Source organism: Cyprinus carpio, chromosome B5 (assembly GCF_018340385.1).
Source record: "Cyprinus carpio isolate SPL01 chromosome B5, ASM1834038v1, whole genome shotgun sequence".
NCBI lineage: Eukaryota > Metazoa > Chordata > Actinopteri > Cypriniformes > Cyprinidae > Cyprinus > Cyprinus carpio.
In genome coordinates, this window is record NC_056601.1 from 27,085,117 (window position 1) to 27,157,205 (window position 72,089).

The window sequence follows — 72,089 nt, forward strand, 5'->3', positions numbered from 1 at the left end:
TGTCCCATTCATGACCCCTACAATGCACCCGACAGTGGGTTTGAATCATTAAAAGGTTGTAATCCCCCACCATTGTGTTCAGACAACGCTACGTTTTTTAGGTCTTAAATCAGCAAGATCTTCAATAGGCAATATCCAGAATGCATTTCCTGACCTCTTCTTGTGTCATTTTACCAACCATACATTTAGTCCTTAACTAAGTGAAATAAACTGAGGCGAAGTTAAAAATGAAGCCAATCTAAATTGTGAAGAGACGATTCCTAGAACAAATTATTGAAAAAACTGCCTCTTCAAAAAAGATTTTTATTATTTATTTATTATTAATATTATTTTAAAGATATACTAAGCTCGACTTAGAGTCTCATACCATTTAAAATCATATCAGTCTCTTAAAAATCATAAGAATAACTCAAGAACTTGACTTCTTGAAGTCTAGGTATCAACCAAGTCACATGAATAAACCAAGATTTACAACACAGTTAGAGCTGTCAAGGTTAACATATTAACATCTGAACGCAATAGTCTAGTGGTACAACAGCTTATCACTGGGGTAGTGCCCTAAAATGGGAAACTCTGTACCTTATCTATCTCTAAAAAGTGCATATTAGTATCTAAGATTATATGCAGTCTAAAAGTATGTGGTATTATTTTATGCATTTAACTTGAATGTGCAAAGCTTCCAGTTTCAACAGCTTCTAGTTATTTTAGCTTTACAAAAATGTTATGTTGCAAACTGGTATTTGTTATGAAATTATTCATCATTAACCCACCATTGTGTGCACTTTCTTACTCTTATAGTTATTTAACTACAGTAGCTAATGAATCTGAGCATCATACACAAGTGTTTGTTACAGTGACTTACAAAGACAGACAGTAATTGTCTGAAAGCCTATTTGTTCAGAGCTGAAGTTTTCTAGGCGCGTGAACGCTCCATCACGTGAACTGCGCCTGGACAGGAAATGCAGCGCGCTGCTCAGTTGTTCACGCTCAGGGATGACGAGAGAAGACTCAGAGACCCTTTTCTTTACTTTCGTGTGCGTTTATGAAAAGCAAGTACGTTTTTACTACTGTTGCATGTTTGTACTGCATTGTGATGAATGTTTTGAGATTCATGTATGTTCATGTGAACTAGTTTTATTTGTTGAACTGCGTGACTAATTAGTGTAGTCATGATGCCAGAGCGTGATATAATATGCGACATGTTTCCTGTGTGCAATAATTACCCCCTCTATATGTCGATTTAGACTTTATTTGTGTTAGTTATTTAGAGATATGCTTCTGTGTTTGAGTGCAGTGCATTTACTGTTTATTTGGTGCTACCTGCATCGAGTGTTTATAGTGATACAGTGTCAGGCTGCATAGCCAATTAAAGGTGCAGCAGTATTGATATTAAAGGGCATAATAGTGACATATTTTGTTGCACTGTATTAACGTCAATTATTATTTATGTACTGTACTGTTGTGAATGATGACAATGAGCATAGTATAGTATTCCTTTATTTGTTTATTAATCAGTTATTCTTACCATTGCATTATTTCTTTTTCTTTTTCTCTGTTTAGACCACATACACACTTATACGAACTTGTATATTGGCATCCTGATCTTGATAAAGGATTCTCTGGCCGGAATATTTCTGTAGTGCTCCCATCCTAAAACGAACCACTAGTCCATACTTTAAAGTAATATTTTTTATTTTTCAGTTTAGCCATTTATTTATATTCTTTAGTGAAAGTGACATGACATACAGCCAAGTATGGTTACCCATACTCAGAATTAGTGCTCTGCATTTATCCCATCCAAAGTGCACACACACAGCAGTGAACACACACACCCGGAGCAGTGGGCAGCCATTTTTTGCTGCAGCGCCTGGGGAGCAGTTGGGGGTTCGGTGCCTTGCTCAAGGGCACCTCAGTCTTGGTACTGAAGGTAGGAGAGAGCTGCTGTACATTCACTCCCCCCACTTACAATTCCTGCCGATACGAGACTCAAACCCGCAACCTTTGGGTTACGAGTCCGACTCTCTAACCATTAGGCCATGACTTCCCCATTTATAATTTTCTTTCATCTTTCTAGATTTCTTGAATTTAGAAAGTCTAAATCTGGTGGTCAGCAGTGTTACAGCCAGTTATTAGCCCAAGAAATTTAAATTTGTAATCACTCAATAAACATTTCACTTTAATCTGCAATTCTATAATGCTTTATAGATTGTACAAGAGATTGTAATAGTATTAAATTCTGTCATGTTCTGCTTAAATTCTATCATGCTCTGAATTCATTTGTTAATCACTCAGAAAAAAATAATTTCTTTAACTGCAATAAAATGCCATGGAATTTGGATGGAGAGAGAGCAAAGGTTATTCACAGGATTTTTTCACACAATTTCTTGTACAAGCTGAGGAAAAGCAATAAATAAATATAAATGACATCAGCAGATTATTCAACTGAAAGAATATTAAAATAATAAAAAACAGACAATACTGCAGCAACACCTCTGCAGATCACGTTCATTTCTTATAATACATGATTGCTTACTCTCTAGATTTTTAATTGATAAATTCTGAATTTTCTGTACAGAGGGTTTGCAAATTTGAACTGCAAGTCTTTTCAAATGAACACTTCAAATATCTCTTTTCTGTAACTTGAACATTTGACTGGTTTGAGTGCATAAGAGACTGCTTTAGTTTCTTAAGGTCTATATTACCTAAACATATTTTGAAAAATTGACATTCTCAATGATCAACTATATGTAGGTATCTGAAGATGAATGTACTTTCATACTTAAGAGGAAGGTCTCTATCTACTCGTGTGTGTGTGGTTGACTATAATCAGTCAGACCATTCATTCTCATCGAGTTCTGAGTCATCTTCTGAGTCGCTATACTCAACTGCAATGCGGCGAGAGAGTATAGTAGCCACATCGTTCCCCACCGGCTCTCTTTTAGCCTGCTGTTCTTGTTGCTCCTGTACTTTCTTTAGTTGAATACCTGAACACATACACATAAACACACATGTGAACACAAATAACACAAAACACATGTTTTGTGCATGGTCATTTGACAATCCTCAATTGTAACATATAAAGCAGCTGTTGAGTTTTGACTAAACCACAAAAACAAAAATTATTTGAATTAATTATATGACTATCAGCATAGCCACCAACTGTACATTTACATGTAAGCTATATAATATTACAATATTAACTGAAATCTGGTCATAATCCAATTCAAATTATGTACAGTATCATATATGAAAAATAAGTTTGCTTAATTGTATTTAATTTGTGTTTGTAGTCTACTTCAAATGCTAAAAGTATATTTTTAAAAATATTTACTTGATTTAAACGGCAACTTAAATGTGCCTAAAATAAGTCAATTTTCATATCTGTTTCTTAAAACGCATAAGTATATGTTTAAAACTCCACTTTGTAATAGTCAAATCAAAGATTTTACTTTAAAGTTAATTACATTTGCATAATCTTTTGCAATACTTTAAAGAAGTAAACTTATTTTGACATGTTGTCTAACATACTAAAGTACATGTGAAATACCAGAATGTGATAAATGATATTACATTTAAAGTTAATAGTTTTAAATGTACTCACTGCAACTTCATTATTATAAATATGTAATTACAAATGTATTTAAATGCATGTCAAGTATCACTAATAATGAAGTATATTTTAGTGTATGATAAATGTTTGTCAATACATTCGGGAGCAAAGACAAAGCAAGTGATTATGAAATTACATATAAAGATGTAATTATGCCCCTATTTAAGTTGGTCCAAAACACACCAAGGTTCAGCTAATTGCATTTAAAATACATTTACAGATAATACATTTTCAGTTACAATAAACACATAACTAAGTGTCCAAAAACCTTCCATTCACAATGTTCACACTTAAGTATATTCTTTTAAAATATGTTATTTCCATAATAACTACTCTTTTTAAAAGTATGCTGAAGTGTACTTCTTTTTTACAAGAGTGCACTGTACTGTGGTCATGCTAAAGTATGCCACCATGGACAACACTCACCTGTTGATGTATACAAAATATGCCCACCACACTCCACTTACCCATGCGTATTGCTGAGAGCAGGTCACTGCGAGCATCTGTGACAGGCTGCAGAGTTAGTCTCTGTCCCTTTCTAAGTGCCACAGGATGAGGAGGTACAGGAGGTGCTGGAGGAGGAGGTGGACCTTCAGGAGGTGAAGCTAAAACAGGTCCAGGAGGTGGCAGAGGTGGAAGAGGGTACTGTAAGGCTGATGTGATCGGTCCAGGATGAGGAGTAGCTGGAGGTGAGGCAAAAGCTGTCTGTGCAGATGAAATGACGGGACCCACTGAAGGGGGCGGTGGGCCTGAACTGGCATAGTACTCCATCATACTATAAGAGAGAAAGAGAGAGCTTGAGAAACCTAGTTTCTGAAACCTCTCCAAGTAACCTCTACCTGGACCGGCATACAAAGTCACCAGCATTTATTTTGTTTTGGATACAGGCTTTTTACTATTGGCATGAAGTCTGGTCCACTTTGTAGCCTTTTCTGGCCAAGAACTGCCTACTTATGGGGTGGGTTCCGCTGAAATCATTTATAAACCAGAATTAACCAAGAAAATTTGCAGGAATATTGACTTCATAATAAGAATGTGTGTTAAAAAGTATTAAGTACCTATTATTTGAACTCCAAATTATTTTTCTCAAAAGCGCTCACTGTATAATTCCTGTACTTTTTAAACAAAACTTAAGTTTCCAGATTAACTTAAGATCCTGCTCCATATTCTTTTTATGATCTGTAACGGACAAGGTGGCTCTTAATTATTATGAACATGGGCAAGTATTGTTGTGGGCAATACTTGGGTATTTTGTTCAAAAACTATTTCACATTAGACACGCAAGCAGTGCATCTTTTTTCTACGCCCATGATAACAGGTTAGGGGTACAAGGGGTACTTATTAGGGGAAAATATATACTTTAAAAGAAGAATATACTTATTTTCAGATAAACAAAAGCATGTTAATTGCAGTTTAATGAAAATGTATTATAGTTATATTATATTATATTATATTAAATGCAAATAGCTGAACTATAGAGTTGGTTAAAGTATACTGTCGAATGTACTGACTATATGATTAGATTTAGATTAGATTCAACTTTATTGTCATTGCACATGTGGGCACAAGGCAACGAAATACAGTAGACAGGGGAAGAGATAACAGCAAAAAAAACATTAGGAAAGAGAGGAGGAAAAAAACCAACACCCAGACTGTGCTCCTTTGGGAGGCACCGTTTGAGGACAGGAAAAACACCTCAGCACAAAAGCACATAATCAATACACCATAAAACATGACTTTGCAACTGGGGACGGAAGTTGGGGATCGAGGTGATCCAGCCCAGGCAATCAGCATACCGGTCCTGCAGCCATTACAGCGCTGGTCACAGACCCGCTCGCCAGACTGGTGGAACAAAGCGGCGAAGGCGAGGGATGGGGGGGGTTGGGGGGGTGAATGCATATCTGTATATGTGTAAGAGTTAGTGTATGTGTAGGCCTGGAGAGTTGCGATTCTCTCTAGATGCCTCAGTCCCGCAGATTATAGAGCGTCACAGCAAGTTGCCATGGAGACAGCCTTGGCCAGGTCCTAGACAGAGTCAACAATCATCAGGTGTCTGTGGGAGGGGGGAGGAATGCGAGAGCGTCTCGCTGCCGTGCTCACCCGGGAGATATTTGTTATCCAGCCAAGGCCAAGGCTGGTATAGAAAGCCGAAAGAAGATATGATACCAGTTGTTTGGTCTAGTAGCCCGCATTCCATTTTACGGTCACTATGATTGTTCATTGTCCATTTTGGTCTCCAAATTCTCCAATTTCCTTTCCAAAGCCGTGAGCTTCTTCATGATGTTATCCATAATTACTCTGCCCACTGCTTCAATCATGACGGGCAGCCTTGTGAGGCTTTGGACAGCTGTTCCCATCTTCTGAATTTCTGATAACCCAGGGCAAAGCCTAATCCAATCAGCAGAATACCTGTTATCATGGTTCCGAATAGGTAGATGTCTTCAATGTCCTCCACGGAAAGAGCCGCCAGACACACGACCCGCCACTTCGCCCACCACGCGTCCATCGTGTAGCCAGCTGCGAAACGTTCCGGCAGGGCAGTCAGGTTCCCCCGAACCCAAGCTCCTCATCGAGAAGATGGGTGTCAATTGCGTTGAGAGACCAATTAATCAAATCCATGTTCGAGTTTAGGAGAGCAGTGCAGAAAGAGTCTCTCAAAGTAGACAAGAACAAGAGAAACCAAGCAAAGCACGGGGAAGGCAGGGAGGAGACTGACTATCATCTATACAAAAATACACTTTAAACTACATCATATGGTTAAAGTATACTGTCGAATGTACTGACTATCATTTATGCTAAACTATACGTTAAATGCCATTTCTATTGAAACTTGTATGTTATGTATTTAAATGTATTTGTTACTGCAATTTAGTATATTTAAAATAAATTGACTTTAAAAGAAATATCAAATAAACCACTACAGTTAAAATTGTATAATGTACTTTGATTGTAAAGTAAATGTACTGTAGTATATTAGTCAACATTTAATCACAACAAAAATGATTAAAACAGTTGTTTAAAGTTTTAAAGTATATGTACACACATATATATATATAGATATATATATATATATCTATATATATAATATATATATTTATAACATTTTCACATTTTAAAGAGTCCCACATGTTTGCTGTTACCCATAGTCTACTGGAGGAAGCGTGAGGGTTCCATTGACTCCATTTTCAGGGTGTGGGTACTGTGGAGGAGTTGGATGTGTTCGAGCAAGTACACCCACTCTGTAACCTACATCAGCACCCACTCCCACAGGCCCTCCAATGCTGTGATACTCGTGCTCTACCCCTCCATTTGCACTAGATGATGCTGTCTCCACAGGCATGAAGGGATGCGGCTGTGCTTGAGCGTGACATGCTTGGACTGGGTAGTTGTTTGCATGTGGTCTGTTGAAAAGATAAATGCAATACATTGCGATAATGCAAACAGTGTAATAATGTTAATGACAAACTGAACCATAAGAAATTTATATTTTTCATTTATTTAGAATAATGATAAAATACTCAATACAAATATGCACTACTGATCAAAAGTTTGGAATAACTATGAAAATTATGTTATTTTTGCTCATGATGGCTGCATTTATTTGAACAAAAATATTGTAATTTTTTTTTAATATTTTATTTGTAACCATTATTTTGAGGAATCTTGGGAAAGCAAATATCTACATAGTTAAATGAATAAACGGTATAATCTATAAACAGAATTTGTGACAGAAAATTTCTACTCGTTCTGCTTGATGAGGTAAATCAATCAATCAATCATGCACTTGTGCTCTTTGATTTACTTTACTTCAGCACTTAAATTTGGCATGAAATGGAAACTGTGATCATCTTTTTGAAGCCATCTTTTCGAAACAGCTTCTGGAATAAAAAAAACCTTAGAGCAGAAATTGATTTTGTTTATCAGAAATCAATTTGTTTATCAGTGACGGGTTACTGGAGATTAATAAATCATTTTAATACACACTGCAATATTCCATAAAAATAAGAATGGTCCATTTTTATTTAATTGCAACTTTAAACAACTTGGTAACACTTTCTATGAAGCCCATATTTATCGTGCATTATAAGGGTACTCTTAAGGCATTATAATGAATACAAAATGCATTATAAAAAAAACTTATGTTATATCATCTTATAAATAAGCATAACAACAATTATAATACATTATGATTCTATGCATTTGTGGTTATAAGTTTTAAGATTATGATTATTTATAACACACAATGAACACCATATTAAATCGACTTTCACATTTATAATGGACTATATTTCTTGACATTGTTTATTTAAGATCTGCACAGTATCTTACTGCATCTTTTAAGTGGTTAGGTGCGGAGTGTTATTTGAGTGTTCCCTGTAAGGCTAATATTAATTATAATGTGAGCTAGTCATACTTTCAACTGAAAAAATGCAATGTTTAGATGTTAGGTTACATTTCATTTTGATGGTCCCCTTAGTCTACTGACTATAAGCAACTTTGCAACTACACATCAACTAACTCTTATTGGAGTATTAGTAGACTTAGGTAAATCTTTGGCTAATTTTCATATTTTGGTGAACTATCCCTTTAAGTTTAGGGTAGGTAGAATGTTGACGTACTTGCAAAGTAACTTATAGTCATTTTGTCTGTTGGGGAACCATCAAAATAAAGTCTTAGCATATATTTAGCAGATATACTACTAACACTCCAATGACTGCTAGTTGACGTAGTTGCAGAGTTACTTATCAACAGCTGTCTAACAGGGTACCATCAAAATAAACATACTGATATTACAATAAAAATAGTTCAAAGCAAATGCGAACACATTCATCTGATCTGATATCTGATCTTACGGCGGTTTAAGAAAAATAATAATAATTATTATTATTATTACTATACTTATAAGTGGTCTTTGATTGCTTTAAGTAAAGTATCATAAAAAAGATGGCTTATAATACATTATAACTATGAGAAATAAAATCCATTGTAACTTGAGTGGATGCATGTGGTCACTGTGTTATAAATCATCATTCTCTTAAAAGCTATAACCACCAATAAGTAAATATTATAATACATTAAAACTGTTCTTATGAATATTCATAAGATGATATAACATATTATAAGGCTTTTTTTAATGCATTATGCATTCATTATAATGCCTTAAGAATACCCTTATAATGAAATATAAATATGGGCTTCAGAGAAAGTGTTACCAATAACTTGCCCTGTGTCCTTGTGCATATCATGCCAGTGTGTATTTTGCATTGTGTGCGCCAGTGCATGTTATGTTTGCATTGCATTGTCCCTTTTTTTTTTTGTGCATAACTGTAGCCATTATTATTTTTACAAACTCTGACTGATGAGTTGATTTTTTTTTTTATGGCAATATGATTATTATTGCAAAAATGCTATTTAAAACTGCAGACATTTTCTTTAACTAGTATTTTATACCAAAATGGATAATTTTGTGATTTGAGAGGTGACAAACCTGCCGTCTGGAGACAGCGAGCCCTCAGATGATACACCTCTGTGAAGTGAATGATGATGACGATGGTCCGGCCGCAGCTCCTTATCAAAAGCCATCATGTTCCATTCTTGTCTGCGGTTATGAGCCTTACGAACCTTTTTCACCTCACGGGGCAATGTACCATCAACACACTGCTTCTGCTCCTGAGTGAAAAGGAGAGAAAGTGAGGACATACTGAAGATGATCTAAGTGATCTGTATGTTAGCTTGAAAAGAAAAAGAAAAAACTTTTACTGAAAGTTACTTCTGAGCAATACATTTTTCATCTGGCCGAAAAGAAACTGTGAATAGGTCAAATAGGCAAAAATCCTTAAAGCAATAGTTTACCCAAAGATAAAAATTCTGTGGCCATCTAAGATGAAGATAGAGTTTGTTTCTTCATTGGAACAGATTTGGAGAAAAATAAAAACTGTGTGTTTGTAAGAAACAAATCCACCATTAAGACGTTTTTAACTTCAAATCATTGCATCCGGCTAAAATATGAGTCATATAACCATAATACGGCTTTCTCTAGAGAAAAATGTGTCTAATGTAAATCATGATATCTACAGTTCGAGCACTGTTTACAAGAGGAATCAGTCCAAAACAGTTCTAAACAAACATGTTTGTTGATTTTGATGTGAAAGGGCATAAACTTCAAGGAATAAACTTGTATTTGTACTGGAGGAAGTGTTATTATGGATTATGGACTTGTATTTTGGACAGAAGCGATGGTTTAAATTTAAAATGCCTTGATGGATTTGTCTCTTACAAACACACATCTTTTCACTTTACAAGATGATAATTGATGGACTAGAGTTGTGTGGATTACTTGTGAATTATAGTGATGTTTTTATCCGCTGTTTGGACTCTCATTTTGTCGGCACCCATTCACTGGAGAGGATCTATTGGATGGCTTGGGGATGAGTAAATTTTTATTTTTAGGTGAACTATTCCTTTAAGTCCTTTAATGTAAGCCTAACTACTTAAGCAAGAATGTTACCAGATTTATAGATGAAAAACATTTAAAAGAGTAATTATTTTACCCTATGTTTTCTCTTCTCTTTTCTCTTGTCCTCTGTGTCTTGAAGCATTTTTTCCTTCCACAAGTCAAAGAAATACGAGGGGTCTGTGTAGAACTTAATTCCATCAATATGGTCATCCCTAGATAAATCAAAAACATGATTATAAACCTATAATGCATCTTGAAGAAGAAGAAGAAAAAGTACACACACATTTACATTTACATTAAATCATTTTGCAGACGCTTTTATCCAAAGCGACTTACAAATGAGAACAATAGAAGCAATCAGATCAACAAGAGAACAACAACGGTATACAAGTGCCATGACAAGTCTATATGATAGACAAGAAAAGAAAAGGTAAGTACTAGTATTAGTTGGTTAAGTGCTGGCGAAAAAGATGAGTCTTTAGATGTTTTTTGAAAATGAGTAAAGACTCAGTAAAGACTACACACACCTGTAGGCAGAGAGTATGTTCAGAGGTGGTGGTTTGTCGCTGGTGTTGTACATCTCTGTGATGGGGTTTGGAATGCTGCTCTTTGTCACCACCTGCTGGTCTTGAACAGTAGAGCTTTTAAAGGCTTTACGCATATTAATATCCTGGAGTGAAACTGTGACAAAAATAAAACAGAGAGATTATTACACAGAGTACATCAACTATCTCTCCGCACTCCACAGATTTTTTTCCAAATTCCCAAACCAGCATTTGCAAAAATTCTGCACCTGCTCTATATACAGGGCGGACTTACCCATTAGGCAAAGGTAGGCGACTGCCTTGGGCCCCCAAAAGACAAGGGCCCCCTAATGCTTTTCATATAGGAGATGCGCATTAAGCGCGGACACGCGAACGGTTTGCTGTTTACGGTGTTTATGCACGGCAATCGTCTGCGCGTCCGAGTTGAACGTGCTTCTTGTGTATCCAGCTTGTAGCAAAATAAAAAAAAAAGCGTTTATGCATCTAAAGCCGACTTCTTTTGCCGCCGCACGCGCGAGGTCCCCTCTTTCATCCCAGCGCGCGCACACTTCTCTCTCTGCTTCAGCGCGCGCGCTGAAAGGAGCTGCGCTTTCAGTTAAAACATTGAGATGTTGCCCTTCTCTAATTTTGCATATAAGTATAGCTGAAATCACAGCACAGCTTTGTGTCTTCAAGGCTATTCTGTAGCCGATTTGATTTTTATCAGACGACGGCACGATATATATATTTTTGGCAGATTAAACTTCTCGGAAGGGAGAGACTGGTTAGTCTTAATGGGTCGCCGTTTCAGTCACTATTTATCATATTCATCCCGTTGTCTGACACACAAACAGTCAAATGTATCAATGAAAAACAGTTTTGAGAATTTTAGCTGCATCAAAATACAGTATGTGGCACAGAGAGGCAAACAAATGTAATAATAAATAATAAAATGTTACATTTTGCATGTTCAGAAGTGAGCTGCCCTGTCATGCGAAAATGCAAACAGGTTTGTTTAAAGGTGCTCAGTGCAAAGAAAAGAGAAGTAATAGAAGCTAGTATTTCGTTTGTTTTTTTTTTCATATGTGTCTAATAGACATGAACAAGTTTCTTTGAAAAAACACATGCATGACCTAATGAAACATGTCTACTCTTCATGCTCTGGTTAACTGGTTTCACTAATAATAAAAATTTATTGCATAATTAAAATTTTTGCATTACAAAAATGCCTTTAAAAGAAAAGTGTTACAGGTGTGCCCATATTGACACAGAACAATGAGTTTAAGATATGTCAGAGCAAGATATTTTCAGTTGAGACAGCTCAAACAGCTTTTAGTCTGGGGACTAGCTTAAGCCTTTGTTCCTGTGAAACCATGGGGGAACGAAAATATTCATTTAAGGGTACATTAGCAACAGATTAAGTAAAAAGGTGTGCAATTAAGTTGCGATTATTCCCGAGTTAACTCATGACAATCATGCCATTAATTGTGACTATTTATTTGACTTGATTGACAGCCCTAAGTTAAAAGACTAAAATAAAATGTAGGCTTACGCTGGTAACTCACATTTTCATTTTACCTGATAAAGTACCATTTATGAGCGGAGCTGTTTTGTTTTTAGAAGCTGGTTACCGGGCGAACCACTATATTTCTGACTCCAAAAGCACCTCCTACTGGCAGAGAATGAATGTGCCATTTTCAATAAATCCAGTCTGCAGTTTTAGTTCAGACCACATGCGAATATTCACCCACATAAATCTGTTTTAAATAATATAATAATTTATATTCCTGACTCATCCCAGAAATATAAAGTTTCAGTTGTGAGGTTTATCATTTATAATTTATTTTGTTTTATCTGTTAAAACAAAAAAAAAACGGTAAATCAATTGCTATTTCGGGGTCTACAACAACATGAAATAATATAAAGTATCTGCTAAATGATAAATGTAAATTAAAGAATCCCATTTAGAACATGTACATAAAAAATGGTAGAAAACATTGGACACAACAATGTGGCACCATTGTGCAGCAGCAAGCGCATCACAAACAAAAAACGACCTCAAGGGTTGATCTAGGTAAATGTGTGTAAATTTATATGAACACATTCCTATATAACAATTCGCAATCCAAGTTACAAAAAACACACCAACCTCTATATTATCTTTGAGTTGAATATATTTTGGTTTAACAATTTGCTATTGAAGTTCCATTAAACACATTAACCATCATTAAATCAATTCCACAGTTTCTTTAAAAATGGTGGGAAAAAAACTGTCTATATTTTCTGTATCATGCTGCTAATCAGTGGTATTGAGTTTGATATTGTTTTGCTGGCCTTACTGTGTCATTCATTCATTTGTTTATTTTCACAATCCCCAGTCACCAGCCCTTTCACCACAGAACTACATTTCCCAGCATCCCTCCTGGTTCCAACCTGCACTCAGTCAGCCATGTACTCACCTTGGAATACTTACTTACAGTATTCTGTTTCTTCAGTTACACTATTGGAAAATAAATAAGCCGCATGAAGCACTGAGACGTTCCTCTGACTGTTCTAAGTTTTGTGAGTGTCAAAAACAGTGCCATCTGGTGGCTGGTAAAAAATAAAGCAGCAAAAAGCCTTTGAAAGAAGCCCCCTAGGACAAAGCATATGAATTGCATTTGGCAAATATTTTATTTTCCTAAAATAATTGTATTCTTCATATTACTTGTGTGACTGATGATTTCAAAATATAATTAAATAAGTCTGAAGGAAAACTTGCTCGTAATGTAAGATCTGTGGGTTTGAACATTCCGACACACAAAGTGTGGACTCGGTGTGCACTGAAAGTGTGGTTTCATTTGTCATTTATCACGATTTCTACGTTAACACAAGCCTCGGATCACTAGTTACACCAGACAGAACCTGCAAAGAAAGGGTTTGTTATTCACCTACTGTAGCAAAGTTTCTTAAATCATTCTATGAACTTATTTACTCACATTGCATCACTTGAATTTCTGATATTCCTGCCAATAAAGACATGGTTGTACATTACCTCTGTGTCATCTACTTCTGTTATTTTGACAGAACACCAGATCATAACAACTACCATAGACATCGTATCATTTGACCCAGCTAATTTACTCCTCTCCATTCCACAAGATGGCTGTCCAATTGAAGATTATGTTGAAGTATTTCTTGATCCAACTTGGTTCCATGGAACAAGTGAACCTTGAAAACAATCTTTTGGGCGGATTAGATGATAATCTTTATCAACAGATGCCGGCGTCCAATTACCACCTGTCCTTCGTGAGCGCTGTATTGATTATGCACTGTGACTAAGTGGTTCATCCTTCACTCTAGACGCCCGTCTCTATCATTCTCCACTTCACTTTGGTCTGGTCCCGTTGTTCCCAATGTAGCTACTTCCCAGTCTACTCACCATTTAATACTTACCTGTCATCATCCTGTCTTCAGTTTCATCAGTCTTCTGTCTCTTCAGTTATACCAGACAGCACCTGCATTGAAAGGACTGCTGTTGGCGTGGATAGCCTCATGGTTAGTGCGGTGATACAGCCTAACTGTGCTCACTATGACCCAAGATTCCCATCTTGAAGTCCTATGCCGATCCTGCTCCCCTCTCTCTACCCAGTGCTTTTAAGTCATCTCTCAACTGTCCTGTCTGAGTAATAATGGAATAAAAACCCATAAATATAACTTTAAAAAGGACTGTTTTTCACCCAGCTAAGTTTCTTAAGCCATTTTATGAACTTATTTACTCACCTGCATGGATTGCTTGAATTTCTGACATTCCTGCTAAAAAAGACCTGGATGTACAGTACCTCTGTGCCATCTTCTTCTGTTATTGTGACACATTTAAAGAAATGAAGAGTTCAGATGCAAAAGTCTCTAAGTGCCATTTGAAATTTTCTTCTAAAATGAAAATTTTTATCAGGCTCCTAACGGAACACAAACATTGGAGCTTGAGAAAAATATTAATTTTAAAAGAAAATTTCAGAGGCACTTAGAGGCTCTTGCATCTGAACTCTAACAACGTACTGTATGAGGCATGTTGTTGCTTACCACACAATTTTTAACCATCAATGATTTATATGCGGAGTCCAAGGGTAATGGTACACATTTCATTAGCACTTAAAGAAATAGCATACATGGGAAAAAAAAGTTCATATGATCAAAGACAGCTTATTTTAGGAATTCTGGGAATGTCAGATGAAAAGACCACATCATGAAAAAAATATATATACCAAAGAAAGGGGGATGCATGGGTCATTTTGACCCACATTCCTTATGCATGTCAGGTTTAGCCTGGAATATCCTATTAAATATGCATTCCATATCTGGTAAAGTGCATGGATCTTTTACTGACCTTCCTCCACACTAGAGTCCAACTGAGTGACCTTGACTGCAAGCCGATCTATACGGTCCTGTAGAGAATTAGCACGCAGGTAGAATGTATTGGCTTCATTAAAGAGCTCACCAAACACATCCTCTGCATGTTTACCTGTAGAAGATGAGAAAGAAAGACTGAGGGTCAGAGATGACCTTTTAAATAGTCATTTACTGGATGCTTTATCCAAAACATCTTACAGCACACTTATTAGGAAATTCCTCTTAAAGCAAACTGCTCTGCACTGATAGGCGTAATAGTGGTTATTTCTCAACTTTTATTTACAATCTTTAACTGTTATGTTTACAAACTAATAATTCATTTGCATGCTCTAATCTACCAGATAACTGCAAAACACACACACACACACACGGGTGATAAAACAAAAAATATAAAGTCTTATTCCATACATTCACATAAACACAGCATATTTGACCCATAGAACCCTGCAGAACATGCATATACTCCTTATCCACATCTGTTGATTGCTCTGTGCTTCATGGGATTAAGCTTTAGAGTGTTTGCTTGGGAGCCAGTGAATAAAAAAAGCATTGTTATTCCATCTCATTTATTCAATTGATTTATAGTGTATTTGTGTAAAACAGAAGTGCATGCATATAGGTTCAAATATATATATATATATATATATATATATATATATATATATATATATATATATATATATATATATATTTTTTTTTTTTTTTTTTTTTTTTTTTTTTTTTTTTTCTGTGAGTGTATCATAACATTTACATGCCCAGTATTTATTCTGGTTTAAAAATAAAAATCTTTTTTTTTTTTTTGGTCATACTAATATGAAAAAGTAGGTCTTACTGAGGCTGCTAAGTTGGCGTATGATGGCAGAGAGAGTGTTGTTGGTCACACACTCCAGCTCATTGCTGATGGTCTCAGGTAAAGCTCCTCTACAGAGGTGTCTGGGCTCAATGTTTCTCTTCACCAGTGGCATGACTTCACCTCAACACATGTATACAAACAAACCAGCACCTGTAAGGACACACAAACAGGATGACAATTAGACCAAATGTACTAACACCATCAATCTTTTTCCATGTCACATTAGACTAATATACTAAATATGTACACTACAAATTGGAAGTCCTATTAAAAATCTGTTATGTAAATTATATTAACTTGTCTCGTATTAAGAAACTATTAATATAAGGCAATGATCATTACATAAAATCATGGGTTCAGCTGTTAAGTGGACAACCATGAAGACTATGAAGTAGGACCATGAAGAAGAGGAAAAACTTATAACTATAGAACTACATATATTATGGAACAATAGACATTCCACCAGCACACAAAAATATCACAAATTATTTGTTTTACTATTGTTTTATTAAAACCTATCAAATACCCTTTGTCAAATGCTTTGCTTAATAAGTGTGCTGTCTTCGAATAAATGCATTGATATTTAAATATTTGCACAAGTGGCTGAAGTGTCCAATATTTTGGTGGTCATTGTATGTAGCTTTCTTATCAAAATACTCGTTTGCTGGGTTTATATATATAGGTTTTGGCGGGGAAGTCATGGCCTAGTGGTTAGAGAGTTTGACTCCTAACCCTAAGGTTGTGGGTTCGAGTCTTGGGCTGGCAATACCACGACTGAGGTGCCCTTGAGCAAGGAACCGAACCCCCAACTGCTCCCCGGGCCCCGCAGCATAAATGGCTGCCCACTGCTCCAGGTGTGTGTTCACGGTGTGTGTGTGTTCACTGCTGTGTGTGTGCACTTTGGATGGGTTAAATGAAGAGCACGTCACTTTCACTTTTTATATGTGGTCATGAATAAAATTTGTGTTTTGTTTATTTTAATTAAATAGTATCTAACTTGATTATGTTATAAATTTAAATGGCTTAATGGTCAATGGTATATATTAATATAATGATGTATTTTACTTACATAACCTGCTACCCCTTGTTTATTTCATAAATAATGTACTTAATAATACACTTAAAATTTAGTGCAGACCGAATGTAATATTTTGGACAATTCATTTTATGTTAATTGCAATTAAATGTATTATTTTATAAATTAGAATGATAGATTTATATTATATGCAATTTAGTTAGTCCGATTTGATCTTTTTTGACCCAATTAAGGAGGACTTTGAAGTAAAGTGAACTGAAGTGAACTGAAGTGAAGTTTAGGATGCAGGATCACAGGGCTGGAGCCTATATCAAAATATGCTTTAATGTAATTTCTATTACTTCTGTCAAGTGTTTAAATATATTAGTAAGTAGACATCTGAAATGGTAAAATATATAATTTTTAAATTTAAAGCTCACTACAGTTAGAATTATGAAGTATTCTTGTTAGTCAACACATCAAAATAAGGGTACTTCTTTAAAGCACATCAAAATATTGAGAAGAATGATTTCAAATGTAGGCCTACTTTAAAGTAAACTTTTAATTTGACATTATCAAAAAGTGCACTTTAAAAGTCTACTTAAGTGTGTTAAACTGTTATGAAAGCGTCTCTCTTTAAGTGCACTTAAATGGACAGTTCAACCAACTAACCCCATTGAGGGTGAGTAAATGATGACAAAGTTTTCATTTTTGGGTGAATTGTCCCTTTAATGGTCTTTTATTCCACTTGTAATTTTATTTCATTAATATTAGATTATTTGCCAGTATAGTTTAAAAAAAGAAAAGATTTGAAGCACACTATAAGTACACGTTGGGTACAATTAAGTGCACTTCTTTTTCATAAAGGATCCCCTATCCTGTTAATACATATATTCTATAAACACCTTTGAACATAAAAGCATAACTTCAAAGATTCCACATGTTATGTTTGTTTCATTCTGTGGCCTACAATCCAGAAGCAAGTAAGGTAACTGTATGTCACCAGAAGATTATACAGGGGGAGGTTGGTGTGTCCAGCCTCTCAGGATTAAGTTATTAGACACACACACACACACACACACACACACACACACACACACACACACACACACACACACACACACACACACACACACACACACACACACACACACACACACACACACACTGCTCTCTGGATTACACCGCTTTCACTCACATTAACTTCCATGACACATTTAAGAGCATTCGTTCATATACATAAGTTATTCTTTAATGCATGGAACCAAGAATGTGTGTAGAAATAATTTTCAGGTAAAACTATTAAATCCACCACATCTCTTGTAGCCAAGGGTCACCTTCCTGTGCAACATAACTGTACTGAGGCATGTTTATTTCAATCAGGGTTCAAGGTTTCCATTATTGGATATGTTTTATATATAATGCAGGTTTGAAATCACATCTCACTATAGCTAAATTTAGGTTTCAGGTTTCAGGAGAAGCTAAGAGCAAACATAATTGGTCAGCATCTCTCTGTTAGCTACCAATCAGGCAGGCCGGGTTGTGGAAATGTCCATTAACTCAAATGGAAATCAATGGCTCACTACTCAACAGTGCTCCATTTCACTAGTAAAAGCACAGCACATGCATTATCACATTGCACTACATGACACTAATTATCTGTTAATGACTAAACGAATGAGAAAATAATACTTTTAAGGTCTAAATTATTAAAAACCATGCTATATTTGACATAAATTTCTATTTTTGAAAAAGTGCCATGGTAATAGCAGTATTTTTTTTTTTTAAGTAATTATGTATTTAATTATGTATGTAATTAAGTATGCCGACATCAACATCAAACATATGATAACAATTAAGTAGCCTACATAGTTTATATCATCATCAAAACATCACCATCGCGTAACCATGATACCACCACAGTAGGTTTTTATTTTTTATTTTTTTGGAGTTGACAGAAACGCTGATTAATAACAAAGTTGAGGTTTTTAACTGTGAATGTGCAGCAGTTAATATAAGCTACCATTAATGACGCGATGCTACATTGAATAAGTGCACTAGACTGCACTTGAGTTTATTATGGGGGACTGTTAATCTACCAACCTACACTCTAAATAAACTCTATAGACAAACTTAAACAAACGTAAGATTAAATATATTATACTAATGAAACACTTAACAAAATTTTGAGCATGTATTTTAAAACATTTTCGCTTACCAAACGTGGTTTGAATGCAGATATAATGATAGATGAAACGGTCCGTCTGCTTGCGCTGACATCAGAGCACAGTATTAGGGCGGGATTGATATGTTGATGGGCAGTTCTGTGCACCAATCGCATTTCAGCATCTGGAACGTTCTTTTTGGATTAAAATTGTGAGAGCCAATAAGATTTGTCCATAATTGCAAACTAGCAAGCAGTCATGGGTGGATAAGGAGAAGTAACGGATTGTAACGAGACAGTTTCAGGTGGGATATAAACAGTCGAAGGTCCAATACACAAATTCTTTCGTTATAAAGTATCTACCAACACACTCTAAAATATGTTTTCTTGAAATGTCTTAACTGCTTTGTTATTAAGCATGATTATTGTAGTTATTACCAGTCTTAGTGTTTATAGGTCCTTGATTCACTCACTGTTGTTTTATATTTTATTTTGTTTTATATTTTGCCCTGCAGTAATAGCTGTGATGTTTTTGTGATGACATACTGGATCTCTCTGAATCCTCCTCATCATAATCATACAGAAGTCCAGATCAATATTTCAATGTCCTTCAAATGTAGGGCAGAACTCAATGTTTAAATGTTAACAACCACAGCTTGTTGCAATAAACAACCTTACATAAATATGTAAATATTCCTATAAAAAGATTTCTACTTGCATATTTATATTATAAAACAGGGAATATTATAAAGCTATTGATTGTGAGGGAATTGTCCATTAACTGTGATATAGTTTCTTGTATGATTCATTCCAAGTCTCCCCTACAATGTTGCAACTGGACAAACTGGAATACTGGACTTGGCCATTCCAAAACCCTTTATTTCAGAGAGCGAACACTTTGTCCTTTATAAACTTTCATGACCACATGTGTGCCGTTTCTTCCAGAGCTGCCTGTAGATGCTTTGATGGCAGTAGATCCACAGTAGATCCTGTGTGGTTTTTGGAGACTTCACCCCCTAAACGAGAATTTGGAGAAATTGTGGATTTTAAATTTCTTTCCAGCATCATCAGACTCACCAGTCTACTTCTAAGGGTCTCAGGATCATATTGGTGCCATGTAATTCAATATTTATGACCAACCAGGCAGTGTATTGATGGTTATAAAAGGTGTGATCTTTTTAATGATTTTCTCTAATGTGGAAAATTTTAGGCATTTGATGCAGTGAAAAAAGTAGGGATATTCTTTGAAAATATGGTGTAACACATGGTGTCTTCATCTAGTTGGCACTGGCATCAGATGCATTTATTTTAACAGGACACTTTTTTCCCAGCAAAATGCAAATTATATAAAACAGTAACACATTTAAACACTTTTTGGTTCCTACATTTTGTGAAAAAAAAAAAAAAAAACAATGTGATGAATTACACCTGTGGTAATTGAAGGACAACTGCATGAATTTAGGAGAACTGACTTCTTGAGTTCATCTAAAAGACACAGAGGCAGTAGCTGATTATAAGTCATTGCAAAAAGCAGAAGAAAAAAATAAAAATTAAATAAAGCTCTTTTGTTTAAGCTTTATAAAAGGCTCAATACGGGGCAGCAGTGATAACTGGAGAAGGACAAGCAACAAGTTGGCTTGGCTTCAGAAACAAACCACGTCTAAAAGTAAAATATAGTAAAAGTATAAATATATTACATAAATGTGTTCTGTTTTTAAGGTTTTAATTCAAACATGTATTTTGTGGTAAAAAATAATGCTACTAAACATGATTTTCTCATTATGAATAATGAATTACCAATTACTGATTACCAATGACAACAAGAGCAATAGTCTTTGAACATAACCTCAAAGTAAACTATTTTTCTAATGAGTATTTGCAACTGGCGTTTTCTTAACCTATTTATATATATATATATATATATATATATATATATATATATATATATATATATATATATATATATATATATAATTATCTTGAAAAAAAAAAACGAAAAAGTCTCTGATTTCAAACATTGAAACACTTTTATTATAATATGGTTACATGTAATTTAAACTTTGTTATTTTTAAATGAGTTCAAGTAGTTTATATTTATCCACAGAAATTCATTGTATAAATTGTTGCGAAAATCCCGTTATTTATTTACCAGTTTATTCAATGTAAAATTAAGCTGTATACATATTAAATGGATAATTTAATAGATATTTACACTCACTTACACAAACCTACAAAGCCATTCTACGGCATGAGCTGAATTACGTGATAGTATGTCTATTTGATTGTCCAGTAAAGAACCCGTTCCGTTTAACCACAGGAAATCATATACAATTAAATCTCAAATAGTTGTTCTACAATTTATTTACAACTCTTTTTATTTATATTTATTTTTATATAAATTTTTTTTTTTTTTTTTTTAGAAAAAGGCCTCCCAGTCCCAGGGCACAGCATTACAGTGTTTTATATTTTAAATTTTAGACAAATAGAGCTGAATGTTTTGTCTCATTGACTTTCAATTTATGATTTCCATGTCAGTGACGTCAAAGACTTGAGTTTGAACCTTGAACTGAAAGTGAAACCACAATAAAAATGAAAGTTTGGAAAGAAAAACAGACACATGACATTCATTTGACTCATTAGTGATTTAAAGGAAGAAACAGATGGTGTTACATTTACAAATGAATATCTGGAGGAGGCACAGGTTTATTTAGTACAGACAACAAAGGTACCTTATTCATCTGAGATGCGAACAGGACAGTAAAAGGTTATGAACATCGCTATTAAGTCAATACACTGTCAGCTATGATCAAAGTCAATTTGAATTTCAAACAGCAGCTAGCATTTATATTGCAAATATCTATATTAAACAAAGAATAAGACCGTTTGTCCATCCAGCTTTACAGCTTGCATCAATAACGTTAATAAAACTTTTAACTGCAACCTTATGTATTAACTGTATATCAATATGAGAGAGAATAATGTCATTATATAATGCAGAAAAAGAGGAACAAGGAACTGGTTCAGACAGCTTATGTATTAAAAAAAAAAAAAGAGAGATTTTAAAGGAATTTTTGTTGTTGTAAAAACCTAAAGACATCCTGTAGAATGGTATCGTCTGATCGGTTAAACAGGTTGATTTATGCAGGTGTTTACTAAAAATAACATAAAACAAGTTAGTTTTCAAAAACGCTAAGTCGGAAGTCTGCAATAATTTTTGTGTGGCCTCTGTATGTATAAATAAAATGAAATGACTAATTTACAAACTGGCAACCTGTCCGTATTGCACATAAATGGTGACAACAAGAAATAGTCCACCCACAATTTTGAGAATTCTGTCACTATTTACTCACCATCATTTTGAGTTTTTTTTCTTAGTGAAACCCAAATGGAGAAATTTAGTAGAATAAGGAAGCTGACCAAGCTCCCAAAATGACAATCAATCACCATTAAATTAATCCACGTGATTAATGTGCTACATTCTACATCTCGTGAAGTCATATGACAGCTTTGTGCAAGGAACAAAGCAGAATTTAAAGGGATAGTTCAACTAAAAATTTAAATCGTTATCATTTACTCACTATCATGTCATTCTAAACCAATAGGTCTTTCATTCATCTTCAAAACACAAATGAAGATATTTTAAATGAAACTTGACAGATTTCTGTCCCACAATTGAATGTCTACTGACCCAAAACTTTCAAGTTTCAACAAGTTCATAAAAAGGTCATAAAAGGAATCCATATGAACTCCTAATCAGTTTAGTCTTTAAGTCACTTTATATAACAAACTGATTTAATTTAGGATTTTATTCACATATAAATTTTAATAAACACTTACATGACAACATCAAAATATGGTAAAAGAAAACTCAGTTATACTTGCTTGACACGAAAGAATCAGTGAGGTTTGTCTATACACACCATGTGAGTACAGTTGAGTTTACCATATTTTGATATTCTCTATGTATGCGTGTATGAGAAAAAGCCTAAATTTAGTCCGTTCATCAAATAAATTCTTCAGAAGACTTCAATTACACTTAATTTTATATTCTGACTGATTTTGCTTTTATGATGTCTTTTTTGAATGTTTTTAATGCATTAAATTGTTGGTTGCATGGACTTTCAACAGATGAGTGTTTGTGTTCAAAGATTAATGGAAGTCTTATGGGTTTGGGACGACACAAGAGTTGAGTAATTGATGAAAGATGTTTGATTTTTGTGTGAACCATCATCATTCAACACAACGCAACTTTAAAATCTCATTTGTACTTCCACATATTCAGGCTTTACACGTGTACAGCTTTGACAGTGGGTTTTTTTTTTTGTTGCTGTTGTCTTGTAGAACAGTGTTTTGTAAGTCTCCCTAACCAAGCACAACTAATCAGCTTATTGCTAGAAAGTGTTTTCAGGGAAGAAAGAAATCCATATTGGTTTGCAATCACATGAGGGCGAGTAAATTATCTGTTCTAATTTATTTATGGATGGACTATTTTGTTAAGAAACCGTTACATTCACTTGACGACAAAAAGTTACGTTTAACTTCTATTTGGACATGGACCAAATTTTAGGGTCGAAAAGAAAAATTGCTGTGTAGTGTTGATCGCACTAGCTAGGTGGATGCATATCTCAGCGAGACTGGAGTGCGCTAAATATGAGCTCTGTGATATACAACAGAGAAAACACACCCTATAACAACCAAAGCTGTTTTTAATTGACCCCTCAGACTCGCACAGCACCCCGTCCGATAAGCTCTGCGGTATCGCTATCTGAGGGGTGACCCTCCTCCTCATCAGTACCTTCATCCGAGTCCTCTACGGGTGAGTAGTACTCATCGTATCCCAGCAGGGGCACGTCAGGCTGCGGTGCGTGCGGCAAGCACTTTGCGGCGGTTGTTACTGTAGCGACGGCTGCCTCTGACGTTACTGTGGAGGCGTAAGTGGGAGGCGGGCTGGAGGAGGCGGGGGACGAGGGGTTGGAGGGCCGAAGGAGAGGTGTGCGCTCTGAATCAGCCTCGCTGGTCACTCCTTCCTCTTCAGCCTCGTGTGGCCCTGACTCTCCGTCAGAATCTGAAGACTCGGAGTACTCTGGGTTGGGACGGGTCACACGTTGCTTGCACACTGGGCAGGTTTTCTTAGTTTGGGTGAGCCAGGGGTCCACACACCTGCAGTGGTAAGCTGAATAACGGAACATAAAATAGCTATGTTATGGTATTCTGAACAGGGACAAAAAAATAGCTCTTTATTCCTTTAAAATTCTATTTTAACAATACATACAGTACTGTTTTTTTACATACAGTACATACAGTACATACAGTATTTTTAATTAAGTTTCTTAAACTCTCCAAGGAACGCTCAAAAATACAGTAAAACACTAATACTGTGAAATAGTATTACAAATTAAAATAACTAAAATAACTAAAATAATTTTTTTTTATTAGAATGACTCCAGAAGACTGGAGTAATGATGCTGAAAATTCAGCCTTTTTATTCCAGAAATAAATTACATTTTACAATATATTCAAATAGAAAACAGTCATTTTAAATAAAAACAATATAACAAAATTATAGAAAATCATAATGTTTCCGAACTTTTCACAAGTGCTGTATGAAAGCATAATATAAATCATTTTAACCCTGGAAAAATCATAAAATGTTTCCAAACTTTTCACAAGCACTGTAAGAAAGCACTATTTAAATTTAAGATATTAAATAATACATGCACAACAATTTTTTCTTTTTTTTTCTTTGCAGTTTAAAATTCAAGCTCACAGTTAAATGCCACTTATTACACAAAAATTAAAGGGATACTCCATCCCAAAATGAAAATTGTCAATCACTTACCCCCATGTCGTTCCAAACACGTAAAAGCTCCGTTCGTCTTCGGACTGTCCCATAGACTGCCAAATAGATAACAGTGTCAAGGTCCATAAAAGGTATGAAAGTCGTCGACAGAATACTCCATCTGCCATCAGATGTGCAATCTGGGTTATATCAAGGGGAACACTTTTTGTAAGCGAAGAAAACAAAAAGAATGACTTTATCCAATAATTCCTTTGTCAACATCTGTCAACAATTATTGGATAAAGTCATTCTTTTTGTCGTATAGTTTTCTTTGCTTACAAAAAGTCTTCCTGTCACTTCATATAACCCAGATTGCACGTCTGATGGCAGATGGAGTATTCTGTCGATGACTTTCATACCTTTTATGGACCTTGACACTGATATTTATTTGGCAGTCTATGGGACAGTCTCAAGCCTCCAGGTTTTCATCCAAAATATCTTAGATTGTGTTCCGAGGACAAACAAAGCTTTTACGGGTTTGGAACGACATGGGGGTAAATGATTAATGACAAAATTTTCATTTTGGGATGGAGTATCCCTTTGAAAGTCATTGAGATTTTGTTATGGTGTGGTTGTTTTGGTGATTTATGAATTAGGCATGAATATTTTTACACACAGAGATTAAGAGACAATTTTGAGAGACAATTCTTTGAAGCCATTATTTTAGAGAGCAGGATGGCCTGATATTTATAATATCACGCTATTTAATCTAAAAATAGTAAACAACACATGCATAGCAGATTCTTGCAATGAAATTTGTATTTATTTTTACATAATATTTACTAAAATTAGTAGAAATAAATCACTTAAAAATTGTTAATTTAAAATAAGGCAATGCTAATTTTACATTCAGTACAAAAGAAATGACAAATATAGCATTAAATGTTTATTAGAAAGTCAAAGAATTTGTGTAATTTATATGTGTGCTTTCTGTATGAAAACACTTGCACTGAAGAAAATGACAAATATACTGAATAAGAAAAATAACTCTTTGCACTCATTATTGATGTAACTTTATGAGTGAAATCAGCACTTTTGCCTGCAGTCATTCACTGTTGTTTGCATTTCTTCGAATGTTGGTGAACTCATGGGTGACTGTGTACATTTTTAATTTCCTTTAAAAATGATTTCACTTCTGTCAAACAGTATGTGTGTGAGAAACTTCCAATGTGTCTCTGATTAGGTCCAATCAGCTCAAAATGTTTCACTTTGCTTTTTCAAAATCAACTGAACAGAAAGTCAAACTATAACATGTAATTTCTTGTAATATATGTGCACTTTATCTTTAACAGCCAAATGTTTAATATGTTTAAATTATAAAAGTTCACACTTTGCAAACAAACACAGACGTGAGCAGCTCACTTACCATGGGAACAGGGCAGCACTCTCAGCTTATCTCCCTCTTCATATTCATCAAGGCAGATCGCACACACATCATAATTATCGCCTGAGAAAAATATGCAATTACTGAAGTGCTAGATGATCCAGTAGAACAATCTCACTCACAATCATAACCCACTCTGTATTCTGACACCAGTTATCAGTGAGTTTTCTTTGTTTGACCACGTGGTTTATGCCAGTGTTATTTCAGCATCATTGGGATCCTGTTATGTTAATATTTCAAATTAAATATATATTTTTAATCTTTTCTTTAATGTTAATTTTAGTGAAAGTTTTAGTAATTTTGCTGTATGTTTTTGTGATTTTATTTTTATTGATTTGGAATGTATAATTATTTTATATATATAAACACAATACTAAATAGGGGTGAAACAATTAATTGTGAGTTGAAAATCGATTCAAATATGTGACGATTCAAATCAGTTCAGATGCTAAACAAATCACAATTCAATTTGGGGCAGGAGTTTATATGAATGTATGTCTGAGGGGAACTTACTGTCTTTAGAAATGTTTAGATGGTATTTTTTTCTTTTCATCTTGCCTCTGTATAATGTATATTAATGTTCATAAGTGCAGCTGCTTTGTTTACAGCAGAAACCAAGGAAACGCTTTAAGCGCCACCTGCTGGCAGAGCGTGAACATGCATCTCATTCAGCTTGTCTGCTGTTTTGGTCTCATGCAGATATTTATTATGTATAGTTTCACAAAACTGAAGTCAAACTATTTTGTTTTTGCTTCAAATTTTGGAATTATACTATCTAATTTAGATTAGAAACTGCTCATGTTGCATGTATGCAGCATCTTTGTTTGGATCATGATTAAAATGCAGTTGTTGCCTCTAATTTTAAATGGAAAGAGTAAAGACAACGCCTTATTTTGTTTATACGAAGATATTTATTTTGTGTTATTTATTTGATTTGGGGCTTGTTTTAAAATTTCAATTTAGTTTTGTTATTTACATTTACATTATATTTAAATTTGTTATTTTAGCAGACGCTTTTATCCAGAGCGACTTACAAATGGAGACAGTAGAAGCAATCAAAACCAAAAAAAAAGAGCAATAATATGCAAGTGCTATATTAGTATATTATTATAGTGTTATATTTCAGATTCACAAAGAAACGTGCAGCATTTTGTCCAAGAAGTAATAAAAGGACACATTTAATTTATAATTTGTCTTAAATTTGATTTTGTATAGATTCGAATAGTGAAATGAAAATCATGAATCGAATCGTGAGTTGAGTGAATCGTTACATCCTTAATTTTAGTTATAATTGTTTCAACTAAATGAAAAATGTAAAGTGTTGCTTTGGAAACTAGCTGAAATGAATTAAGTTTAAGTTTTTTTATATTTTCTTTCAGTTGACATTGATTTTATTTTAAGAACCAAAAATGATTTTTATGCTTTTAGTTTTAGTTAACAATAATGACTCCAGTATATGCTCGTACTACTCCTGCACATAAGATTTCAGTGCTGTTATCATATTTAGACCACCCAAACATGATGATTTGAAAAAAAATATATATATATATCACTATATCAATGATTTACAACAAGCAGTTGTGATGAATTTCTCAGACATATCTTTGCCTTGTAACTTTATATTTGGACATGATTGTCAGTACATAATGCATTTCAGTAAATGTGTTTGTTATTGTTGGCGGAGTCAAGACTATTTCCTGTGGTAAATAAATCACACCACAGATGTGGTGCATAGAGTTTATGTAATGTTTAATACTGAATAAACCTTTAATAAAGTCTCTTGCTCACCTTTAACAAACTTGTGAGTGGGGATTTTCTTCAGCTGTTCTTTGGAGAGTCTGTTTTTGCGAAGTCTCTTCCTGTGCTGCACGCACCGCACAATCTGGACCAATTCAAAACAGAAAATTATTACCAATGATGAACATAAGTTTTCCATAAGTCTGGTTCTAATGAGAGCACCTAGAGATTTGTTTTGGTGCTCACCCTGAATGTACTGTATCCCATTAAATATAGCTATAAAAATGTAAATAATTATTAGTTGTAATAATAGTATTATTAAGACTTTTATTTATTTATTTTTCATAAAATAAAAAGTAAAGCGTAATAATGCTATTATATTTTAAAACTAATAAGTTAGTATTAAATAAAAATAAATGATTTTATAATAAAAAATAAAATTCTAATATTTAAATTTTCTTTTATACTTATTATTTTTACAGGAATTTTCATCATTTTCAAATGTAAAATCAGCAAGCTTTTATTTTGCCAGGTTGCCAGTAAGTAAATGTATGCACTGCCAGATTTAGGGCTGCCGAGTGAAGCACGTCAGAGAATGAAATGTTACAGTTTTGTGTTTTGCTCTGAAACTATCAGCACATAGCTTAAGATTTATGCTTTCAGTTTGAATGGAAATCTTGTACAGTATTACAGTTAGTTGACCCAAAACGGGGATTGTGCATTAATAAGCGTATGTGAACCACTTGTGCACGTGCATCCCTGATTACTACCCACTAATGAATGTATCATGATCGACTCTGTTCCAAACTCTTTATAGCTGCCTACACTGACAACATTTTTTGATATCACTCCTGACGTGAGCAAAACTACTGCATGCTCTACAGTTTTTTCATACATTATGATAGTTCCTGGTGCTCCTTTTTGAGGCTTAAAAGCTCCAATCATTTTGTGGAGAGAAAAAAAAAGAGAAGAATAATGGATTTTTGACTTTCATGAGCTGTAAGCTTTAAGATATGTATATAGCATATCATACTATCATTACAATATTTGTTAAAAAAAAGAAAAAAATCTAGACACCTGTACTTTCATGCATGATTCTTGTGTAAATCCACAATGATATTTATAAAGCAGCACTGACCAGTATGATGACCATGACAATGATGATCATGCCAACAACTCCAGTGAAGGGGATGAGATAGTAGGTCAGAGGGAAAGAGAACTCAGGCTTTAGAATCACGTAAGCCCTAAAGCAAAGTGGGTCAACAAACAAAGTTATGCATACAGCCTTAAAAACACAAAACAACCTTTACAACTAACTTTGCCCTGAAAGATGGCAAGCTGAGTAAAGTAATTCAAGTTTATCACAACGCTCTCTGATTGAAATTAGAGTTGTACACAAATTGTGCTTAAGCATGATATTTTGTTACAAATTAAAAAAAAAAAAAAAAAAAAAAAAATCATTGAAATTCCTCCTTTACTGTTTACAAGAGCATCCAAAAAAGATACCAGAAGCTGAGTGAGTAGTTCTGTAAACTGTTCCGTATTTTAGAATTTGAAAATTCTATGTGACAGTTTATAACAGTTTTCATTTGTTGACTATTTTAGGTCGCTACATCATTTCCACATGTCCAATTTTTTTTTTTTCATAGCTTTGATCACTTACTACTGGTATTATACTACAATGATAGGAAATATTAATCATAGTGGAGTACATTCAGAAAAAGGTACAAAATCTGTCATTAGGATATTAACTTTTCAAAATATACTAATATACAATTTAGGTACTAAAATATACTTTTTTAAAGTATATAATTGCACCCTTTATGGGTAAATAAGGTACAAAGGTGTATCTTTTGAAAAGGTACTGCCTCAGTGACAGCTTTTGTACCTTTTTTTTCTGAGAACATAAGTGTATACAAATGACTGGTTCTGCTCATATATCCATCTATGTTCCAATTTGTGTAAGAATGCATGTAGACTTTATTATTCTCACCCTTTCTCTGGTATGATAAAGGTGCGCAGTATCTGAGAGGCATAGTAGCTTGTGAACACAGAAGGAATCTCGATCTCCTCCGCAATGGTGTCTAAGCAAAAACAAAATGGACAAAAAATTGACTATATTGCAAATACGATAAAGTATGTAAAAGTCTTACAACAATGTCTTAAACCCCTTTCAATAGCGGATCAACTGTACTGAAATCTGCAAAATTACAAAAATTCCATAGATAGACTTCAAACATTCTATACACATATTCACCACTGCTTATATGTCCATTTCTTAAACTTTTTATTTTTTTCAGTTACCAATAAGACTGTAGTATTCTGATTACTTATATACAACAAACCTATGAAGATGCACAAGTGTTATTTCTCATAATTTCTCAAAAGAATGTGTGTGTGTCAATCTCACCATTGCTGTATCCCATACTGAGAAGTGAATTAGAGTACATGTTGTGAACTATGGCTGCACTGAAACCGGCCTGCTGTGCATGGAGCACCTATGAGACAAAAAAAATAAAAAATAAATAAAACCTTTTGCTCACATATTCTGTAATTCATTGTACATGAATGAAAATTTACTTTCATGACTGTTTCTTTACACAGTTAATTACTCTTAAAAATTGCTCTGTGATAAGGTCAAATTAAAAGTTTTGCTTTTTAACCATTATGTTTAGTCATGCTTCAAAGTACACTTATTTTGATGTGTTGACTAACATACTATATCTTACTAATATACTAAACTTGATGTTAATGTGTTTTAAATAAACTACATTGTGATTTTGACTTTATCATTACAATTGTACATTTACAAATATATTTCAATGCATGACACAAGTTTCAATTGAGATTATTTTAGTTTACCATAAATTCTTGGCAGTACATTAGGGAGCAACAACATTTCCAAGACAATAGAAGAACTTATGAAATTACACAAAGATGCACTTAAGTCATACTTAAGAAGGTCAGAAAGCATGGACGAAGTGGACAAAACCAATTACTTCACACTTAAGAAAATTCTTTTAAAGTATAATATTTCCATAATACATATTTTAGAAGCATGCCAAATTGTGCTGCTTTTTCACAAGGGGACATTGTCTTTTGTCATATGCTTTTAGTTGTTTATATATTCTTGTCAGTTGACCATATTACTTTACACTTTAACTTTTATAGCCCGTATTTTGGTATCTATTGGAATAGCACAGCTGTGCAAGAACATTAACCTTGATATCAAAGTTACAGTCATAGCGTCGGATAAGGACAATGTATTTTGTAGTGCTGTTGGGATCGGAGGGTGTGGGAGAAACTGGAGGAGGATCTATAGGTGTGCAAGCATTTTGAGGATGAGCTTCAACCAGCACACCCTGAAAGAAAAAGAACAAAAGAGAAAGAAGTTAGTCACTTATATGCATATGCAAATTTTATTCATATGCAGTTACTTTATTAACTAGTCAAAACTACAAGTAGAGATTCATTACCCTGAGTCCGTCTTTTGGCAGAGTAGGGCCGAAGAGAGCAGGCAGATCCTCAAACAGCATGGAGGTCATGTTACTGTAATGCTGCATAGAATAGAAAATAGGCCATTAGCAGCTGCAGTATCAAGCCATTATAAAGCAATCAATTGCTTCACATTATAACATTTATATTGACTGTTGAAAGGTAAAGTGTGTAGATTTGGTGCAACTAAATACCCAACAAATGTACTGTACCATAAAATTCTCGATAAAACCAATGAAATCCTGAAAGCAGACACTTACAGCATATATATATGCCTGACCAGGAGACGGCGACATAGTGCAGAATAAGACTAGCACCAATACGCCCAGCTGCGCCCCAACATACACCATCCTGAATTAGGCTGGGTCCTGATGAGGGCAATCAAGACCTGCATACAGAAGCATGATTTTACAATCTTCAACATGACAAACATTTTCAGTGTGACAATTTCAAAAGAATTTCTCTTCAATAATCTCTTCAACACATAAATCCCTTTTTATATACAGATTTGTTTAACTTTAAAATAGGCCTAACTGTTGACTTACAAATCGATTCTAAGAAAGCACAACTCATGATTAATCATTTCTCCCCTCAAGATGTAATCATCATGATTATCAACGGTTTTGTACATGGCCTGCAGACTGGTGAGCAATGGCTGATCTGTCATGTGCTAACAACAAAAAAAAAAACCTGTAATTATGAATGATTTCATAATCATGCAGTGACCTACTAATGAGCTTTTAAAGATCCAATGAAACAGAAGTAGCCACATATTTTCTTTCATATTGTGACTTACATCTGAGTGTAGCAGATTATGTAAAAAAAAAAAAATGTAGGGCGGGAGTAGGTTCTATCTGCTGGTTGTTGATTGTCTTGTGAAATGTGGGCGGGACACTCATCTTGCAGTTTAAAAACAACAACAACAAAAAACAATAATAATAATTCTTCCTCCTCTCCTCCTCTTCTGTGTTCAGATTCAGAACAACTCCAGGGTGAGTAAATGATGACAGAATTTTCATTTTGGGTAAACTATTACTTAAAGGGATAGTTACCAAAAAATGAAAATTCTGTCATTAATTACTCACCATCATGTCGTTCCAAACGTGTAGGACCATAGTTCATCTTCAGAACACAAATTAAGATATTTTTTGATGGAATCTGAGAGCTCTCTGACCCTCCAGCGCACTTTCCCCTGATGTCACATGGACTATTTTACCAATGTCCTTGCTACGTTTCTGTGTGTTGATCGTGGTAATATCATTGCTGTCTATGGGAGGGTTAGAGAGCTCTCAGATTTCATCAAAAATATCTTAATTTGTGTTCCGAAGAAGAACAAAAGTCTTACACGTTTGGAACAACATAAGTAATTAATGACAGAATTTTCTTTTTTGGGTGACATATCCCTTTAAAAGCTTCTTTAAAATGAACCACTTTTAATATGAATGCATCATATCAAGTCATTCTGAGAATTCCAGTTTACTCATCTTTCCAATAAATAATTAACCCTGACCATAAAATGTACTGAGCACATTTAGCAATTTCAAGTGGTACTAAACTGGGAAAATGCTGTTTACATGAGTCATCAACAACCTATAAAGGAAGTAAAACTACTTGAAAAGTATTTCTAGTCCAAATTGTGTTAACCTCGATTAAGCAGAACACTTTTGTTGGGTTTATTTCATAAACTCTCCCTGTAACGAATTTGTGAAATGACAAAAAGAGCATTCATTTCAAGAAAAACAAAATATTAGATAACACATGCATCACAAGGTGTGTCTAAAAGTCATCCAACGTGTTTTGTAGATTTGCAAATGGGAAGTTTTAGTTCCTTATTATCATGGCCAGATCAAATGCTGAGACTTTCTAAACAGGAACTGTAATTGTCACTTTAAACTAGTCTTGACCTACTTATAAAAGGGTCATGAAAAGAAGAATCAAAATGTTCTTGATATTTACATATATAACAGGCTACTCTGCAATAAAAAAAAAAAAAAAAAACATACTGCAAGTTTCAGACCTCAAACCCTACTTTCAATATTATATAAATATGGTAGAATCGTGTCTGTTAGTGGATGTAAAGAACCTGCATCTCCAGGACACCTACATAGATTCCCTAAAGAGCTGAGCATTAGAAATGCAGGGCTGGAGTTTATCTTTACTGACGTACCTGAGTGACTGAAAGATAATATTTAGTTTGTTCTTCACATTTCACAGTGGTTGTTTACGGTCACTGTCTTTCAAGAAATATGTTAACAGTTATTGTTATACTGTTTTGCATTGCAAATGATTGTGTTGTTTCACTTTTTTTCTGACTTAGGCTCAAACATATGCAGCTCTATCACAGCGCTTGCCATCCCAAGCATCAAAACACACAACATGGCATGCTGTACAAGAGGCCGTAGAAACTGTGAAATAAATACAATTAGCCAATCACAGCAATGCATGCTTATTTCCATTTCAAGGTAATGCCCAGCCCGATCTCACGGCAATTCGTACATATTTTACGAGGTGGCTAATTCGTACGAATTCGTACGACCACACTCGTACAAATTCATACGATTTTTGCCAAATCGTACGTATTTTACGAGTTGCACATTCGTATGAATTTGTAACGAATGACCTACACCTAACCCCCCCGCCCCTAAACTTAACCGTTTACTGGGGTCTAGCCAAATCGTATGAAATCGTACGAGTGAGGTCGTACGAATTCGTACGAATTAGCCACCTCGTAAAATATGTACGAATTGGCGTGAGATAGCGTTGCAATGCCCCATCAAATTGAGTGTTTTCCACATAGAGTGACAACGAGGATGTAAAAATGATAATTTTTTACAAATATTGGACCTTTTTTGGGTGGAGGAAAAAAAAACTTTTGCAAAAAACTTTATGAACTAACCTCCAGATTAGAGATTAAACTGAATAGCACGTTTAACAACTGATTTACATGTTCTTTAATACCGGATTATGAGAATGCACGTCTATAACAACATGGCCATTACAACATAAACATGGTTTATGACGACCCTTCCTGTTTCCTTGTAAAACAAAAGGCTTTAAAACCATACTAAGTGGTTTTTTTTTTTTTTTTTTTTATTAATGTGATGGGTAGGTTTAGGGTAGGGGAGACCAACATCGCTCCTGGAAAGCCACTGTGACAGTCTTGCAGTTTTGATCCAGCGTTGATAAAAACTCACCTTTAGTAACCCTTACACCTTGATTTGCTGGTTCAGGTGCACCTGAATAGGGTTGGAATGAAACTCTGCAAGACTGTGGCTTTTCAGGACCAATGTTGGCCAACCCTGGTTTAAGGTAGGGGGATAGAAAATACAGTGTGTACAGTATAAAAACCATTACGCCTAGTATGGAGAATACCCATAAACCATTTACACAAGTGTGTGTGTATTTTAGCCAAGTTTCTACAGAAAACAACAAGAAAGGAAGCATATTTCCCAGCTATGATTCTGCCACTTTAAACGTTTAGTTTGTTGATGTTGTCAAGAGATACAATTCAATCGGACAGGTTAGTCTAGTATTCGGCCATTTGGAGATTACAGTCACCAGCCAATAACTAAGAGATCTTAGCCAATTAACAGTAGTAGTATTTCATTTGTATGTAAGTCTGCCATCTAATCATGATAAATCATTAGATACTTAGTACTTCAAAAATACCACATGTGCGAAGAACATGGTCATTTTCTATTAGTGCTGACTATCGCTTTCAAGTTCTCAAAGGAACTTCTGTGTATTGTGTGTTGCAATGCGTAACGCATTGTTTTGTTATTCATTATTCTAGATTTCTCCACAAACATGGAACTTTCATTTTTGTTTACAAAATGAAGGGCAAATGATGCGCATTGGGAATGACATTACTGATTATTTGCGTATTTTACCGCCAAACCCTAGATAATTCTAGAGAATAGTAAAACAAAATTTTACTATTTTAGCCATTCTCCTAAAGTAATATTTCCTAGCAGCCTTTATCGCTAGGCTTGGACAGTACACAGACTTTACGACCACCAACAATTGCAACTTTTTAAGCCCACTTCTACCGCGAATTCTTTACTGACAGACAAACACACTACAAATCAGGCCTAAACAAAATCCCAAACCTCCTCACTGGTGACTATGATAATGAACGAAATACAATCATTCACCAAAAACTGATTATCCCCGATTTGGAGGCTGCTACGTTACTTCCCCTTCCGTATTGTCTCATGGAAGATAATATTTCCGAAAACCCAATTTATATCCCAAGTGTACAAACAATTCAATTTAGATAATGGCAAGGACTCAGTTAAAATGTAGTTGAGATGTCTGTAATTCTTTACTCACTGTACAAGCGTCTGCCAGCTAACGTTAGCTGGCTTATCACTCGTATTCCAGTTAATGTCCCTCAGTCGCGTCTTCGCTTTGACTCCGCTAAAATCGCTGTAACAAGGCGTTTTCTCCCAAAAATTCTTTCTCGAAGCTTACAGCTCGTGTATCTGTGTTGGTTTTTCGAGGGACTGGCCTGGTTCGTCCCTTGGTGGAACTACGATCACACGTTTGTTTACAATTCTGCAAGGCCAACGAGAAGTGCGAGAACTGCAGTTATCGCGAGAGACGTTCGAGTTTCCCAAAGGTTCGTGGATCCATCTGGCGATTCACGAAGGAACTGCAGGGGCTGATGGCCAAGGAGAAATTAAAATAAACTGAAAATACAGGCTTTTTTTTTTTTTTTTTTTTTTTTTTTTTTTTAAATATTAAGATTTAAAAAAAAAAAAAAAAAAAAAAAAAGTTCATAAAAATTTAATGTTTTATTGTAGGGAAAAAAATAGGGTATGGGTTAAACATTGCAATAAATGTTTATAATACAACAAGTTAATAAAAATATCAATGCCAAACTAAGAAAAAAAATAAATATATACACTCACAGTGGGTACAGAAAGTATTCAGACCCCCTTAAATTTTTCACTCTGTTATATTGCAGCCATTTGCTAAAATCATTTAAGTTCATTTTTTCCCCCTCAATGTACACACAGCACCCCATATTGACAGAAAAAAAAAAAAAAAAAAAAACACAATTGTTGACATTTTTGCACATTTATTAAAATAGAAAAACTGAAATATCACATGGTCCCAAGTATTCAGACCCTTTGCGCAGTATTTTGTAGAAGCACCCTTTTGATCTAATACAGCCATGAGTCTTTTTTGGGAAAGATGCAACAAGTTTTTCACACCTGGATTTGGGGATCCTCTTGCCATTCCTCCTTGCAGATCCTCTCCAGTTCTGTCAGGTTGGATGGTAAACGTTGGTGGACAGCCATTTTCAGGTCTCTCCAGAGATGCTCAATTGGGTTTAAGTCAGGGCTCTGGCTGGGCTTCAAGAACAGTCATGGAGTTGTTGTGAAGCCACTCCATTATTTTATCTGTGTGCTTAGGGTCATTGTCTTGTTGGAAGGTGAACCTTTGGCCCAGTCTGAGGTCCTGAGCACTCTGGAGAAGGTTTTCATCCAGGATATTCCTGTACTTGGCCGCATTCATCTTTCCCTCGATTGCAACCAGTCGTCCTGTCCCTGCAGCTGAAAAACACCCCCACAGCATGATGCTGCCACCACCATGCTTCACTGTTGGGACTGTATTGGACAGGTGATGAGCAGTGCCTGGTTTTCTCCACACATACCACTTAGAATTAAGCCCAAAAAGTACTATTTTGGTCTCATCAGACCAGAGAATCTTATTTCTCTGTTTTTTAGCAAACTCCATGCAGGCTTTCATGTGTCTTGTACTGGGGAGAGGCTTTCGTCGGGCCATTCTGCCAAAAAGCCCCGACTGGTGGAGGGCTGCAGTGATGGTTGACTTTCTACAACTTTCTCCCATCTCCCGACTGCATCTCTGGAGCTCAGCCACAGTGATCTTTGGGTTCTTCTTTACCTTTCTCACCAAGGCTCTTCTCCCCCGATAGCTCAGTTTGGCTGGACGGCCAGCTCTAGGAAGGGTCCTGGTCATCCCAAATGTCTTCCATTTAAGGATTATGGAGGCCACTATGCTCTTAGGAACCTTAAATGCAGTTGACATTTTTTTGTAACCATGGCCAGATCTGTGCCTTGCCACAATTCTGTCTCTGAGCTCTTCAGGCAGTTCCTTTGACCTCATGATTCTCATTTGCTCTGACATGCACTATGAGCTGTAAGGTCTTATATAGACAGGTGTGTGGCTTTCCTAATCAAGTCCAATCAGTATAATCAAACACAGCTGAACTCAAATGAAGGTGTACAACCATCTCAAGGATGATCATAAGAAATGGACAGCACCTGAGTTTAATATATGAGTTCCACAGCAAAGGGTCTGTGATATTTCAGTTTTTCTTTTTTAATAAATCTGCAAAAATGTCAACAATTCTGTGTTTTTCTGTCAATATGGGGTGCTGTGTGTACATTAATGAGGAAAAAAATAAACAAATGATTTTAGCAAATGGCTGCAATATAACAAAGAGTGAAAAATTTAAGGGGGTCTGAATACTTTCCGTACCCACTGTATATATAGTTAAAAAAAAAAACGTAAAAAATTCTATGACGCTGAAATCTATGACACCACATGATTTTATTTGTTTGATCCATCTAATCCATATACCCAAGGACATAATGATTCACAGCTCAGAATGATAAGCCAGCGTAAATGGACAAAATGTGTTAGCTATGGATGAGATGATATATATGCTTATTAGAACTAAAAAACAAACTGCATACAACACCTGTACATAAAACGCACAAGGAACACTTTAAATTATCCTCAACCAAATTTATTTAAAGCAAATAAACAGTAACGAGAAACAACTACTAGTTTAAGGACATACTGCTTAATGACTTAAAATTAAAACGGTCATGGAGTCAAACATACCTACCACAGTTATGTCAAGGCAATAAATATTACTGTTTTAAGCAATTTATGCAAATGAAAACTATTCTAAGACCAACTGTGACTTTACTTTAAAAAGAGCCATTATATCACCATGCCAAAATACAAAGGAATTTTAAATATTAAACACCACGTTTCTGTTTATTCTAATAACCATGTCTAAAAACACATTATTTAGGACAGTAATATAGAGGTGAAAGCATTTTTGAACAGTGAGGTTATAATGCGGCAGTTTCAAACTGCCTTTATGTGCATGACAATTCATCTTTATCAAACCCTGCTGTTCATGTAAAACATTGTTATAGGAGTAAAACACTGTTCAATCACTCTTCTGTTCTGCATAATAACTGATCATATACACAAATACACACACCGCTTTCACACACTGCTGCCGCTGCCAGTGGCTTCCTCCTCGCCTTTCTTCAGTCTTTTTTTGGCTCTGATCTCGTTCATGGCTTCCTCAATGGAGCGAGTGTCTCTCTTATTGGCCACAGGGACTGTAACAACAAGACAACAAACACGATTCTAAAAATCAAGGCAAAAGCTGTGTCCTCCGGTGGTCACATTTGTTAGAAAGAAATTATAGTATTTTATACCTCACGAAGAATAACGGCCAATTTTACTACCATTACTTTTCTTAAATGAGACGTAGTTATAGCCTTACAGTGCTTCAACATGTAATGTTGTGCACTGAGCATCTTGAGGCATAACTTTTTTTTTCAGATCCCATTTTTCTGTCTCACTATCCTGTTTGAAAAAGTAATGCTTTTTCACTTTGGTGTTTTACTTTATAGTCAATTATGCTACTAAATATGTATGCCTTTGTTGATTTAATAATTTTTTATTAAAAATAAAAAATCCCTCCTCCCCTGCATGATTCAGATTTGAAGTGTTTTTACGAAGTGTGCAGTTCCTTTAATTATACTCACCACAGCCATATGTCTGGTTGGCTTGAAGCGTGTGGGCGGCATCTTTAGCAGCAGATGTTCCAATCAGATGGCTGTATTTGTCTCTGTAGTTTGAATTGGGTGACGCAGGCCTCTTCTGAGTGTGACTGGCCTCTTCCATCTCCAGCGCAGCCTGTTCCTGAAGAGTGTAGTAAAACAGATACCCAACTTAGACATGGTGTTCCAAGTAGTTAAATAAAAGATATCCAATTAGGCAGACATGAACTAACAGAAATATTAACTCAAAGCAAATCTCTCCAAGATTATGAAACAACTTTCTCTCCTTATCTTACTTCTTTGAGGTTTTGAACAGGTTCTTGCACAGCATTCAGGATCTTACCTTGAGCCGACGTCTCTCCTCAGCTTTCTGCGGGTTCCACTCCTCACCCTTCCGATAAGCCTCCAGTTCTTCATCTGATGGTGCAAACTCTTCATAACGAAACACACAGTCAATCAAACACGCTAAGCATTAATGCAGAGAACACCACAGGCCAGAGGAGAACTGGTCCTGAGTCTGAGACGGAGTCTGGCTTCACCTGTTGTTTTTTCATCCATTTCTTGGATCCTAGCCACTGTGACCTTTTGGCTTGCTCAGTCGAGGTTTAAAAGACCACTGATACTAAGTAACATTATCTATTTGACTATTCTCATGAATGCGCGTCAAAGACTGATGCGGAAGAGAAGAAATTGTTGAATGAAGTTGTTATTTTGGTTTCTTTGCTCACAAAAAGTATTCTTGTAACTGCATAAAATTAAGGTTGAACCACTGATGTCACATGGACTATTTTAACAATGTCCCTAATACCCTTTTGGGCCTTGAATGTGGTAGTTGCGTTGCTGTCTATACAGGGTTAGAAAGCACTTGAATTTCATAAAAAATATCTTAATTTGTGTTCCAAAGATGAACAAAGGTCTTATGGGTTTGGAACGACATGAGGGAAGAGTATCTAATGACAAAATTTTCATATTTGGGTGAACTATCCCTTTAAGTATATCTAATAACTACATTGAATCAACACTGAGCTGAATAATGACACTTCTGTCTTCCGTAAAGCTGCTTGTAGCTGAATTTTAAGTCATTTCATAATTGTTGCATTTTGCTAAATGCACATGCTTATTGTCCTGTTTATTGAAGTCAAGCTGCTTTGGAACAATCTGTATTATATAAAGTGCTATATAAATAAATAGGTTTCATTATACAGAATACTAAATACAAGGAAACACATCTACAAAGACCCTTGTGAGAGAAAATTGCACAATAAATACTAACCTTTTTAAACAGCATGACATATCTGCTCTCTTCATCCTCACCAAAAGAAAATGATGTCAGTCCAGCCACCTCAGCCACATCATGCCTAAGAGAGATGGAGACGTTTAGCATGAACTGAATGTTACTCAGGAAAACTAGTAGTCCTACCTAAAACTCATGCCACTGGTTAAACCAGTAGTTGAAAGAGAGCAGTGCCATACTTGTTAAACTAGAATAGCAGTATGTATTGAAAATAAACATATTCTAACATTATTTACATTGCACTTTTGTAAACCTCAGCTGATAATGCTATTCTGGAGAACATAAAATTGAACCTAATCCCAGACATTGAACTTGACAATCTGAAATCTCTCTAATATAACACGATGTTAAACTCACAATATGCTTCTCTCGATCTTGCCCATTGGGTCATATTTCTTCTTCTGTAGTGTGCTGTCCTGAATGAACTCTGAAACCTCCTTCTCCATCTAATGGAAAACCACAATGATTTTCAGAAACAAAAGCTCACTATGTCATAAGATCATGTTTATGCGGGACAAATAGTCATAAGTTATACCTTTTTCCTAAACTCTGCTTTCTTTCTCTTCTCATTCTCCTCAATCTTCTTCAGTCTGGCAGCTTGTTCTGCACAGTTACAGTAAGAGCAAGAGAGGAATCAGAATACACTATAAAATTACAAAAATGTCTTAAGTGCCACATGTATGTGAACTGTCAGTGAAAATTTAAATAATACATTAGCAAACGTTGTCATTGTTTATGAGAACGCCGCTGCTGCAGTAAAGCTCAGGCATCTGGGTGTAGCTTTCTCCCGTTTTTCCTCATTTCGAAAGTCACTTTGTATAAAAGCATGTGTGGTTCAACACAAAGCACGGTCTATTTATGAAGCGATTTAATAAATTACATGTATAAAAAGAGATAAACAAACCAACTATGACGTCTAGAGGCTTCTCGACAGCAAACTTGCAGAAACATGACGTATGTTCTTGCATCTATCATGTCTTAGGCGGTGATTGGCTCTTTTAATTACAGCGTTAGTGTCGCAGAGGGCACTCGGATATTTCTCAAGTTTCACTTGGAAAGCTACAAGCGCACACAGGTTCATTTTCCGGACTGTAAGGAAGTGTATTTTTAGGATTAAAACTTTCTACCTCTAGCTTTCCGTCTGCTTTCTTGGTCGTGAACGGTTGGAGGCTTTTCCATCGAACTCAAGATCGAGCCCAGGAGGTCCGCCATCTTTGGACTGTCTGATTTTTCCCGGAAGCTCGCTGCATGCTGCATTCTTGAAATGGCATTATGGGTAATGTCGTCCAACTACAGGATTTCACAAGGACGTCGTGAAGACGCTTGATGTATTTTGATTAGTTTGATCTTCAGATATTCATCATAAGATCGACATTGAAGCGTCTGAATCTAAATAAATGATTATCAAAGAGCAGTGTCTTTACATAGAAGTGCGAACGTTTGCCACAGGTTTTATTACCACTAGTGTTGATTCATTAAAGCACTTTACACCAACTCAGTGTAGATTAATAATTGCTAATTGATACCACGTTATGCATATTAATATTTTTGTGATTCCCATTCAGCAGTATTGTCTTCTGCTCATTTATTCACATTTGAGAAATAACATTTCTCAGTGGAATATTTGTAAAAGTAATATCTGATCAATTATCACCTTGTAACTTCTTTATGGTGCATGTCATATGTAGAAGCCATTGTTTTAAATGTTTAAACCTGAAATCCACCAGTACAACTACAACTGTTATTAACCAATTGAGCATTATTTAAAACGGTTTCATTTAATGGACTAGTTGTATTCAGATTGCATAAATTGTTTGTTGTTTCCGCATAGCAAGCAAATGAGAAACGACACAATGGTCAGGCTTTTAAATTCTTTTCTTGATGAAAGTTACAATAGCAGGATTTTTAAAAAGCTGGGCGGTTGGTTTGATACTGCGCTTCATTAAAAACAAAAAATACTATGCCTTACATACTAGGAAGAAAATATCAAGTTGTGTCTAGTTTCGTAGCTCCTCAGACCAGAAAATGAATTCTCAAATAACTCATTAAATCATTTAATACATCACAACAAGCTATATGGTGTGGTAGTGGCCTATACACACCACATTATATTTATTACAACACAATTTCCAGTTAATTGTGCTCAATGTTAGCAAACATCACCAAATGTTCACTACAAAGCAGTCATTTATGTTAGGACATAAGGTGGATTGCGATGATTGGTATTTTGCTCACCATGTTGTACATGTTGGTAAGAATCAAAATTATTATGAAATAGAGAGAAAATCTTTTATGATTTCACTCAGAATACAGGTTCAGCGTCTGCACTGACTGTTGACCTTAAAGGAGGAACATTTGTGTGGAAGGAAGGGGGCGGGGGCTTACATAAATATAATTTAAAACTAAAAGAGGGATATGATTGGTGTGAACTATCTCTTCATTCAATTCAATTTATAGTTTAGTTAGTCAGTCTGTGTAATATAAGAGTCCAAATTGTCTTCACAGTGACCACCACAGCAAAGGGTCACAACCCAGCTGGTAAAGTGGCTCTGTTATCAACCATCAAAACGGGAAACTATACTGGTACAGGATGTGGGAGAGAAACACAATGTGGAATTATGCCTGTGCTGTCCACCAATGACCTTCAGGGTAAATCTAGGAGTCAAGGAAATAGATCTTGTAGAATTTGTTCATCTGCTCCAGGAAGATGAAGGTGAGAACTGTGTGTGGCCCGAGACGAGCGTAATAAGGAGTAAAACCCTTCCACAGACTGAAGAATCCTTCCTTCCTTATGACCTTCACCAATACATCCTAAAAAAAAAAGAGAAAGAGAGAGTGAAAAAGAATGAGAGGGAGGGTGGATGTGCCAAAGACACATTTTACATTATTTATATTTACATGTTAAGCACAATGAACATGTCTAGAGGTTTTATTGATACTATTAAAGCTGCTATATAATACTGAATATAACGTATACTGGGACTAATATTTGCTTGTCTCAAGGTCAGGTTTCAACAGTATATTAAATTTAATGGATAGTATGTTATTTTACCAGACATGCACTTTTTAAATATTTCTAGTGAATTCAATCTCTTTGATTATAAACTAAAAAAAGCAAAACTATTACAACAACAACTTGATATAATTGTAAAAAGCATGAAAACATTAAAACTGCTCCCTGGGCACCGCAGTAAAAAATGGCTGCCCACTGCTCCGGGTGTGTGTTCATGGTGTGTGTGTGTGTGTGTTCACTGCTGTGTGTGTGCACTTTGGATGGGATAAATGCAGAACACAAATTCCAAGTATGGGTCAACATACTTGGCCACATGTCATGCCACTTTCACTTTCATATTGTTTTCTTTAATATTCTAAATTCGATTTTATTGATTTTTTAAATTTTTATTTCAGTTTAAGTTATTTAGTGTCAAGTTAAACTACATTAAATTGAAATGTTGCCTTAGAAACTAGCTGAAATAAGAACAATAAAATAGATTTTATTTCAGTAAGCATTTATTTTATATCAAGTAACAGTCCAGGTAAAACAATCCATGTAACATCAATGGTTCATCCGTAATTTTACGAAGCTACGAGAATACTTTTTGTGCGCAAAGAAAATCACAGTTGAACCACTGATGTAACATGGACTGTTTTACCAATGTCCTTACTACCTTTCTGGGCCAGGTAACATTTCAGTTTCATTGCTGTCTATGCAGGGTCAGAAAGCCCTCAGATTTCATAAAAATATCTTAATTTGTGTTCTGAAAATGAACGAAGGTCTTACGGGGTTGCAACGACATGAGGGTGAGTAATTAATGACAGAATTTTCATTTTTGTGTGAACTATCCCTTTAACTATAACATAATTCTGATCGGTGTCACTGATTATACAGTATATTGACTTAGTTCACATACGAAAGCTATTGCGTCTAACACAATTGTGTATTTTCAGCAAAACAGAATTATGAGTATTTCTATGTTTGTGTCACCATTGCCACAATATCAGAAAAAAAAAAGCCCTTTGTTGGACTTACTATTGCACTACACAACCATAACACTGGCAATGAAAACATCATGATGTCCCGGCCTGCTGCTGATCACATGTTACTGCTGGTGCACTAATACATGCAACCAATGTTCTCTCTAAATTTTTTTCTTGCTGAGCAAAACTTTTCTCCATTGAGCAGCCATTTCAGGCACCTGAGCAAAAACATTCACCTTTAAACCCTGTACAGCGCACACACAAAAAAGTGTGTAGCTTTTAACTTTAATGTGCTATATTTGATTTGACCCTTGATGTAACTAAATGATGTACATTTTTTTTTTTTACAGTATAATACACTGCCTTTCAAAAGTTTAGGATCAGTAAAGTTTTTTAGAGAAGTTTCTTATGCTCATCAAGGCTGTAGCCTATCTATCTGATAAAAAATACTGAATATTATTTAAAAAAAAAAAAAAGTTTGTGAAATATTATTGCAATTTAAAATAAACGTTTTCTATTTTAATATACTTTAAAATATAATAAATTCCTGTGAAGCAAAGTTGAATTTTCAGCATCATTACCCCAGTCTTTGGTGTCACATGATCCTTCAGAAATCATTCTAATATGCTGACTTATTATCAATGTTGGAAACAGTTTTTATAAATTTCACAATTTTTTGGGACCTGTGAAATTTTTGACAAAAAGTTAAAAAGAACCGTGTTTATTCAAAATAGAGATTTTGTGTTACAATAAACACTATTTAAAAGTTTGGGGTCAGAATTGTTTTACTATTTATTTATTTTTTTTTATTCAAAGAAAGTTAAAGAAACTTTATTCAGCAAGGATGTGTTAAATGGACAAAATTGATAGTAAAGACTTACACTGTTAGAAAAGATTTCTTTTGAATAAATGCTGTTCTTTTTTAACTTTTTATTAAAGAATCAAAGAAAAAAATAAAGCAGCACAACTGTTTCAACACTGATAATACATCAGCATATAAGAATGATTCTGAAGGATCGTCACTGAAGACAGGATTAATGATGCTGAAAATTCAGCTTTGCTTCACAAGAGTAAATTATTTTTTAAAGTATAGGTATTGAAATAGGAAACCAATATTAGAAATTGCAATATTTCAAAATAACACTGTTTTTTTTAAATAAATACATCCTAGATGAGCAAGAGACTACATTAAAAACAAGGTAAATTATTTATTAGGTTTATAATATAGACCTAACACAATATAATATATCAAAACAAACTATTTAAACTGACAGAATAGAATAGAATGGAAAATAAACTGAAGCAAAACTAAAGCTGAGATCTGTAAGTTAAACATATACCCACATATACATACATACATACATACATACATACATACATACATACATACATACATACATACATACATACATACATACATACATACGCCTGCCCTGTTACTGAAATAATTGCTTAAGCCCATTACTTTGATATTAAATAAATACATACATACATACATACATACATACATACATACATACATACATATATATATATAAATATATATACACATACATACATGCATACATACATACATACCATACATATATAATGTGAACGTGAATTCTTCTATAGCGGTCTTTGCATTTGTGTTGCATTGAGTGCACTGCAACCATTGAAGTATTCGGTTTCTACAGCGGCTCATTTGGCACACATCATTCTCTTTCTATGAAACCTGTAAACTGGATTCACCAGTTCTAACTTTATAGCGGTTTGCCCGAGCATTGCGATCCTTTTGCTTTTACTAGAATTCAATCAAATGACTTTCCCAACTCGTTTTTTTTTGCGTGTGTGCGGCACATTATTTCTTCTGTGTGGCTGCGTGCGCGTGCAGCTTAGAGGGAACATTGCCTGCAACCAAGAGCAAATCTATTGTTTCTCTGGGTTTCCTCAAAGACAAGAGGTTCTACTGAAACTTGATACATTTCTGACGTTCTCCCTGCATCAGTGTGACTGAAAGGTCACAACTCCAGCAGTCTAAGATCACTTGCTTAAATGCAAAAATAGCAAGAGATTGAGTACTGAATATTGAAAATGAGTTGAAAACTTACCAAACCATTTTTGTACTCGGGCTTCCCATCAATCATTCTCATGTTCTGGATCTTTTGAAAAGAAGGAGATACATGTCAGCATTAAATATTCAACAATTTCTTAAACAATTAACAGTTATTAAACAATAAAACAACAGAATCAGCAGGAAGATTTGTAATGTTTTGAGTCTTCTGTTTTAAGCCAGGTGGTATTTAATGGGTGAATGATTTGTTATGTGTAAACTTATCTTTTAGTTTGCATCTACTTGTTCTTAATGAGAACGGGCCTTTACTGTCTGTGATATAAATTTTAGTCTGTTTTTGGTCACCCTCATTCGCTATCATTTCATATATACAGACTGTGTATTCTGTGATATCAGCCACCTTTCCCTCTACATATGAGCAGCAGTATTAAGTCATTTAAAAAAAAAAAAAACTTCTCATTTGTCAACTAGCATGAATACGTAAGATAAGATACAATACTGTATATCATAATGAATAATCATGTTCCCTTAGATCAGTTACTGTAGCTTAATAATCAGTCCCAGAATTTACAACCCTAACCAGAAGACAACTGAACAAAACATGTGCGGTCAGTTACCTGCGTCGACCTGCACACATCATTCCACCAATGTTAGACTTTGATATTTTTGGTACCCAAAGCACACTGATGCACAATTTCAAGGCACAGTTGAGCAATATTAATGTATTTGGGTAATGTTTAAATCTGTTTCCGCAATACAAATACACCTGGCATCAAGCTAGGTCCTTATATACTGTATAAAATACCATAGCAAATAAATAGCAACATAAACGATATAGCAAAATCATCATAATATTGTCATACCACCCGATTTCATATAATAGTCTAGTAATAAATCACAGGAATTAAAAGAGATTGTACCTGGTCTTAACAATGTCTACTGGCATGGAGGCAGCAGTGGTGACTAGTCCACTGATCATACTGGCACAGAAATGACACAGGATATCATCTCTGAAATATCCTGCACAGAACACAGAACAAGAGAGATGCTGAAGTTCACTGCAGCACATTTCAGTTTGAGCTTTGTTTTACAACTCACTCATTTAGAAGAACACACAGAGAATGATACACATAACAGGGTCAATAGATAAAAGTTAGCTACCATCTATATCTGATGTTAGCTAGATTTTCTAGAAGGGCTGACAGTACATGTTTGTGACTAATAAGATAAAAGAAGGTTCATACCAGAGTCCAACAGTGCTTGTTTGGACTGGGAATATGAAGCAAGTTGGGCTGCGTTCACAACAACTGCTCTAGCCATGGTGGGTATGCAACCCTACATTAAAAATAAAACAATACATATATCATTATGTGTACACAGGGTTTCTGCAGGTTTTATGAAGGTAAATTAGAGGCTTTTTAAGACAATGAGAAGAAAATTTATGGGAAAATCTAAAAGGGAACACAATGTGTTTTTTTTAAAGTATGAAGATACAACTTCCTTCAAATCTTCATTACTTTTTAATTCATTTCACAAAAACAATAGCTTAAGCTTGAATATCTGTTCCAAAGCATCTTCTGATCACACTGCTTATTTTTTTTGCCTTGTTTTCTAGTTCAAATGTCTACAGATTCAAAATGACAAGATATGAAATCTTGTTTTCTGAAAAATGGACAAAATTAAGTGAGGTTATGATTAAATCAAGAATAAATATTTGCTAGTGGAGTCAGAAAAATTAAAGGAAAAGCATGTTTTCACTGACAGATATTTGAACTCAATTTTGTTTAGTTTCTTAAAAAACAAGACTTTGTATCTTAATTTTGCATCTCTAGTAAATGTATCTTGATTTAAGTAAGACAAAAAGACTGAAGGAAACATAAATTTTTTAAAGTGAATACAACATTTAATGCCATGACTTTATTAATTTAAGACTTTCAGCTCTGATTTAAGGCCTTCATTTGTGCAAGGCCTGATTAAGACCCCTTTTAGACCTGCAAAAAAACCCATATATAAAGTTTCAAATAGTAAAGCAAACAAACAGGAACACACACACACACACACACACACACACACACACACAGAATTGTAACTATAGTAACAGTAACAAACATAACATGTTTACACAAAAACCATGTTCTAATTTAAGCTAACACACACACACTTACCCTCCAGAGTGTGGTCACTCCCTCCTCCCTAGTAATTCTGATGAGGGCATTGAAGACATTTGTGTAACCCCTCCTTTGATCTGCAGGCAACCTGGACAAGATAATGCAGGAAGTAATATTTTATTAATTGTTTTATTAGTTTAATAGCAAAAACACAATATCCTGACAACATTAATATTTAAACACAATTAAATATGATTACGTGTTATTTTAGTATTATTTAAATACCATTATAGTGTTTTTTTGTTAAATTTAAAATAGAAAAATAAAAGCTAAATCATCTTAAATGATCACCATGAAATCATATTTATGTAATTTAATTTGTCATTTTTATTAGGTTTTTTTAATGTTTCTATTTAGCTTTAATTAGTAATTTAGTACTTTAAACGTTAGTTAGTTTTATAAGGCAACATTTCTCATTTTCTTACATTTTTGTATTTTTAATCTAATATTTATTTTTATTTTAGATCGATTTCAATCAACAAAATCATTTTTAACAGATTTAGTTAACAATAACAATTAATTTTGGCACAATGTATAATCAATCATTCATACTGGGTCCAGTACGAATTTGTTCATGCCCAGCACAAACCAGACACATGATACACACATTAGGCTTGTTCGACTCCATGCGGCGCCGCAAAAATCGGCTGCCAACTGACAAAAGCAATGCTTTCTGGTTAGAACATTTGTCCAACTCTGATCAGCGCTGCAGTCACCTTACCATCACTTGCCATCAAAGTACAGCAAGAACAAAACAAGACCAGCCACCTAGGTCAGGAGCCTTGAAGACGACATACTTTATTCTCATTGGTTAGATTCTGTGATGACGAGCACGACATGAGTTGCGTGTTTATTCTACAATTTCAATTCCGATAATGCTCACAAATCTGTGTTTTATAACAGTAAAAGTTTTTTTAGTGTAGTCACACTGTTATCTTGAGTGAGTTTATCAAAAAAACTGATAAAAGCATATATACCACCTCTTTATCGGTACTTAGTAGCCTATATGTTCATGTTGAACTTTATTCTTAAACAGATGGCGCTGCATTAAGCAGTATGCAAAAAGTGTTTCTGTTGCTCATAAAAACGTTTGTGTATTTGACAAATATTTAATTTACTTTATCTGTGATAAAAGTATGCAAACACAGTGAGAGCATCACTACCGGGAGCAGAAAGTATCCGACTTTTAATTCTACTCTGTGGTAGGCTAGTACAGTTCATCTCGAACAAGCCTATTCAAAATCTGGCAACCTGGCAATCTGATTGGTTGATGCACTTCTGGTTAGGATGCAAGTACTAAGATCTTATTGGAGTTTGTCTGAAAAGGAACCAGGCTGTTAGAACAAGCACTGTTCTAAAGAACTACTAATGGCTCAAAATCCTATATAGTCTATTTGAGATGCATTTTAGCAAGTGAACTAGATGTCCATGTGTAGAGCTATGTACTCCTGTTATACAGTAGGTTATTTCTACATGTCAAATAAACTATCTCTCTCCCTCTAAGGGAGCAGTTTTTAGTCAGAATGCTACAAAAATCTAGTGTTTAACAAGTCTATAAGAACACATCTTCAGAATTATCCTAAAACTATCTTAAAGCAGCAGTGGTTGGTTCATTTAGTCTATTTTACAATTACAAACTATTAGTAAGAATGCTAAATATGGAGCGTAGTTAGATTCTTCTACCTCCCATCAGCCGTCATTCGAATAAGCGCCACCTCAGCTGGAGTCCCAACAAACGCCCCCGTGGCCCCAGCAGTCATTCCTATTAAAGCCTTCATTAAGAAGTTAGGAGGTGTGCCGTCTGCTTTGGACAGGCGCTCAAACAGGACCGTGTAGATGCCCAAACGGGTCGTGGTGTAGGTAGCCTGCCTCAACAGACCCGCAGAAAGCCTACAATGAAAAACATGGGAGAGAAGACAACAAAGACATGAAAACAATAAATGTGCAGTCAGACAATAATGAGATCAGATATAAACCTAATCAGATATTTACTGCTTGTGTAAAGCTATGGGTTCCATCTACAGGATGTCCAGCTACAGCTCCCTAGTTTCTCACATCCAGTGTCTGGTAAAATTAATCTTAAAAAAACAAAAAAATATTAATTCAATAATTCATTCAGTTGTACTTGGACTAAAGTAAAACAATCCTGCCTTCTGAAAAAGTCGACCTCTCTATCTGCAACGCCTGCGTCAGTGTGGTGTGCCTCTCTTTCTTACCCGGTGTAGATACCACCGATGCCCTCATTGCGAAGGATGCTGGCCACAGCATGGAAGCTGGTCTTGTATTCTCGAGCCTTGGAGCCCTGACCGCTCAACTGCATTCGATTCTTCACCAGGTCCAGTGGCTGCACAAACACAGTGGCGCCCATCCTGGAAGACAGAACGAATGTGTATTAGCTAAATTATTTATTTTAAAGGGATACTACATCCCAAAATGAAAATTGTCATTATTCACTTATCCCCATGTCGTTCCAAACCTGTAAAAGCTTTGTTTGTCTTCAGAACACAATTTAAGATATTTTGGATGAAAACAGGGAGACTTGAGACTGTCCCATAGACTGCCAAATAAATAACAATGGCTACGTTTACATGCACCCAAATAATCCATTTGTAATCGGATTGACGGCTCAATCGGATTGAAAAACGTTCATATTAACACCTTAATCGATCCGCTCAAGCTCGATCCGAATGAAATTTCGATCGGATTGAAGGGGTTGGTTTATTCCTCTTCTAATACGATTGAGCGTGCATGTAAACACTCGACTGGATTGAACCATGAAACTGAAAGGACTGCGCATGTGCAATGACACATAAATAACGTAATGACATATGACGCACGGAAGGAGCAGCTCTTCCTTTTGAATAAAGTGTTGTATAAATGCGTGTCCTGTCATTATAAAACTCTCCTTTCACTCGGCAACTTTGAAGTGGAGCAGGTCAGGACAACCTTGTTTTGGATACTCATCCATGGGCAACCCAGTATGGGCGTGGGGAGTTTTTTTTTTTTTTTGCGAGATAAATATGAGCAGCACAGCACAGCGGTTTTTATGTATATTTATACATAAACAGGTAAATATTAATTCTGCTGTTAAAAACAAATAAAGAAACCATGTAGGAGAGTGGTTATTATGTGCAAACAATGAGAAACTCTATATTATCTATATGTCACTTTCACTTTTCACTTTCACTATTTGAGCAGTGTGCGCATGTCAAAAAAATCTATTCCAATTTGAAGCTTGTGACATACAAACACGCACATCAACCCGATCACTTTATTTAGCGTTCATGTAAACACTACAATCAGATTCATCAATCGTAATGAATTCAGTCCGATTGAACCAAAAAGTGTGCATGTAAACGTAGCCACTGTCAAGGTTCAGGAAAGTATGAAAAGCATCATCAGAATAGTCCATCTGCCATCAATGATTCAACCGTAACGTTATGAAGCGACGAGAATACTTTTTGTACACAAAGAAAACAAAAATAACGACTTTATTCAACAATTCCTCTCCTCTGTGTCTCTTCAAATCAGCGTAGCACCATTTTGGCAATTCTGAGCAGTATGCAGATGTCGTACGCTCTTCAGTGTCAGCCACGCTGCGCAGATGCATTGTTTGCTTTCAAATCAAAGCGTAAATACACGTAAAAAAACGTATCCTTGTGGCGCAGTTGGATACGGTTACTGTTACGGTTCAACGTTACGGTTGAATCACTGATGGCAGATGGTCTATTCTGATGATGCTTTTCATACTTTCCTGGACCTTAACAGTATTATTTATTTGGCAGTTTATGGGACAGTCTCAAGCCTCCCTGTTTTCATCCAAAATATCTTAAATTGTGCTCCGAAGACGAACTAAGTTTTTCCGGGTTTGGAATGACATGGGGGTAAGTGAATAATGACAAAATTTTCATTTCGGGATGGAGTAACCCTTTAAAGTCTTGAGTTAATCCTGAAGGAATCCTATTCATGTTAGCATCAAAATTTGGAACCAATCCTAAAGAAACATACACTGAAAAAAAATACTTTCAGACTATTTTCACTCATAAAATACTAGTAAATTTCACAAATAATTACAAAGAAATGCCAAGTAGCACACTAAATTAAATGTGAAATTCCTTTGAGAATATACTGTCTAAGGATCACACACAGTACATACAATGAACAGCTGCTATTTCTTTAACAAATGTCACATCAAATGAATTTCCTTTTAAACTAGTGCATTTATGGTGTCCATTAGACTTTGGCTCAGTTTAAACACATGTAAGAGTATTATGCCTTTAACTTCTACACACAAGGACAACTTGTATATGAAATAGAATTGATTTACAGGTCTTATGTTTGTTTCAGAGTCCATGTGTTAAAGTCCTGTCTTAAACTAGTGAGTTATGGCTACTTTTGCCATAAATTCACTTGAACAGACCTCTCACACTCACACAAGTTTAATTATACAAAACCATGTTCTTATATTTGATATGCACCACAAGAGATTTCTATAATTTTTGTCATTTCAAAAATGTGAGCTGCTCATTATGTAATGCCACTTTGATAAAATCAGAATTTGTCTAACTAAAGCTAATTTTACAATATATATATATATATATATTCTTGTAAATTAAATCATATATATGGACCCTTTTCACATTTCCAGGGTTCTCAGAAGCAGAGATCATCATAAAAAACTGAAGTATTGGTAAATAAGAAACCAGAGCCATTTTATATTATGTTTCCATTTGCAACAAAAGCACAAGAAAAATCAACTAGTTTTTCTGTAACTGTATTTATGCAATGCGTAATAATGCTATGTTTATTATGTTAATTATAGTGAAAATGCAACATCACAGTCTGCGATTATCACTTTTTTTTTTTGACAATTTGACAAAAAAGTGATTTTATTATTATTATAATTTTTTTTATTTTTATAAATTACACATGCCATATATTATATCAAGCAGGTTCTTCACTTTTGTAACTTTACAAGTGCCCAAATTGTTGCTGGTGGAAACCACTACTGAAGAACAGCATAAGAAGAACAGTTATTTGTGTAAACAAATTACATTAAATTACATTAAAACTTTACTCATAATAAATATTGAAATGTTTATGCACACTTTGTTTAGATTATATCAGTTTTACATTTGTATTATTATTTTAAGGATATAATGACATATGAAAAGGTCTAATACACGAGTTTAATTTAATTTAATTTAATAATAGTATTATAATAGTATTATAATATTTAATTATAGCCATTGGAAAAGTAGCAAAAAATCTTCAGACCTACAGAGTTTAGGAACAAATTATAACAAGAATTCCTCAATGGCAGCAGATCAAACCCATGCACCTTGACATTTAAACTGAAGTTCAGATTGTCACGGGGTTACCAGGCTTCCTCTGGGCCTGCAAATTCATTCACAACAGAACTGACAGAAAGAGTAAGAAAATTCATAACACTAACATAAACGTTTTTTCTGGTCCTCTTATCGATAGCTCACATAGCGGATAACTAATGGCCTTTATCAATAACCTCCCATCAAATTGTTCATTCAGTTGAAGCCCATGCAGCAGAGAGCACCGCTGCTGCTTGCATAGGCGCATACGTACCCAGCCAGGCCACCGAAGAGAAACTTAATAGATTTGGGCGAGGTTTTGGGCCTGGGTTTGGCCGTGTCCGCTGCGGCTGCCATGGCTGCAGTGCTGGTTTGAGTTTCTGGAGGACACCTTCGCTTCTGCCGCTCCGCTGATATACGGCTGCTACTGTGTACAGCAAGGTGACTCGACTGGACTGCGCACGTCAAGCGGAACACGCTTGGACCAATCACATACGAGTTTTCAGTCGCGGTGCCGAGCACGTAAGTGACGTGTGAGTTTTCGTGTCATTTCTCTTAAAGAGACAGACATGTCTTTGATCTTGAATGGTGATCTATTCAAAATAGACATTCACTCAAACCTATTGCAGAAGTCTAATTAACAACAACAGAAACAGCAACCTTCAAAAAACTTTTGCTATTTTCACAGGCTATTTTAAAGAAAGTCAGTGTCAGTGTAACACAGATCAAGAGGTGAAGCGTTCTCTATACAGCGTTACTTTTGTAACTTTTCTCAGCATAGCTCACAACGGACCAATCACAGTCGTCTGTGATTACTGGCTTTATATTTTTCTTATACTTTATAGGGATTACTACCATGTGTTGATTTCCATTTTATGTCAGGCACCAGTCCTTGGTATTTAATGGGTTTAAACGATTATATTTCCCAGCCTACAAATGCTTCCAGTAAATCAACGTCCGGCTCAGTAGAGGATTCGGGTTTCTGAGCTGTCATGCGCCCTCTTGAGGTGATAATAAATATGTGACCATCCAAAACAGTGTCCCTATCGAATTGTATTGCTTACTATTTGTGATTATCATTAAAGACAACTTAACTCATTACTGTATACTGTGTTTTCTGCCTATACCTTAATTTTGTAGCTTTTCTCAGCGCTGCTCAGAATGGACCACAGTCTGTGATTATTATTGTTATTATTTTTAAACATTATCTACTGAGAATCTGGAAAATTGCACATAAAATTTGGATATAGGAGATTAAAATAATAGTAATAATAATAATAAAATGTAAGGAAAAATCCACACAAAATTATTTGAAATAATAATAATTTACCATGGATTAATGAACAGGTATGGTGCTTATGAAAAACTGTGACTCTGCTTTTTATTTTATTTTTATTTTTTATTTTTTAAAGCTATAAAATCTGGCTTCCTACAAGATTTGTTTTTAACAGTTTAAGAAACAAGGAAGTTAAGACATTAAGGCAGACTAAGGCACTTTTTTTTATTATTTCAAATGATTCTAAAGGTGATAGTGAAATGGTATGGTAAACTATTAATCAACTGATAAAGAAAGACTCTAAATTATGTAAAAAATGTTTAGAATTACAATTAAGAATATTATAAAAGATTTTTAAAATTCCAGTACTAAAGATGGTTTAGATAGTGAATTTTTTTTTTTTTTCACCAATTACTTAATTATTTTTTTAATTTTTTTAAGATACAAAATAACTTATTGTGTCTCATGCAATTTGAGTTAGGTAAACCGTATTTGACAGAAATTGCTGTATACTAATTTAATCAAGTACGCTCCGGTTAAAATTAGAGAACAGTGGGGTTGTGGGTGGTGTGTTTCTAGATTTACAAAAGGCATTTGACACACTAAATCATAATATACTGTACTATTATCTAAATTATTACATTTAAACTTTTCGGCAGATAAAAATAAATGGATTGAGTCTTATCTTATATCAAACAGTGTACCTATTTAAATTACAATTATGCATTTAGCAGACGCTTTTATCCAAAGCGAATTACAGTGCATTCAGGCTAACATTTTTTTTGTTTTTTTTTTTACCTAACATGTGTTCCCCTGAGAATCGAACCCACAACCTTTGTGCTGCTAACGCAATGCTTTACCACTGAATCACAGGTACCCACATTAAACATGTATCTTCTTTAAGAGATTGTTCCACAGGGGTTCCTCAGGGGTCAACCCTAGGGCCGCTACTTTTCAGTTTGTACTTGAATGAATTGCCAGATATTTGTCCTGATGTACATATTCAGATACATGCAGATAACACTGTGATTTATGTACATGATAAAACAAATGAACAGGTGGCACAAAAATCTGTTTCAATGTCAAAATCTTAGACTGGCTTATTCAGTGTTGTTTAACATTAATTGTTCAGAAAACTGCCTGTATTCATTTTAAAATCAAAAAGGAAGAGGAGGTTTAACTTAAAATATTTGTTAATGGTGAAAAATTATAAACTGTGCCAGATTTTAAATATCCTGGAGTTATTTTAGACCAGGGCTGGGCAACTTTGGTCCAGGAGGGCCACTGTCCTGCAGAGTTTAGCTCCAAACCTAATTAAACACCCTCCAGGACTGTTGTTGTCCAGCCCTGCTTTAGACTCTGATTTAACATTTGAAAAATAAGTTTTAATTCATTTTAGACAGTGTCCTACTGTTGTACAGTTTAAGCTACATTTGAAAATATGGTTAAATATTGGTCAGGTTCCTGATCATTGAATAATCTTATGTTTTGAAATAGTTATATACCTTTTTTTTAATTCTTTATCATTTTTATTATAGGGTGATGCTTTGTAGTATTTATATGAGGGATTATACTGTATTGCATTTCTTATTTCAATGTATATGCTATTATAATGAGTTTTTTGTTATGTAATGTGTTCTGTAGCTAATTCTGGGGCATTCTTTGACTGTCCATGGTCTCTGCTAAATTAATAATTAAATATGATAATACAAAAAAAGTTTCAGTGTCATGCTCATGCTTTTTTTTCAAAGGTACCAGTCTGAGAATGACAGCAGCAACAAAAACGTATGAAAAACACAGACAGCTGAAAGCGATTATATTTAGTTCTCGCTTTTCAAAACTCAAAGTGCCCCCTAAAAGAATAACACTTTCATAGGTTTTTAGCAACATAAAAAGGTTTTAGCAACATTTGCCATCTAAAATAATGCAATATTGTCTCAGGTTGAGAAGAAGTCATTTGTCTTCAACCTGATATATTCCATTTTGTTCACTGTTTTATCTAAACCCACGTAGAAGGGCGGTAACACTTATAGGGACCAATTTTCACTATTTACTAGTTGCTTATCCGCATGCTGATTATTAACATATTGGCTGTTTATTAGTATTTATAAAGCACATATTCTGCATATTACATCCCTAATCCTACCCAATACAAACTTAATAACTACCTTACTAACTATTAATAAGCAGCAAATTAGGAGTTTACTGAGGCAAAAGTCATTTAGTGGTTTGTTAATAGCAAGAATTGGATCCTAAAATAAAGTATGACCAAAAGTGTTTTTGAATATCAAAGCAAAACAAACTGACTACAGAGGAAATCTATTGAATTCAATGAAGATAATTCTAAAAATCATTAGCACTTGAATTTCCCTGAAAAAGATTACAATATATATGAAATATGTATAATTTCTCACAGTTTAATAAAAAAAAGGTTTTACACAATATCATATTTTGGCCATATACTATATACCATGTGGATCTTCTAAGAAGAATATGATGATTCAGTTCTGTACTTCAAATTAAAATGGCATAATCATTTGCGGTTTATTGCCATCCAGGGAAGATCGTTTAATTTAAGAAAGATTATTGTCTGAAAAAAAAAAAGTGGAATTGTAGCATGACAATAGGGGGCATCCTGGGATATTGCAGAGATCTGACATTGTTTCAGAAGCAAGGTCATTCTTTCATTATCTGATGAATGTGATGGAACAAGTGCAGACAGTCTCACTGAACTGAAAGAGGTGGAGGTGACAGGCTGCACATATTCAACTCAAGCCAGCTTCTAACTAGTCATTTGTGCATAGAAGTACACTGTAGAATTAAATTCAGACTTAATGCTTTCCCTGGAGCAGATTACAGTATGAGAATCAATACGTGAAGTAATACAAGAGTGGAGTACATGAGATAATGAGGCAATATTTAATGTGCAAAATGTGCGATTTGCAAAATAAATTAATATCCTTGTAGTGCAACAATCAGAAACAATGTGCTAAATCTTATGTAGTGGATCAGTAACATATTCTGGTATATTGAATGTTGAAATTAGCATAGAAGAAGAGGCACTTAAATGTTATTTCTGCATAAATGCATGAATACATTGTATATTTATGTTTATGCCTAAGGCATGAAATATTTAAGTTTATTTATAAAAACTACAACTGTGTATGTTTGCAGCCATGTGTGTAATCAGTGATGAAATGCACAAACCCATACAACATCTGTCCATTTGATGTTCATATCAGGTTAGTGTATAGTTTATTGTTTGCTACTTTTGTGTGTGTGTGTGTGTGTGTGTGTGTTTTCTGATCGTGTTCAGTTCTCTTTTCCCTTTGACAGTATTTGTTGGCACTTTTCCTTTGGTGCATCATGATAACCCATCACAGTTTCTCCTGAAGGCTCTGCGATGCCTTTGGCGTCTCTCTGTCACCATGCATTAGGACTCTTTTACTTATTTGTGTGTGTGTGTGTGTGTGTGTGTGTGTGTGTGTGTGTGTGTGTGTGTGTGTGTCAGTACATACACCAGTGAATTGGTCAGTTAATGTGTTATTAAATGCTTTTAGTTCTCTGATGCGTAAGTTCAAATGACCTTCGATTTTTCTTTTAGATTATTTTCTGTCATATGTGTTCTAGATATGGCTTTTTACAGATAGACTGTTTTATGACATCACCTACTGGAGATATAAATAGACAAATGATTTCTCAGGAGTCACAGCAGCCTGAAAAACTGCTCAGCTTAGATCTTGTTATTCAGTTTTGCAGCTGACCACTGATTCACCAAGCTTATAGTGTTTATGCTTGGTTGGAAATAAATTAGATATTGGACGAAGAAAGACAAAGAGATCACTTATGTCAGTGCTGTATAAAGCAAATGTATTTGTTGATATACTCAAGGTGGCTATTTTATTGTTTGGGTATTAGTATGAATACCTTGAAGATTTCTTTTAGACAGAAAATCTCGTTAGTACATGAACATTATACAAAGCCTGTGAAGGACATGTCCAGGTCATATTTCATTTCAAAATCACCCCCAAAAAATATAAAAAAATAGCTGAAAACTCAATTTGGAGAAAAGTTGCATTACATCACTTGCTGCAGTGAATGGATGCAGCAGTATGAGTCCAAAAAGCTGATAAAACATCACAATCATCTAAAGTCTCCAGTGAAACAGTCATCTCTTCTGAATCAGGAGAGAAATATGCACAGATCAAGCACCGTGTACAAGTGAAAAAATTCCAAAACAGTTAAAAACAAATATGCTAGTGGATTTTGCTGTGAGACGACAACAGGAAATGGACGTTGTTACTGGAGGAAGGTATGGATTATGGTCTGGTATTTTGGCCAGAAGCAAAATGCCTTAATGATGGATTTGTTTTTTACAAACACGCAGCTTTTCTCTTCTCAAGATGTTAATTGGTGACTGGACTGGAGTGTACACATTTTCTTTGCATAAGGGAAATTAAAGTTTTAAAAATGTACATTTGATCCATAAATTGTGCACATTAATATCAAGTACAAAGAGTGTTTTTGTTACAACCTAACCCACTGCCAAGGTGAGCTGTAACAGTAAATGTGCAGGACTGTAACACCATAGAAAACTTTTGTACAAGCATTTATTTTATGTAAGTATACATTTGTCTCAACATTGTTTTTGTGTCAATGGTAGTTGCTTGGCTGGCAAAAGAATGACATACTTTGAAATCTGCTGTCTTTGCTCATGTGACAGAAAATGGCAACACTGATTGGCTAATGGCACTGCATAATGGCATACAGCCTTCGCTGAAGTCAATTTCATGCTTTTAAGAGACCACAAGAAAATCGGTTACTGGCAGTAATTTCATGATGTATTTGCAGTTTAAATTTGATTTATTCTTCAATTTAAAAATTGGATGTTGACAGACTGCAAGACTTTCTAATGGAGACAGGTGTTTTTGCTGCCAGATAATGTAGTTATGGCATCCACCAGCAGGGGCTGCAAATTGGCCCCTGGTTTTGCACATGGATTTATGTAGTTGCCATGGCATCATAGCACAAGCTCTGGGGAAGCTAGAGTGACAGTGACTTTGCCTCTACATATAGCATTGTGGATTACTGGGGTTTACATGTCCCTTCTCATTTAGCACCTTAAAGCTAGATCATTTGAGGGAATTCAGTGTGCTCCTTAGCAAAGAAATTGTAATGTAGATTCATGTTGTATATTTGCTGTGTTTTTATTAAGCTTTATATAGTACCTTGCAATTCCTGTTATATTTTTAGTCCTGTTCTGTTCTGATTGTGTTATTTTCAGTTTCAATCAGTCATCATTACTAATAATTATATGAGTGTTTATTTATTAAATATTTTTATTAAATATTTATTAAATTATTTATTAAAAAAAGTGTAGCTGTTAAAATGTTATTGTAGTGCTAGTGATTTAATTGTAATCAAATAGGAATATTTTTAGAATATATTTAGCCTTTTACCCTCAGCTCACACACTTTTGTGACTGAATTATGCAGATAAACATTTTATTTATAAAAATTTATATAAAAAAATAATAATCTAAAAGTGTAGGGTTTATGCAAGTAAAATAAATGTATTTTGTTTGAAATCTTTTCAGAGTAATATTTATGTTGGTTTGATGATGTTTTGAAAGAAAGAAATATACCGGTTTAATGTTTTAATAAGTTTTGAGGAATGTAATTAAATTCCATTCACTCCAATGGCATTAATAATGGTAATTCTCAGATAATTTGTTCTTATACATTTCATAGAATATAAAACTCAAATTAAATTACAAATTAGTTATCAAAAATAATTAGTATTTTCCGGACTATAAGTCACACTTTTTTTCATAGTTTGGCTGGTCCTGCAACTTATAGTCAGGTGCGACTTATTTATCAAAATTAATTTGACATGAACCAAGAGAAAACTTTACCGTCTACAGCCGCGAGAGGGCGCTCTATGCTGCTCAGTGCTCCTGTAGCATACCCCTGGAAACATTAACTGAAAACTGTTAACTGAAATATTAACTTAAAGACAACTGAGAAAGACTGAATGCAAACAAAATGCCCCCCAAAAGAAAATCCTGTTCTGCAGATTACAAACTGTAAAATATGGTAAAATATGCAGCCGATCTATCACAAGCGCTGTCTGGGCAGGGCAAGAAACATCATCAAGGATGCCTCTCACCCTAACCATGGACTTTTCACTCTCCTTCCATTCGGCAGACGTTACAGGAGCCTACGCTCTCGGACTAGCAGGCTCAGGAAGAGCTTCTTCCCCGAGGCCGTGACCCTTCTGAACGCCACACCAACAATCTAACCTGCACCTACTTTATTACTGCACTGGTCAAAGTACTTTACATACATGTATTGCGCTACTCATATTTTGCACACACTGCACACTGTTCTAGTTATCGCACTGTAAACCAAGTAGTTACTGTACAAAGCACAGTAAACTATTCTTTAAAAATATAATTGCACTACTGTTTTTGCATAGAATTCATTTTAACAATACTTTTGCTCATCCAACTGTATTTATTACCACTGTCCTCACGTTGCTGCTGTTCATAATGTGTATATATAATCCTACATTGCTCTGTTCATTATGTACATACAATCCTACACTGCATTCCTATTTATATTCTGTATATACTCTGCTCAATACTGTATATAGCAACCCCACTGTACATTCTGTAAATCATAGCTTCACTTATTCTGCACTTTTTATGTATATAAAACACTATATTCTTGCACTTCTGGTTAGATGCTAACTGCATTTCATTAGCTCTGTGCTTGTACTCTGCATAATGACAATAAAGTTGAATCTAATCTAATCTAATCTAATAGGTTACAGGAGCACTGAGCAGCATAGAGCGCCCTCTCGCGGCTGTAGACGGTAATGTTTTCTCTTGGTTCTTGGTTCTAAATAAATGCGACTTATAGTCCAATGCGACTTATATATGTTTTTTCCTCGTCATGACGTATTTTTGGACTGATGCGACTTATACTTAGGTGCGATTTATAGTCCGAAAAATACGGGTATAGATATATATATATATATATATATATATATATATATATATATATATATATATATATATATATATATTCTAACATTGCTTGTAATATCTTGTTCGTTCTTTTTACTCTGTCTCCCTCTGCTGGTCGTTTTAGGTTACTTTCTCTTTCCCCAGCTGTTCTTCATCCTATCTGACTACCTCGTTTACTCTCTTCCCACCTGTTCCCTTTTCCCCCCTGATTACTCTCCTATTTCTCCTTATGCTCTCGCTTCCTCCTTTGTCAGATTCTTGTTTGAGTTTTCTCGCTAGAAGCAGACAACTATCCCGTTCAGTCTCCGCTCTAGTCTCCTCCAGTCGTGTCCTGTTGAGACCTGCCTGGTAACCCTTCCTGCTCTCTGTGTATCGCCTTCACTTTTGTATTCTGTCCAGTTTTGCCTGTTGCTGATCCCATGGATCCCAAGATCCCACGGCCCTGTTCGCTTTGGACGGTAGTTCTCTTCCCAGGAATCAGCGTGAGACGCTACCTCTAACCCTCACTGTCTCTGGTAATCATAACGAGACCATTTCTTTCTTAATATTTCAGTCTCCTTTCACTCCTATAGTTTTAGGCCACCCCTGGCTAGTTCAACACAATCCCTCTATTAACTGGTCTAAGAATACTATCCTTTCTTGGAATGTCTCTTGTCATGTGGAATGTTTAATGTCTGCCGTTCCTCCCGTTTCCTCTGTCTCTCTTCCACAGGAGGAGCCTGGTGATTTGACGGGGGTGCCGGAGGAGTATCACGACCTGCGGGCGGTATTCAGTCGGTCCCGGGCCACTTCTCTCCCTCCACACCGTTCGTATGATTGTAGTATAGATCTTCTTCCAGGAACCACCCCCCCCCGGGGAAGACTATACTCATTGTCAACCCCCGAACGTAAGGCTCTGGAGGATTATTTATCGGAGGCGCTCGCTGCCGGTACCATAGTCCCCTCCTCCTCCCCCGCCAGAGCGGGGTTTTTTTTTGTTCAAAAGAAGGACGGGTCCTTACGTCCCTGCATAGATTATCATGGGCTGAATGACATAACAGTTAAGAATCGTTACCCGTTACCTCTTATGTCATCAGCCTTCGAGATCTTGCAGGGAGCCAAGTTTTTCACTAAATTGGACCTTCGTAACGCTTACCATCTCGTGCGTGTAAGGGTGGTTTCCCTACAGTGGTTCAGGCTGTAGGATTGCCGAAGGACTAAAGAAACGTTATCAGCACGATGGTATAAAACTGTACATTTCTAGTCTGTTACCACCCACTGCCACTTATACCAACGACGGAAATAAGCGCAGTTACAATAGCTAAATATGTGGGAGAGCGTTGCTATTAAGTGACTATATTGTATTGCAATAGGAAGCACTTCAAAGTTAATATTGAATCAAGATTAGTTAGCACATAATTAATAATTGAAATGGTTTAATAACAATATTTTGTTATGGTTACACTTAAATTGGTTACAAAATAGATGAAGGGTAGTAAAACATATAGTTAAATGTACCTAACATGTATGTAAAATATTACCTGAGAGAGAAAGAGAGAGGGGAAGATGGAGAGAGGGAGAAAAAAGAGGGAGAGAGGGCCAGAGGGCAGAGCCCTGAGAAGAGAGCTCCAGCAAAGGAAAGAGTCAGCAAAGAGAAAGAGACAGAGCAACATTTACAGTCTTCTTTTATCCCTTCCTTGACCATGTGACTGAAACCCAAATGTGAGACATTCAAACTGACCAACCAGCAGACTACAGCTTCACCCAAAAGGTGTGACAATTAGCAGACCCCCGATGTATAAACATGTTGGCCTACAGGCCTTGATCGATATCAGCAATTCTGTGCCTTCATGAATGCCAAATGGCCCTTTTGTTACTCAAGATAGTTTGGGACAGGAAAACAGAAGTCTTTGATAATTTTTGACCCTACAGTTCCCCCCTTGGCACCGTTGGCCACACCTAAAGAGGCAAAAGGTGACACAGTCCATAGAAATATGATTTCTGTTGTGTGCAGATGTCATCTTCAGACTTCTGGTCCATACGTGTTGCAGTTGCAGCTGGTCAGTCTTTGTTCTCCTTTCAGCCCTGAGATCTTCCTCAGATGGTGTTGCACCCTTCATAGATATGCAAATCGTCCATCGAATACTTCACACCTCCAAAAGAGCAGGCACTGAAGTGGGGTAGAACCCCAGTGCTCCTCTTTCTGAAGCAGGACACGGGATGTGAACTTATGCAGCAGGGATCATGTGATTTAAAAAAGAACATATGGCACAACAAACAGCAAAAATAACATGGCATTTAGCATTGGTCAGACATTTGATGTGGTCAGATTGAATTTGTCTCTGGCAAAAGGCCCTTAAATTGATGTACTTAAAAAGATGGTCAAGGTGAGAACAAAAGATGATCTGAAAAGCTCTTAAACTGTTTTTGGAAACATAAAAATAATTGCATTATAATAAAATTAACAATTATTGTTAACACCCCCCTTCATCAGTAAGAGTATCAGCAAATATTCAGTGTGACCAAATACAGAAATTAAAATGTTCAAAAACAACCATTGTTGCAACTGAAATGAACAACATACAAAGAAACAGAAATCAAATTAATTACATGACATATCAATGAAAATGTTTGTACTTAGGGAAGAATGAGAAATACTAATTTACATCTCAAACTTGAGGAACAAACTAAGTGATTAGGTAAACCCAAAGAAAACAAAATGTATGATAATGGAATGAAATCTACAATTATAATACAGTCTGAATGTATAGACTTAAAAACATTTTTTGCATACATTTTTGAGGCAGTATCAGACAGATTTGATCCTGTGTGTGAAGATCAAATGGTGTTATCTGTGTGTCTGTATTTAGCTGTGGCTATGTGTAAGTGTAATCATGCTCCAAACAAAGACAAGGAAGTTTTACAATTGTGATGCAAATTTAGTCCTGTAGTAACAGGGAGCCAGAATGAGAATGTGAGTATGAGGTGTGATCTGGCTAAAAATGCTTCCATACCAATGGTTTTTGTTAAGGGGCATGATGAAATGCAAAGTTCAGAGGTATTGGATCCTGTTGTGAGGAAGGCATTTTCATTGTTAAGACAATTGTGAATCACACTGTGGCCCCATGGCAATTCTAGGCTCCTGTACATGGCTTAACTGCAGCTATATGGAAAATAGCAGAGTGTACCACTCAGAAGACAAACAAACTCAGCATAGACACACATTCAACTTGAAATTGCTACACAATTCCAGTATTACAGTTATTCCAATTTCAAACAAGACACATGGTCTAGATGCATAGCATCTACAACCTTAAACCTAAGAGTTTCACACACTTACAGTAAAGCAGTCATGTATTTTAAAAGAATAAACTCAACTAGTCTTTGTACACATGTAGTTATACAAACAACTATAATGTGCTTTATGCACACAATGTGTTTAGCGCAATTACAAATTTGAAAATACAAACAGGATAATTGACATTTGGATGTTTACATATTAAACTATCTGCTATTAAGCTGCTAACCCACTAGCAAGTGAAGTCAGTAGCTGGAGGCCTTGCATGAACAATGCAGTCAACTCACTAAGAGTTTTACCTGCAAATGAGCATTGATTTTTGCCTTTAGAAAGTGGTTTCCTATCTTTCTGAAAATAAGGTGGAGGTCTACCCCTACCCAGTGACCAGCATTTTTCCTCTGTATGGCCTATTTTGTGACAGGAATTACAAAACCTGCTGTCTTTGCCACAGGGTTGTTTGCTGTGTTCTCCTGAAGTTTGAGGATTTTCATGACTCTCTAATGCTTCCTTTACACCATGCGTTCCTGGTCCACGACTCTGCGCTATTACGGTGCTGCATCACCTTAAGAACTGAAATCGGCACACTTTTTTGAGCAGTGGCACATGCTTCCTCTGAACTAAAAGTTCTAGAATTATCACAGGAAGTCACCTCTTCCAAGAAGTGAACATGCTTTTTAGCCCCATCGCTGTTGAGTGTTTTGGGAGACATGAACTCTTGTTCATTTAGCTTAGCCATAAGATCTGCAATGGTGCCCTTGTAATTTTTACATTTTTCACTCAGAGCTAACTGTTCAGCTAGTAATTTATCTAGCTGTGATTGAAGATTCTGAATCATTGCCTCTGACTTTTGTATTTCTGCATTTTTAGAATGCAGTTCTTTACAATTAGCATCTATACTTGAAGATAGATGTTTCATCAAATCACGTAGCCGAGTACAGCTTATGAAGTTTAAAGCCTCAATTGTTTCACCATGTTTTGATTTCTTTTGATGTTTACCAAGTATGTCCCACCATCTGAACATTTCATCATCTGAACATCTAGTATCAATATATTCTTTCTTGAGTTTGCACAAGGTAGGCTCAAGTTTCTTTGCTCCATAAAGCAAACAATGCATCACTTGCTTTAGAGATTTTCCCTTCCATCCCTGAGGAGATAATCTGAATGTTGTCGGATTGTACAGTAATGGGACTATTGAAGCTTCTTATAACTTCTAATTTCTATATCATACAAATGGACAATAAAAAACATACTTACCCAGTCCGCAGTCAGAAGGCTGGCTTTAATCCATTCATAAGATCAACTATGAAAAAATCCTCATTCTGATGACCAACCAAAGTAAATCTCAGAAAACTCACTGCAAGGGATCCCGGGTTTCGGCACCATCTGTAAGGGCGGTTTCCCTACAGTGGTTCAGGCTGTAGGATTGCCGAAGGACTAAAGAAACGTTATCAGCACGATGGTATAAAACTGTACATTTCTAGTCTGTTACCACCCACTGCCACTTATACCAACGACAGAAATAAGCGCAGTTACAATAGCTAAATATGTGGGAGAGCGTTGCTATTAAGTGACTATATTGTATTGCAATAAGTATCACACCAAATATAACAATGATGCAAGATTAGTTAGCACATAATTAATAATTGAAATGGTTTAATAACAATATTTTGTTATGGTTACACTTGAATTGGTTACAAAATAGATGAAGGGTAGTAAAACATATAGTTAAATGTACCTAACATGTATGTAAAATATTACCTGAGAAAGAAAGAGAGAGGGGAAGATGGAGAGAGGGAGAAAAAAGAGGGAGAGAGGGCAGAGGGCAGAGCCCTGAGAAGAGAGCTCCAGCAAAGGAAAGAGTCAGCAAAGAGAAAGAGACAGAGCAACATTTACAGTCTTCTTTTATCCCTTCCTTGACCATGTGACTGAAACCCAAATGTGAGACATTCAAACTGACCAACCAGCAGACTACAGCTTCACCCAAAAGGTGTGACAATTAGCAGACCCCCGATGTATAAACATGTTGGCCTACAGGCCTTGATCGATATCAGCAATTCTGTGCCTTCAGGAATGCCAAATGGCCCTTTTGTTACTCAAGATAGTTTGGGACAGGAAAACAGAAGTCTTTGATAATTTTTGACCCTACATGCGCATCAGGGAGGGGGATGAGTGGAAGACTGCGTTTAACACTCCATTAGGGCACTTTGAATATCGGGTCCTTCCTTTCGGTCTTGTAAACGCGCCAGCTGTTTTTCAGGCACTGGTAAACGATGTCCTGAGAGACTTTACTAACACCATTGCACTCTTCAACCCTCACCATACACTTTCCTTTTCACAATCACTCCAGATTCATGTTCAGCACGTCCGACGCGTCCTCCAGCGCCTTTTAGAGAACCGTCTTTACGTAAAGGCTGAGAAGTGCACTTTTCACGCCTCCTCCGTTACTTTCCTTGATTCAGTTATCTCGGCAGAGGGCATTGGGATGGATCCCGCTAAGGTCCAAGCCGTCATTGATTGGCCCGTTCCTAAGTCACGCGTTGAGCTTCAGCGCTTTCTCGGCTTCGCTAATTTCTATCGATGCTTCATCCGTAATTTTAGTCAGGTGGTCGCGCCCCTTACTGCCCTTACATCTGTCAAGTCGTGCTTTAGATGGTCCGATTCCACCCAGGGGGCTTTTGATCTCCTCAAGAATCGCTTTACGTCCGCGCCCATCCTTGTTACACCTGACGTTTCTAGACAATTCGTAGTCAAGGTTGAGAAGTGGGCATGGGAGCCATTCTTTCTCAACGCTCTCTCTCCGACGGCAAGATCCACCCGTGCGCGTTTTTCTCCCATCGACTATCGCCGCCTGAACATAATTATGATGTGGGTAAACGCGAACTGCTCACCATCCGCCTAGCCCTAGGCGAGTGGCGACAGTGGCTGGAGGGAGCCTCTGTCCCTTTTGTCGTTTGGACAAACCATAGGAACCTAGAGTACATTCGTTCTGCCAAACGACTTAACGCGCATCAGGCTCCTTGGGCTCTGTTTTTCGCTCGTTTTGACTTTATTATTTCATATCGTCCTGGCTCTAAGAACACCAAGCCTGATGCTTTATCTCGTCTCTTTAATTCTTCGGAAATCTCTAAGGACCCCGAGGGAATTGTCCCTGAGGGGCGTGTCGTTGGTTTGACTGTCTGGGGAATTGAGAGGCAGGTAAAACGAGCGCTTGCTCACACCCCGTCGCCGCGCGCTTGTCCGAAGAACCTTCTTTTCGTCCCCGCCCCGACTCGCTTGGCCGTTCTCCAGTGGGCCCACTCGTCTAGGTTGGCAGGCCATCCCGGAGTCCGGGGTGCGCTTGTCTCCGTCTGTCAGCGCTTTTGGTGGCCCATTCGGGAACATGACACGCGCCGTTTCGTGGCGGCTTGCTCCGTCTGCGCGCAGACTAAACCTGGGAACTCCCCTCCTGCCGGACTTCTCAGACCACTTCCTATCCCTTTCTCACCCGTGGTCACACATCGCCTTAGATTTTATTACCGGGCTCCCCCCATCGGCGGGTAAGACATTCTCACGGTTATTGATCGGTTCTCTAAGGTGGCTCATTTTATTCCCCTCGCTAAACTCCCCTCCGCTAAGGAGACGGCTCAGATAATCATTGAGAATGTTTTCAGAATTCATGGCCTTCCGTCAGACATCGTTTCGGACAGAGGTCCGCAGTTCACGTCTCAATTTTGGAAAGAGTTTTGTCGTTTGATTGGGGCGTCCGTCAGTCTCTCGTCCGGCTTTCACCCTCAGTCTAACGGTCAAGCCGAACGGGCCAACCAGACTGTTGGTCGCATTTTTTGCAGTCTTTCTTTCCGGAACCCGGCGTCCTGGTCAGAGCAGCTTCCCTGGGCTGAATACGCCCATAACTCGCTTCCTTCTTCAGCTACCGGTCTATCCCCTTTTCAAGGTAGCCTGGGGTACCAGCCTCCGCTGTTCTCGTCTCAGTTCCCCGATTCCTGCGTCCCTTCTGCCCAGGCTTTTGTCCAATGTTGCGAGCGCACCTGGAGGATTGTCAGGTCTGCTCTTTGCCGTTATAGGAAACGGACTGTTAGAGCTGCTAACAAGCGTAGAACTAAGAGCCCTAGATATGTTTGCGGTCAGAAAGTAGGGCTTTCCACCCTTAATCTCCCCCTTAAGCCTGCTTCTAGTAAGCTGACCCCGCGCTTCATTGGTCCGTTCCGTATTTCACAGATTCTGTCGATTAGTTCTGTCGCGGTGCGTCTTCTTCTCCCTCGGTATCTTCGCCACATCCACCCGGTCTTCCATGTCTCGTGTATTAAGCCCGTTGTTCGCGCCCCCGCTCGTCCCTCTTCCCCCCCATCCTTGTCGAGGGCGCCCCGATTTATAGGGTCCGCAGGATTCTGGACATGCGTCCCCGGGGTCGTGGTCATCAGTACCTGGTGGACTGGGAGGGGTATGGACCCAAGGAGAGAAGTTTGGTTCCCTCCCGGGACGTGCTGGAACGCTCGCTGATCTTTTATGTTTCCTCCGTAGCCGCCAGGTTTCCACCTCGTTGGGGGGGGGTACAGTTATGACTTGTCATGTCTTGTTCGTTCTTTTTACTCTGTCTCCCTCTGCTGGTCGTTTTAGGTTACTTTCTCTTTCCCCAGCTGTTCTTCATCTTATCTGACTACCTCGTTTACTCTCTTCCCACATGTTCCCTTTTTCCCCCTGATTACTCTCCTATTTCTCCTTATGCTCTCGCTGCCTCCTTTGTTAAATTCTTGTTTGAGTTTTCTCGCTAGAAGCAGACAACTATCCCGTTCAGTCTCCGCTCTAGTCTCGTCCAGTCGTGTTCTGTTGAGACCTGCCTGGTAACCCTTCCTGCTGTCTGTGTATCGCCTCACTTTTGTATTCTGTCCAGTTTTGCCTGTTGCTGGGAGAGAACCATCCATCCCTGTCTACCCGCTACCCGCCTCTGCTCTGAGAGACCGGCGGTCGGTCGCCGCTATCACTACAGACCCAGACTGCTGCCAAGGGGGCCAATTCAAGTCACCTGCTATCTTTTCTGTTTTGTTTTCTATCACCCTCTCTGCGGGTTACTAAGTTGCCTTTTTCTGAAGAAGATTTGAGTTTCACATTGTTGACTACTGGAGTATACATTAAATACTCTATTTTTGTTCAACCGCATTTGGGTCCGCTCTTACCTTGTTGACATATATATCATATACAGATCATATACAGATTTTAAATGCATTATGAGGTTAAAATGAAGGTCCTTTATTGGCATTTATGGTTCCACAAAGAACCTTTAACTTTCCATTCCACAAAAGGACCTTTATAGTGGAAAAAGGTTCTTTAGATTATTCAAATACTTTTCACACTAAGAGAAGAAAACACTTCTGGAAAAACCTAAACTGGTTCTTCTGTGGCATTACTGTGAAGAAACCCTTTTATAATCTTAACTGTTAAGGCAGTACTTATTTAATAATGATGGAACAATATTCTAAAGTATTTCCACTTCAGCAAAACCGTAACAACAACCCAGAACACCCTAGCAACCGCACAGTACCAAGATAAAAGTCATTCAGAACATCTTAGCAACCACTAGATTTATGTGGGGTAGCAGTTTATGGGACTTTTACAAACACAACATGCAAAGTCAAAAGAGCAGAATTTTGGAATATCTCTCTTTTTCTACCCACACACCATAAACCTTTCTCTCGCTTTGGCCGGAACCCAGTGTTCCTGAATGAAAGCATGACGACAGAGTGATTGACTGAATGAAAGAGAAGGGATGAGATGGAACAGCTGTGCCCAGAGGAGCTGCAGTCAGTTGCAGTCTCTTAGGCAAGAGTTTAATCCCTGATAATCTGACCCTCTACAGCGGATGACAGATCAAGGGCAGCTCAGCGTCCCATCTCTCACATTCTGTGTGTGTGTTTGTGGTTTTACACTTTGAATGGTGAACACTGTTCCGTCAGAGATGTTATATCGTTTGCTAATGTAAAGCTTAATGTTTTTAGAGCAAGATGTTTCCACAGTGTTCATGTATTTGTTATTCACCTCATCTAAGCCAGAACATGAATGGATTAGCCATAACAATTTACATAAAAAAAAAAAACAAAAACAAATCTAAATAAAAAACAAAAAACAAAACTAATAATAACTAATGGTGAGTAATTTTTCAGAGAAAAGGAAACTGCCCCAGTTATGTTTAATAATGCAATTATAGTGTACTTTTGATCTTAAAAGTATTATTATTATTTGCAGATACTTTAATATTAAGAAAAGGCCACTTAAGTGTAATTGAAGAGAGTTTACTTTCATTATTTTTATCAAGTAAAAATAATTGTAGTTTTAAAAATTGCAATAAAAGTTAATAAAGTCAAACTACAAGTTTTACATTAAAGA

General features: G+C 36.0%; 4 protein-coding genes across 7 annotated transcripts; all 4 read right to left on the reverse strand.

Annotated features, from left to right (window-relative positions):
* Positions 1-1,728: 1,728 nt before the first annotated feature.
* Positions 1,729-20,591, reverse strand: wasf3a (WASP family member 3a). Of its 2 annotated transcripts, XM_042725107.1 has the most exons (10): positions 20,441-20,591; positions 19,067-20,028; positions 15,813-15,983; positions 14,958-15,092; positions 10,595-10,748; positions 10,162-10,279; positions 9,099-9,280; positions 6,751-7,011; positions 4,078-4,385; positions 1,729-2,984 (listed from the first exon to the last, which is right to left on the reverse strand). In XM_042725107.1, the coding sequence occupies exons 3-10, from the start codon at positions 15,943-15,945 to the stop codon at positions 2,827-2,829; spliced, it is 1,449 nt and encodes a 482-aa protein (XP_042581041.1). In that variant the 5' UTR covers positions 15,946-15,983; positions 19,067-20,028; positions 20,441-20,591; the 3' UTR covers positions 1,729-2,826. The 2 variants fall into 2 exon arrangements, with proteins under 2 accessions (XP_042581041.1, XP_018979930.2); XM_019124385.2 differs by lacking the exon at positions 20,441-20,591 and having other exon boundaries at positions 19,067-20,392.
* A 1,044-nt stretch (positions 20,592-21,635) lies between these two features.
* Positions 21,636-36,062, reverse strand: rnf167 (ring finger protein 167). Its single transcript, XM_042725108.1, has 10 exons — positions 35,800-36,062; positions 31,728-31,855; positions 31,449-31,529; positions 31,194-31,334; positions 30,383-30,470; positions 29,966-30,056; positions 29,111-29,216; positions 28,024-28,117; positions 26,218-26,298; positions 21,636-24,185 (listed from the first exon to the last, which is right to left on the reverse strand). The coding sequence occupies exons 2-10, from the start codon at positions 31,815-31,817 to the stop codon at positions 23,731-23,733; spliced, it is 1,227 nt and encodes a 408-aa protein (XP_042581042.1). The 5' UTR covers positions 31,818-31,855; positions 35,800-36,062; the 3' UTR covers positions 21,636-23,730.
* A 1,968-nt stretch (positions 36,063-38,030) lies between these two features.
* On the reverse strand, positions 38,031-42,037 carry spag7 (sperm associated antigen 7). 2 transcript variants are annotated; one of them, XM_042725111.1, is made up of 7 exons: positions 41,730-42,037; positions 41,138-41,205; positions 40,960-41,048; positions 40,581-40,666; positions 39,652-39,740; positions 39,294-39,450; positions 38,031-38,861 (listed from the first exon to the last, which is right to left on the reverse strand). In XM_042725111.1, the coding sequence occupies exons 1-7, from the start codon at positions 41,857-41,859 to the stop codon at positions 38,743-38,745; spliced, it is 738 nt and encodes a 245-aa protein (XP_042581045.1). In that variant the 5' UTR covers positions 41,860-42,037; the 3' UTR covers positions 38,031-38,742. The 2 variants fall into 2 exon arrangements, with proteins under 2 accessions (XP_042581045.1, XP_042581046.1); XM_042725112.1 differs by lacking the exon at positions 41,730-42,037 and adding an exon at positions 41,507-41,684.
* Positions 42,038-42,640: 603 nt separating this feature from the next.
* slc25a11 (solute carrier family 25 member 11) lies at positions 42,641-54,637 on the reverse strand. Of its 2 annotated transcripts, XM_042725110.1 has the most exons (9): positions 54,403-54,637; positions 51,018-51,170; positions 50,485-50,691; positions 48,799-48,889; positions 47,878-47,968; positions 47,554-47,653; position 47,208; positions 46,671-46,721; positions 42,641-43,413 (listed from the first exon to the last, which is right to left on the reverse strand). In XM_042725110.1, the coding sequence occupies exons 1-9, from the start codon at positions 54,483-54,485 to the stop codon at positions 43,258-43,260; spliced, it is 933 nt and encodes a 310-aa protein (XP_042581044.1). In that variant the 5' UTR covers positions 54,486-54,637; the 3' UTR covers positions 42,641-43,257. The 2 variants fall into 2 exon arrangements, with proteins under 2 accessions (XP_042581044.1, XP_042581043.1); XM_042725109.1 differs by lacking the exon at position 47,208 and having other exon boundaries at positions 54,403-54,636.
* Positions 54,638-72,089: the final 17,452 nt, after the last annotated feature.

Coding starts and splice junctions, on each gene's coding strand:
- rnf167 (XM_042725108.1), bottom strand. CDS start 31,817: ATGGTGTATGTTGGGGCGCAGCTGGGCGTATTGGTGCTAGTCTTATTC. Junction 30,057..30,382: donor CAGTATGGGATACAGCAATG/GTGAGATTGACA, acceptor GTTTTTGCTTAG/ACACCATTGCGGAGGAGATC. Junction 24,186..26,217: donor AGTGCTGCCCTGTTCCCATG/GTAAGTGAGCTG, acceptor TCCGTTATTCAG/CTTACCACTGCAGGTGTGTG.
- wasf3a (XM_042725107.1), bottom strand. CDS start 15,945: ATGCCACTGGTGAAGAGAAACATTGAGCCCAGACACCTCTGTAGAGGA. Junction 10,280..10,594: donor AACATACTCTCTGCCTACAG/GTGTGTGTAGTC, acceptor TGATTTATCTAG/GGATGACCATATTGATGGAA. Junction 9,281..10,161: donor AAGAGAAGAGAAAACATAGG/GTAAAATAATTA, acceptor CTTTTCACTCAG/GAGCAGAAGCAGTGTGTTGA.
- spag7 (XM_042725111.1), bottom strand. CDS start 41,859: ATGCAGCATGCAGCGAGCTTCCGGGAAAAATCAGACAGTCCAAAGATG. Junction 40,667..40,959: donor AAGATCGAGAGAAGCATATT/GTGAGTTTAACA, acceptor CATCTCTCTTAG/GCATGATGTGGCTGAGGTGG. Junction 38,862..39,293: donor CAACCAGACATATGGCTGTG/GTGAGTATAATT, acceptor TTGTTGTTACAG/TCCCTGTGGCCAATAAGAGA.
- slc25a11 (XM_042725110.1), bottom strand. CDS start 54,485: ATGGCAGCCGCAGCGGACACGGCCAAACCCAGGCCCAAAACCTCGCCC. Junction 51,171..54,402: donor CTCTTCGGTGGCCTGGCTGG/GTACGTATGCGC, acceptor TCTGTCTTCCAG/GATGGGCGCCACTGTGTTTG. Junction 43,414..46,670: donor CCGAGTACAAAAATGGTTTG/GTAAGTTTTCAA, acceptor TTTTTTTTTTAG/GATGTATTGGTGAAGGTCAT.